General features: G+C 56.3%; 4 protein-coding genes and 1 long non-coding RNA gene across 11 annotated transcripts; 4 read left to right on the top strand and 1 right to left on the bottom strand.

The window, feature by feature from the left end:
* Nucleotides 1–34: 34 nt before the first annotated feature.
* On the top strand, nucleotides 35–2735 carry CENPB (centromere protein B). Its single transcript, XM_035005936.1, has one exon. The coding sequence runs from the start codon at nucleotides 81–83 to the stop codon at nucleotides 1902–1904; it is 1824 nt and encodes a 607-aa protein (XP_034861827.1). The 5' UTR covers nucleotides 35–80; the 3' UTR covers nucleotides 1905–2735.
* A 79-nt stretch (nucleotides 2736–2814) lies between these two features.
* SPEF1 (sperm flagellar 1) lies at nucleotides 2815–8818 on the top strand. Its single transcript, XM_035005937.1, has 7 exons — nucleotides 2815–5296; nucleotides 6533–6644; nucleotides 6983–7139; nucleotides 7333–7372; nucleotides 7507–7567; nucleotides 7766–7889; nucleotides 8005–8818. The coding sequence occupies exons 1-7, from the start codon at nucleotides 5188–5190 to the stop codon at nucleotides 8110–8112; spliced, it is 711 nt and encodes a 236-aa protein (XP_034861828.1). The 5' UTR covers nucleotides 2815–5187; the 3' UTR covers nucleotides 8113–8818.
* Nucleotides 8819–19168: 10350 nt separating this feature from the next.
* On the top strand, nucleotides 19169–32373 carry CUNH20orf27 (chromosome unknown C20orf27 homolog). 6 transcript variants are annotated; one of them, XM_035005940.1, is made up of 7 exons: nucleotides 19169–19307; nucleotides 25992–26081; nucleotides 26256–26426; nucleotides 27821–27963; nucleotides 30368–30551; nucleotides 31373–31495; nucleotides 31728–32373. In XM_035005940.1, the coding sequence occupies exons 3-7, from the start codon at nucleotides 26408–26410 to the stop codon at nucleotides 31826–31828; spliced, it is 570 nt and encodes a 189-aa protein (XP_034861831.1). In that variant the 5' UTR covers nucleotides 19169–19307; nucleotides 25992–26081; nucleotides 26256–26407; the 3' UTR covers nucleotides 31829–32373. The 6 variants fall into 6 exon arrangements, with proteins under 6 accessions (XP_034861831.1, XP_034861832.1, XP_034861833.1 ...); XM_035005941.1 differs by having other exon boundaries at nucleotides 26310–26426; XM_035005944.1 differs by having other exon boundaries at nucleotides 19172–19307; nucleotides 30368–30506.
* A 389-nt stretch (nucleotides 32374–32762) lies between these two features.
* On the bottom strand, nucleotides 32763–52161 carry HSPA12B (heat shock protein family A (Hsp70) member 12B). 2 transcript variants are annotated; one of them, XM_035005938.1, is made up of 13 exons: nucleotides 52040–52161; nucleotides 46493–46552; nucleotides 44573–44670; nucleotides 43450–43574; nucleotides 40400–40586; nucleotides 39986–40090; nucleotides 39583–39699; nucleotides 37473–37647; nucleotides 36481–36567; nucleotides 35934–36038; nucleotides 35563–35821; nucleotides 34995–35098; nucleotides 33718–34355 (listed from the first exon to the last, which is right to left on the bottom strand). In XM_035005938.1, exons 2-13 carry the CDS (start codon nucleotides 46533–46535, stop codon nucleotides 33718–33720), a joined length of 2043 nt encoding a protein of 680 aa, XP_034861829.1. In that variant the 5' UTR covers nucleotides 46536–46552; nucleotides 52040–52161. The 2 variants fall into 2 exon arrangements, with proteins under 2 accessions (XP_034861830.1, XP_034861829.1); XM_035005939.1 differs by lacking the exon at nucleotides 52040–52161 and having other exon boundaries at nucleotides 32763–34355; nucleotides 46493–46535.
* Nucleotides 42036–43155, top strand: LOC118011292. The gene is made up of 2 exons (XR_004679444.1): nucleotides 42036–42125; nucleotides 42301–43155. It is a non-coding gene; the product is annotated as an uncharacterized LOC118011292 (long non-coding RNA).
* Nucleotides 52162–54072: the final 1911 nt, after the last annotated feature.

The raw sequence follows: 54072 nt of genomic DNA on the forward strand, positions 1-54072 counted from the left end.
TGCCCCCCGCCGCGGGCCCGGGCCCCCCGCCCCGGGGCGGCGGCGGTGGCGCCGGGCCCCGGGGCGGGGGGCGCGCCGGGATGGGCCCCAAGCGGCGGCAGCTGACGTTCCGGGAGAAGTCGCGGATCATCCAGGAGGTGGAGGAGAACCCGGACCTGCGCAAGGGCGAGATCGCGCGGCGCTTCAACATCCCGCCGTCCACGCTGAGCACCATCCTGAAGAACAAGCGCGCCATCCTGGCGTCGGAGCGCAAGTACGGTGTGGCCTCCACCTGCCGCAAGACCAACAAGCTGTCCCCCTATGACAAGCTCGAGGGGCTGCTCATCGCCTGGTTCCAGCAGATCCGCGCCGCTGGCCTACCCGTCAAGGGCATCATCCTCAAGGAGAAGGCGCTGCGTATAGCCGAGGAGCTGGGCATGGACGACTTCACCGCCTCCAACGGTTGGCTGGACCGCTTCCGCCGGCGCCACGGTGTGGTGTCCTGCAGCGGGGTGGCCCGCGCCCGGTCGCGCAGTGCTGCCCCCCGGGCCCCAGCGGCTCCCGCCAGCCCGCCGGCGGTGCCCTCGGAGGGCAGCGGCGGGGGTTCGACGGGCTGGCGCGCTCGGGAGGAGCAGCCGCCGTCGGTGGCCGAGGGCTACGCCTCCCAGGACGTGTTCAGCGCCATCGAGACCAGTCTGTGGTACGACTTCCTGCCCGACCAGGCTGCGGGGCTGTGCGGCAGCGATGGACGGGCACGCAGGGCCACCCAGCGCCTAAGTGTCCTGCTGTGCGCCAACGCAGACGGCAGCGAGAAGCTGCCCCCGCTCGTGGCCGGCAAGTCGGCCAAGCCCCGCGCAGGCCAAGCCGGCCTGCCCTGCGACTACACCGCCAACTCTAAGGGCGGTGTCACCACCCAGGCCCTGGCCAAGTACCTGAAGGCCCTGGACACTCGCATGGCCGCGGAGTCTCGCCGAGTCCTGCTGCTGGCGGGCCGCCTGGCTGCCCAGTCCCTGGATACCTCGGGCCTGCGGCATGTACAGCTGGCCTTCTTCCCGCCGGGCACCGTGCAGCCGCTGGAGCGGGGAGTGGTCCAGCAGGTGAAGGGCCACTACCGCCAGGCTATGCTCCTCAAGGCCATGGCCGCGCTAGAGGGCCAGGATCGCTCGGGGCTGCAGCTGGGGTTGATGGAGGCCCTGCACTTCGTGGCCGCCGCCTGGCAGGCAGTGGAGCCTTCGGACATCGCTGCCTGCTTCCGCGAGGCCGGCTTCGGCGGTGGCCCAGATGCCGCCATCACCACCGCCCTCAAGAGTGAGGGGGAGGAAGAGGAGGACGAGGACGAGGAGGAAGAAGAAGAGGAGGAAGAGGAGGAGGAGGGTGAAGGGGAGGAGGAGGAGGAGGAAGAAGAAGAAGGCGAGGAGGAGGAGGAAGGGGGGGAAGGAGAGGAGTTGGGGGAGGAAGAGGAGGTGGAAGAGGAGGGTGATGTTGATGACAGTGAGGAGGAGGAGGAGGAAGAGGAGGAAGAGAGCTCCTCTGAGGGGTTGGAGGCTGAGGACTGGGCCCAGGGGGTAGTGGAAGCTGGTGGCAGCTTCGGGGGCTACAGTGCCCAGGAGGAGGCCCAGTGCCCTACCCTCCATTTCCTGGAGGGCGAAGAGGACTCTGAGTCTGACAGTGAGGAAGAGGAGGAAGATGAGGAGGATGAAGATGATGATGATGAGGATGACGAGGAGGATGGTGATGAGGTGCCCGTGCCCAGCTTTGGGGAGGCCATGGCTTACTTCGCTATGGTCAAGAGGTACCTAACTTCCTTCCCCATTGACGACCGAGTGCAGAGCCACATCCTTCACTTGGAACACGATCTGGTCCACGTGACCAGGAAGAACCACGCCAGGCAGGCGGGAGTTCGGGGTCTTGGACATCAAAGCTGAGCCACTGGGCCTAGTCCTGCCCGACCCGGATGTGGCAGCACCAGCCCAGGGCAGAGGACTCTCCGGGCAGCCGCTGTGGATGGAGCCAAGAGTGGGGAGCTCCAGAGCCTTTAGTGATGTTCCTCGGGCCCTGTGACAGGCCCAGCCACCTCGGTAGGGCCCGGGGCTGGCGTCAGCCTCACTGCCTGCTTATTGCCTCTTTCTCAGAGTCCTCTTTCCTCCCCATTTGCCCCTGGGCGTAGGGGACCAGGTGGGGAGGGTGGGGAGCTGTCCGGTGCTACCACACCGTGCCATCAGTGGACTAGGCCACAGGAGCAGCCAGGGATGGGCCCTGGAAGCTCCCGGCCGGAGAGTGCCTCTCCCCTCTGCCGTCCACACCAGGTCTTTGGTGGGGGGGACCCCAAAGCCATTCTGGGAAGGGCTCCAGAGGAAGGTCCAGCCTAGGCCCCCACAAGGCTGGCAGCCCCCTACCCCTGCCCCTGGGCCGCCTTGAGAAGCACAGTCTAACTCACCGCAGGCTCCTGAGCCTGCCTCTGCCTGCTTCCCCATCTTCCCAGTCCCTTTCTCTGGCCCAGTCCAGGTTACTTTGGCCCTTGGTTTTCTTTCCAGATTGGAGGTTCCCAAGAGGCCCTCCAGGGGAGTGATAATGGGCACTTCCCTTGTGGGTAGCCGCAGGCCCCATGCCTCTCCTCCCTCTCTGGCAGGGCCCTATCCTGGGCAGGGGGCCTGGGGCTGGGCCCGTAGTCCAGCCATCCAGCCACTCCTTTCCCAGTCTGAATTCAATAAATCCGTCCACCCCCCTTTTGTGGGGGTGAACGTTTTAACAGCCAAGGGTGCATCCTTCATGGTCTGGGCTTGCGTCTGTCTTGGGAACACGTCCTTCCCTGGTTCCCTTTGGTCCTTGTTCTGGTGGGACATGGAACCAAGTGTTGAAGGGGTAGCCGCAGCTTTGGCCCTGACTGGGGCGAGGGGCCACCTCCATATCTAAATATTATCTAGGCTTGGGGAGGAAAGGGTTTTCAACGTACCTGCTTGGGTTTGAAGAAAGCTGGGTCTTGCACTGCTTTGGGGTTAGAAAGAAGCTTGGGGTCAGTTAGCTAGGAGAGGAGGGAGGGAGCCAACTATCTCTGTTGGACCAAATTAAACTGGGAACTAGGCCTGTCGAGCCCATTAAAGAAGGTCCTTGCAGGAGTGGGGCCAGAGGACAGAGCAGGAGGGGTGCTGGGGCAACTTCTGTGGTCCAGGTTGGAGTCTGGAGGGACATACAGGGCATCCCTTGGTTTACCTTTGATGCCTTAAGAGGGAGCCCTTTAGACCTTCCCGTGTTTGGCATCTCCAAGCCTGGTGGCTATCCTGGGGACAGTGGCAGGAGGAAGATAAAATTCCTGGGATAGACTGCACCTGCAAGAGGCTGGGGGCACCCCAGTCCAAAGGTGAAGACTGGTGTCTCTGCTGATCCTACCCCTTTTCTCCTTTCCCGGCCCAGCCCCTCCCTCATTGAGGCCCTCAGGCCCCAGCGATTCCAGCCAGGGGAGGGCTTGGGCTTGAGGAGGCCGGGCAGCTCTGGGCCCCAAACCGGTTTTCCCACCTCCCTGGGGCTGGCACATCGCCGCCGCTGTGGTTCCCTCCCCACCACTTCCTTTCAGTTCCTCTCTCCACCCTGGAATGTTAAGCGGGGGATGTCTAGGTCTTTTGTCCCTTGCCTGCCCTGGGTGTGGTCTCTTCTAGAAAGGCAAGGCCACTATGTATGACTTTAAAACAAGAAGGTAGGGTGACACTTCCACACTTGGCCTTCCACACTCCCGGCACTCAGATTTACCCTGTAGGCCTTGAAGACAGTGAAACTAAGGGATAGCAAAAAGGAGTTGGGATTCTCCTTACCGTCATCCCCCATCTCCATCTGAGCTGTGGAGGAGGAAACAAGAAGGTCTTAAGGAAGCTCAGCCTACCCCCGCCACCGCCCCCCGCCCCGCCTGCTCTGGAGTAAGGGGGGAGCAGTAGTCTTCTCCCTGTTCAACTCGGTCCCTCACCTCAAATACCAACAAGGCAAATCATTTCCATTTGTCTCCTCTTCTGCTGGAACTGAGGTCATCTCGTTAATGATAGCACCAACTGATGTTAATAGGGCCCTTGCTATGTGCCAAGTGCTGTGCTAAGCACTTTAGGTGCTCACAATTCCCCTATAAGGTAGGTAAAACCATGAGAAAACAGGCACAAAGAGGTCCAGTAATGTGCCCAAAGCCACATTGCTAGTCTTTGGTGGAAGCAAGCTTTCTTCTCTGGCTGACCCTAGAAGTGCCTCTTTACTGCTACTCTGTGTCCCTTCACTAAGGAAGGACCCATATCCCTAACCCTTCTACAAGGAGTGCTCTTTTGAAATGGAACTGGCTACTGAAATCCATTTCTAACCCATGGAAGAATAGCTCTTTGGAGGGAGATGAGGGCTTGTGGAAGTGTCTACAGGAGCTCCCCAAGCTTTTACTCCCATACCCCCAGTCCCCATACAAACGCAGATCTGTAAATACGCTTCCCATTTTCCTCCCTACTACCCCATTGGGACAAATAGGCGAGAACCATTCCCACTTCACAAAGGAGGAAATAGGGTTAAGTAGTTAAATAACCTGCCCAAGGCACTGGCCTTGAGCCCTAGTATTCTCCCTGGGAATCTGGGTGACATACTAAATGCCCTACCAGGACACTGCTGGGAAGGGCAGTAGCAGTGAGGGCCCTAATAGCACAGAGCTCTGAGGAGGGACCTAGCAAGGTGGCACTGTCACACAGCCTATCACACAATCCAGGTGGGAAGCAGCTGATGATTAACAGTGGACGCCCAGATAAAGCTGACAAACACTGGGATGCTGCCTTCACTTGGGACTGATCGCTAAAGGATCCAGAAGGGGAATCCCAGCCCTGGGGAGGCTGGTGCAGGGATTCTGAGGGCCTGGTTGGCTTTGACAGGTTTCAGAGTGGGCCGGTGGCTAATCAGGTGGCGTTGGGCGCAGATACTGGGAAGACAAGGCCATCTAAACGCCTTTTCAAAGCTGGGGCCTGAGAGTAAGTAGAGAGAGAAAACTACAACTCCCAGAAACCCCTGCTCCCCGCCCCGCCAAGGATAGTTGCTATGGTTTCAGAAAACAATATGGCTGCTCCCAGCTGGGAGGAGAATCTCTGGATGGGAGAGGCAGAGGCAGGTCTGGTCGCCCTCAGTGGCGAGAGAAGAGGCGCCTGAGGTTGGGGCTGGACGCTGCACGGCTGGAACGGCCTTGCCTTGCCGAGGGTGCCGATGGCGGGCAGCGTGGACGAGGAGGCGCTGCACCAGCTCTACCTGTGGGTAGACAACATCCCTCTGTCCCGACCCAAGCGAAATCTCTCCAGGGACTTCAGTGACGGAGGTGTGCACCTCAGTATGTGTGCGCTCCTGTGTGTCTGTCCCGTGTGTCCGTGTTTGTTGACATGTTCTGTCCTGTATGTATGTGTGTAAGGGGTCTGTATACATATGTCTCTTTGTGCTTCTGTGCGTTTGGGTATGTGTGTGTTGGGGGGTGTCTGACTATCTCTTAGAACTTCAGTTATGTGTGTGTGTGTGTGTTTCTATCTGTATCTGTGGGAATATGAGTATGTGTGTGTCCATATGTATGTCCCCTTGTTCTATCCTTTATGCATGTGTGGTGGTGATGATGGTGTGTGTCTGAGTGTGTGAGTCTGTGACTCCCTCCTGAGACTTTAATGACTAAGATGTGTATCTGTGTATGTTTTTGTGCTTCTCTCTGTGTGTACCTGTTCATTGCTGTATTCTATATATCTGCCTTGTGGGAGTCTGAGCATGTGTATGTTCATACGTTTGTTGATATGTTCTGTCTTGTATGCATGTAGGGGGTCTTATGTGCATATGTGTTTCTTTGTGATTATTAGGTATCTGTGTGTCTAAGGCTGTCTCCTGAGATTTTAATGGCAGAAATATGCGTCTCTGTCTGGTACATTGTTGCCTATGTGACTTATTGTGCTTGTGTGTGTTGGTGACTATCTCCTGGAACTTCAGTGATGGAAACATGTGTCTGTGTATGTGTTTGTGCATCTCTGTGTGTTGTATGTGTGTGAGCTATATGTGGGCCTGTGTATGTATGGGCATGTTTGTGTCCTGTGTGTCTACACACTTTGTCCTATGTGCATATCTGTAGGGGGATCTAATCACATGTGTCTGCTTGTGTGAATCTGTGACTCTTTCTTGGGACTTTGGTGTTGGAGTGTGTGCGTGCGTATCCGTGTAAATGACTAGGGTGGGCCCCCAGGCCCCTGATGGGCTCTCTTGGAGACTCATTCTCTACTAGAGGACCAGAGACCTTAGTTTTCATATGCCTGAGCTGATGGGGATGGGATGCCACACCTCTGGGGTATGCTGGAAGCTGATCATTGATTTCTGATCTTGCTTTCTTGAATCCCTTTCCCTCTCCTCCACCACCCCTCCCTCCCTATCATCCTTTTCCTTTCCACATCACCTCTGTGCTTGGCCCCACCACTCTGCAACCCCTGATTCTTCCATCCCATGCACATATTCTCCCTACTCCTTTTCCCTTACCCGCCCCCCCCCCCCCCCCCCCCCCCGTCCATGTCTGTTCCCATTCCCTCAGTCCTGGTTGCAGAAGTCATCAAGTTTTACTTCCCCAAGATGGTGGAGATGCACAATTATGTCCCTGCCAACTCCCTCCAACAGAAGCTCAGCAATTGGGGTCACCTAAACAGGTAGCAGAATGCCTGGTGCACTACCGGAATCTCCATCCCCTACCCCAACCCCGGGATCCCAGGAAGGGCTGCCCCAGCACGACCCCCACCCCCCACCCCACACTTCCTATGGTCTCCAAAGCCCGGGCTGGGATTCTGTTGGTGGCAGGGTAGGGAGGGACAGCGCAGTCAGAATCCGGTAACAAAATCAAGGGATTCTTTTAATGGGGAGGAGACAAGGAAACAGGACACCCCAGAATCGGGTTCATTCCCCCAGGGCTGCACCACTTCCTTCTCCTCCACGCCCCTCACTTCATACCCCCGAGACCCAGTCCGCCATCCCGGTGCCTATCTCCCAGGAAGGTGCTGAACAAACTGAACTTCTCGGTACCGGAGGATGTGATGCGCAAGATCGCGCAATGCGCGCCGGGCGTGGTGGAGTTAGTGCTCATTCCGCTGAGGCAGCGCCTGGAGGAGCGGCAGAGGCTCAGGAAGCAGCGCACCAGCTCCTTACAGGTGCCACCCCACTCAAGCTTCTCCCACTGCTTTGCGGGAGCTTCCCAGGCGGCAGGAAACCCCGCCTTGCCGATAGATGTGGGGGAAGGGTGTCTGGCAAAGGGAGCCTGGCCTTGGGGACCAAGGAAGAGACATGGGGCTCCTTGGGGATGAGCGAGCCTGACCTCACAGTCAACCCTGGGGCTTCTTTCAGGAGCTGGCTCCCCAGGATGGCACTGGCTACATGGATGTGGGTAAAGTGGTCTTTACTTGTCTTCCCTCCCAGGAGCAGCTTTCCTTCTGTCCTACCTGTGGGGGAAGGGAGGGAGGGAGAAGGCAGGAAAATAGGACTCCAGCACGGCCAACCCCTTCACTTGCCTCCTCTCAGGTTTGTCCCAGAAGGCCCGAGGGGAAGGTGCCCCAGACCCCCAGGGAGGGGGGCAGCTCAGGTAGGGAAGCTGGGAGTTCCTATCTCCCCAGGCCTGGTGATCCCCCAATACAGGGCTGGCAGGTAAGGGTGGGGGCAGGCTGTTCCTGGGAAGCAGGAACGGGGGTTGGGGGGGAAGGGAAGGCCTGGCCGAGGGGCATTGGAAGGGTGAGCGTGGCGCCCCAGGTCCGGGCCTCCGCTAAGCTGCTTCCCACCCCAGGGGGGGCCGGCCGCCCGCGCCCCGGCCTCCGGGATATAGCCAGGCAGTGCAGGGCGACCCAAGCTTCGTCCTCCAGATCGCTGAAAAAGAGCAGGAGCTGTTGGCCTCGCAGGAGACCGTGCAGGTGAGGGTGACTGGGAAGGCGCGGGCGGTGGTGGGGCAGTGGGGGCTTAGGGCCTGCACGGGTGGGGACAGAGGGCAGCAGGCCGCTGACTTCGCCTCTGTGCCTCATGGCCCAGGTCCTGCAGATGAAGGTGAGGCGCTTGGAGCACTTGCTTCAGCTCAAGAACGTGCGCATCGACGACCTCTCCCGGCGGCTCCAGCAGGCAGAGCGTAAGCAGCGGTGAGCGGCTGCCCGGGCCGCGCGGGGACGCCCCAGTACCCGCCAGAGCCCAGACACCGCGACCGACGCACCCACCGACCTACTGACGGACGATTGGGCGGGCAGAGCCAGCAGCTCCAATGAGCCTCCTGGGGAGCCAGCGCGCCCTCCCTTGGGATGAGGGCGAATATGGGGGCAGGGGCAGTGAGGCAGGCGCCTTCAGAGCAGAGCCCCTGGACTGAGCCACCTCCTTCCACTCCACCCGGGTCAGGAAAATGGACCGCTTTCCAGAACCCAGAAGCCACGTGCAGAGACCTCGCATGTTCCCCAAAGCGGTGCCCAACACCAGGGACTCCGCCTTGGTGCTCCCTGCCCTGGGCCTTGGGGGGCGGTGCCCCGGCTCGGTCCACACCCCTAGAAACAGGTCCCAGCCCAGCTCTGAGGACCGCGGCATCTCCATCCAGCCTAGTTCTCTGTGCTCTGGGCCGTGGGGAAAGCTGCCCCAGGCAGCTGAGGGTGACCCTTGCCTTTCCTGGGAGCTCATCTGGGACCCAACTCGAGGATGGAGAACACAGCAGCTGGAGAAGAAGGGGTGAGGAATAGGTTCAGCCGGGAGTGGGGAAGACATGGGCTGTGTCTGTCCCAATCACCCTCCCCTCCTGTGGGGGGACCTTTGAGAATGCTTGGGAGATATGGGATCACACTGCCCCCATTAAAGAAATTGTGCTATCTTTCCAGCAACTGCCTTCTCTCTGTCCAGATTTCTTGCCCCTCTTAATGCTGCACTCCCCCACCACCCCCCTTTTGAGTGAAAGAGCCTTGTAGGCCCAGAGTGGGTCTCACCTTGTGGGCACCTGGTCCCTGGGTGGCCACTGCCTGGTAGGTTGATGATATCACAGGGGTTAGATCTTGTGCACTAGAACAGCCTGACTTCTAACTCTGGCCTTAGACTGACCCCCAAACCCACCCTCACAGAATCCCAACACTGTCCAAACCCAACTCCAAACCTAGGCTTCACATTCTCCCCAAGTGTAAACACACCCTCACCCTCACCCTCAACCCTGTTCATGGAATAACCCCCAAATCTGTCCTCTGTATGACTCCCAACCCCGCTGACAGACTGTTCCCTAATTCTATGGACTGAAGCCAAGCTTGACTCTCAACCTGACCAAGACACTCTGGCCATGATGTGACCCTGATAATTTACTGACTACTAGTAACATTCAGAGACCCCACAATTCTATTCCTACACATATATTCAGCATATACCTCGGGGAAACTTAAGCTCTTGTGTTCTGTATTCTGCCACACCTGTATAGCAATGTTCATAGTGACATTCTCTGTAATAGAAAATAATTGAAAATAACTTGTATTAGTGTCTATCATGTGTAAGAAATTACCACAAACTTAGTGACTTTAAACAGCACACACTTATTATCTCATATATTCTGTGGATCAAGAGTCCAGGCATGGCCGAGCTGGATCCTCTGCTTCAGAGTTTCTCCTAAGGCTGCAATCAAAGTGTTGGCTAGAGCTGTGGTTTCATCCGAAGTCTTGACTGGGGAAGGATTCACTTCCAAGTTCACTTGGTTGTTGACAGAGTTCAGTTCTTTGTGGACTGTTGGACTGAGGGTTTCATTTTCTTGTTGGTTGTTGGCTGGTGCTGCCCTCCTTTCCTTCCCATGTGGTCACATCCAGTAAGTATGCTAGCTTACTTCACCAAAGCCAGCAAAGGAGAGAGTTAACAGAGTCTGCTAGCAAGATGGCAGTTGCAATCTTATCTAATGTAATCACAGAAGTGAGATCCATCACATTTGTTGTATCCTATTTATTAGAAGTAAGTCATGAGGGGGCGCCTGAGTGGCTCAGTCGTTGAGTGCCTGCCTTCAGCTCAGGTCATGATCCTAGGGTCCTGGGATCGAGCCCCGCATCAGGCTCCCTGCCCAGTGGGAGGCCTGCTTCTCCCTCTTCCTCTCCCACTCCCCTTGCTTGTGTTTCCTCTCTCGCTGTGTCTCTATCTGTCAAATAAATAAATAAAATCTTTATTAAAAAAAAAAAGTAAGTCATGAGGTCCAGCCCACATTCAAGCGGAGAGGTACATGTGGGTGTGAATACCAGGAGACAGGGATCATTGGGGGCCATTTTAGAAGCTGTCTACCACAAGGAGGAAAAAGCAATAAAAAGATAAAAGCTAGAATAGTGGTTACCTCTGAGAGGAAGTGGAGGGCAGAGATGCAAGAAGCACATGAGTTATTTGTAATGTTTTAGTCCTTGGGCAGGTGGTGGGTTTACAGATGTTCCTAGTGGGCTGTTTAAGGACAAGCAAGAGAGTGTCATGAACTAAGGAGTATGTGCAGTCCAATTCTGTTTACCTGAGTTCCTCAAATAATAAATAAACATAAAAATTGATGACTACTCCTGACCTTGGTCTGAGCCTCTTCCCTGCACTCAGCCTGGTCTTAGGTTAACACTGGTGTCAGCCTGATCTTCTAGTTTCCCCCAATTTTTTTTTTAAAGATTTTATTTATTTATTTGACAGAGAGAGACACAGCAAGAGAGGGAACACAAACAGGGGGAGTGGGAGAGGGAGAAGCAGGCCCCCCACCAAGCAGGGAGCCCGACGCGGGGCTCGATCCCAGGACCCTGGGATCACGACCGGAGCCGAAGGCAGACACCAAATGACTGAGCCACCCAGGCGCCCCCCTTCCCCAAATTAACCACCAGCCCTCACACATATTGATCCCAGCTCTAGCACTGTTTTCTTGCTATTGTCTGCATGGAGTCTCCAGAGTTCTATTCTCTGAATCCATCGTCATGGACCACACCTGTAGACTCCTGTGTGTGCAGCTGGTAGGAATGGTTTGTAGAGGGGCTTGGGGTCAAGGAGGTGGGGTAGGGCATGGTTCTACCTGACAGAAGCACGGTAGGCTCAGAGTACAGGTTTGGTGGCAGGGGTCACCCCCTCAAGAGTCTGCTGGCTCCCTCCATGGCAGAGGCTGGGCCAAGTCCTAGAGGAACTCCTCTTCCTTGAGTTCCTCCCCCAACCCCAGCTATTCCTAGTTTTCAGATATGCCTGAATCTAAAATCATATTTGACACCCTAAAATTAAATCCCCAAAACAATGGAGAATTTTATTGAATGTTTCTTGGGAATAAATATGAAAGTGGATTACATCACACATTATAATACTATAACTCTTATTTTTTAAAAATATTTTTATTTATTTATTTGACAGAGAGAGAGAGACCGCAAGAGAGGGAACACAAGCAGGGGGAGTGGGAGAGGGAGAAGCAGGCTTCCCGCTGAGCAGGGAGCCCCATGCGGGGCTTGATCCCAGGACCGTGGGAGCATGACCTGAGCTGAAGGCAGACTCTTAACGACTGAGCCACCCAGGTGCCCCTCCTATAACTCTTCCTGAAACATCCCTCTTGTTCCCCAAACTTCCCCTCTGACAGCCATTGCCATATTTCTCCCCCTCTGATCCTCACACTCCTCTCCCTTTAGTGACCCACACTAAATCTGATTTCTTCTGGTTTATTCATTCATTCACTCATTCATTCCTCAAATGTTTATTTAGTGCCGACTATGTACTAAATGCCACACAAAGATGAGTATAAAACATGATTTGTCTCCCCAAGTGTTCACAATCCTAGGAGAAGGCATGCAAAGTGATACTTAAAATTTTTTGTTACTCAATGTTTTAAATAGATAAAACACACATAATTAAAACACATATAAAAAGTAAAATGTCTCATTGGTGCCCACACAACCCCAGTAGGGTTAACCTTTTTTTTTTTTTAAAGATTTTATTTATTCATTTGAGAGAGAGAATGGGAGAGAGAGCACGAGAGGGGGGAGGGTCAGAGGGAGAAGCAGACTCCCCGCTGAGCAGGGAGCCCGATGCGGGACTCGATCCCGGGACTCCAGGATCATGACCTGAGCCGAAGGCAGTCGCTTAACCAACTGAGCCACCCAGGCACCCAAGCCAGAGGAATTTTACAGTGCTCGTGTTGGAGAGACTGGGGAAAGGGTCCCATCCGTGAAATGGAGTGAGCAACAGGCCGGTGCGGAAGGCAGCTCTCAGCTCACCTCTGGTTGACGAGGGAAAGTACCCTTGCCCCGGCTGTGCCTGCAGGCCTCAAGCCAACCACCTGACTCTAAAGGAACAACTCTGTAGCGAATTCCTGCTTCGGCGAAAAGAGCCATGCCTGAGGGTGGACGCGTTTTGCTGTGTGCATGCGTGAGCGCCCTGCAAGGGAGTCCAAAACCATTTTCCGTGTGAGACTCAGGCCCCGGCAGAAGGCCGAACACGACTCCCCACTTGTTTCCTGAAGCTAGCACTGCGGCCCCACTTTGGCATGCAAGTCTAATCGCTAGCATACTCACTCGAAGAAACAACACTGTAGAGAAACCGTGCTTGAGCTACCGTTGAACTCTCTGTGGAAGGAAGCAGTTGAGGGTGGACTGTGGGTGAGGGCCTGGGGACGGCTTCCACTGGGTAAAATCGGGGTAGAGACAGGCAGGTACAGAAGGCAGCTCTCGACTCACATCATGCTTATGGGGCTAGTCCCGTTGCCCCGGCTGTGCGTGCAGGCTTAAAGACAGCCACCTAACTCGAAGGAAAAACTCGGTAGAGAATGCGTGCTTCAGCTAAAAGAGCCGCTCCTGAGGGTGGAAGCATGTTGTTGTGTGCGTGCGTGAGAGCACTGCAAGGGAGTCCCAAAGCTAAATCCGAGGGAGCCTCAGGCCTCTGCAGAAGGCAGCACACGACCCTCCCCCCTCGGTTCATCAAGCTAGCACTGAGGCCCCACTTTTGCATGCAAGTCTAATCGCTAGCGTTCTCACTCGAAGAAACAACACGGTAGAGAAACCGTGCTTTAGCTACCATCCACCTCTCTGAGGGAGGAAGCAGTTTCCAGGCTACCGTGGGTGAGAGCCTGGGGAACGGGTTCCTTCCGCGAAACCGAGGGAGAAGGAGTCCGGGCCAAAAGGCACCTCTCGACTCAGCTCTTGTTACCTGGAGCTAACACTACTTACTGCTCCCTGTGTGCCTAGGAATGCTAAGTGCTCCGCACTGATTTGGCAGGAAGAAGCCGGTAAAGAATCCTAGCTTCAGCTCATTCGCCTCTCCACAGGGTGGCAGCATTTTCAACCCTACGGGAGTGCCAACCTGGGGAATGAGCCCCAGCAGAATTCTGAGGGAGAAATAAGCATGGGCAGAAGGCACCTGTCGACTCAACTCTTGTTTCGGGAAACTAGATCGGCTCTCCCGTGGGTGCGTGGAGTCCTAAGTGCCATCCACCCAACGCAAAGGAACCAAACTGTACAGAACCCGTGCCTCAGCAAAGATCGCCCTTCCTGAGCGTGAACTTCATCTATTGTGTGTTTTTGTGAAAGCATGAGAAATGGAACCTAAACGTAACCCGGAGTGAGAGGCAGGCCCGTAAGGAAGGCTGCTGTCGACTCACCTCTGGTTTTAGGAGATTAGCACTGCTGTACCCTGTGTGCCTGGATGCCTAGTTACCAGGCTGCTAAGAGCAAGAATCAATGCTATAGAATGACGGCGCTTTAGTTGACACTGCTGTTCCTGAAGCCAGAGGAATTTTTTTTTTAAAGATTTTATTTATTTATTTGAGAGAGAGAGAATGAGAGACAGAGAGCATGAGAGGGAGGAGGGTCAGAAGGAGAAGCAGACTCCCTGCCGGGCAGGGAGCCCGATGCGGGACTCGATCCCGGGACTCCAGAATCATGACCTGAGCCGAAGGCAGTCGCTTAACCAACTGAGCCACCCAGGCGCCCATGGTTAACCTTTATCTTTAGTTTTTGTGCATTCTGCCAGAATGTCTTTTTGTGAATACAAGCAAATATGCACTTTTATTGTTATTCTGCACCCCCTCTTTTTTTTTTACCCTAAAGGGGAAGCATACTACCCACTCTGTCCTGTATCTTGATTTCCACTCAATATGATCTCTTATAGATATGTGACGGTCAATGTTATATGCTAGCTTGACTGGGCCACAGGATGCCCAGATATTTAGTCAAACATTCTGTGAGGGTGTTTTCAGATGAGATTAGCATTTAAATTTAAAGGTAGACTGAGTTAAGCAGATTGCTCTTCCTAGTATCGGTGGGACTCATTCAATAAGTTGAAGGCCTGAATAGAATAAAAAAGGATGTCTCTTGGGGGTGCCTGGGTGGCTCAGTTGTTAAGTGTCTGCCTTCGGCTCAGGTCATGATCCCAGGGTCCTGGGATCAAGCCCCACATCGGGCTCCCTGCTCTGTGGGAAGGCTGCTTCTCCCTCTCCCTTTCCCCCTGCTTGTGTTCTCTCTCTTGTTGTGTCTCTCTCTGCCAAATAAATAAAAAATCTTAAAAAAAAAAAAAAAAGGATGTCTCTTCCCTGAGTAAGAGAAAATTTCTTCTTGATGGCCTTTGAACTGGGACATTGGTTTTCCCTGCCTTTAGACTCTAGCTGAAATATCAATTCTTCCTGTGTCTTGAGCCTATCAGCCTTTGGATTTGCCTCTCCTAGGTTCCAACTTGCTGACTCATTCTGTAGATCTTGCAACTTGGCAGTCTCTCTCAACACATGAGCTAATTACTTCTTATAAATCTCTATCTGTATCACTTGTATCATCTGTCTCTATATTATCTCCTTTTACTTTCTCCAGAGAACCTCAACTAATACAAGATTTTTCCATATCAATACATTGAAAACTTCCTGTTTTTTTTTTTTTTTAAGATTTTATTTGACAGAGAGAGCGAGAGAGGGAACACAAGCAGGGGGAGTGGGAGAGGGAGAAGCAGGCTTCCCGCAGAGCAGGGAGCCCGATGTGGGGCTCGATCCCGGGACCCTGGGATCATGACCTGAGCCGAAGGCAGACGCTTAATGACTGATCCACCCAGGTGCCCCGAAAACTTCTTGTTTTTAAAGTCATATAAAATTCTATTGTCTGTAAAAATGTAATTAATCGGTCCTCTATCTGGACATTTAAGTTGTTTCTAACTTTCTGTTATTAATAACAATACAGTAACAATGAATAACTTCATACATTTATAGTTAAGTATTCTTTGCAAGTATATCTGCATGACCAATGCCAGAAGTGGGTTTGTTAAGATGAAGAATATGTGCATTTCTGATCTTGATATTGTGAAATTTCCTCCACAAGGGCATGGTTCAGAGCAGAGGCTGAAGACTGGTGGCCCATTGCCCTGCTTTGGTTTGCACAGTGTCATGTTTTTACTAAACTAACTGCTAATTTTTATATTGATGAGGATGTGAGGCAACTGGAACTCTTGTATTCCGCTGATGGAGTATGAGTACAACCATTTCAGAAAGCAGTTTGGCAATTTCATATGAAATTAAACATACCCCTATGCTATTGTATCAGTTAGGGTTTAATTGCAGAAGCGAAAAGGATTTGTTACAGGAATTTGACTTTGGGTAATTGTCAAACAGTCTCTGTAAAACTGTTGTTTTACATCTGATGCTGGAGCTTAAAGTCCCCAGGTCAGATCATTGGGAGGGAAAGATGGATATAAAGTGGGGGAGAGAAAGGACAAGCTGGAATCATGAGCATAAGATGGAACCTTTGATGACAAACTGGAACTCGTGTTGGTTCTCACTACCTCCAAACTTGATGATGTGGGTGTCCTGCAGGTGAGGCCGGTGCCCTCTGTTATTGGGCCCAAGAGTCAAAGAAACTGAAAGGGGATCCAGGGAAAAGGGGAGTAGGTGCAATCCTGACTGTTATCCCAGTTCAACGACATGAGCCAGCAGATCAGTAACAAAGTTTATGGGCTACAAACCTCCTGCCTAGATTTTGCAAGTGTACCAATACATCCACTGCTTTTCTTCCACCCTCCAAATCTCATGCAAAAATGCCTGTTGTGGCCCACCCTAATTGGAAGGGAATTCTGGGAAATGTAGTTCACCATAGCTAAGTTGATACATTATAAAACTCCAACAGCTATGTTCCAGCAATTTCATTCCTCAATATATCCCCAGGAGAAATACATATGTATGCTTACGAAGACAGGTACTAGAATATACAATACAGTTTATACTATTTTGGGGCACAGCTTCTTTTGCTCAATATTGTCTGTAAGAATCATTCATGTTGCTGCATGTATTCAGTAGAGGTTGTTCTTCGTCATCATTGCTATATAATAGGCCATTGTATGAATACAGTACGGGTTTTTAAAATTCATTCTATTGTTGGTGGACACTTAGGTCATCTTCAGTTTGGGGTTATTACCAATGATGCTGCTATGAATATTTGTATACACATCTTTTGGTATGTAACCAAACCAGTGGATTGCTGGGTCAAAGCGTTGGCATTTTAAGCTTTATTAGATACTGCCCAGAAGTTTTCCAACAAGGTTACAGTTGTTTAATTTTTATTAAAAAGAATAAGAGTCCATAATACCATGTGTTTGGAGCTGGAATGGATGTTTTACAGGTGTTCAATCTGTTCTCCCAAACTGGAGTTGTTCTTAATTCCTTCCCATACAGCCCCAATCTCCAGGGAGTCTGTGGCTTCCCTCAAAGCTCTGTTAAGGCCCTCTACACAGGAAGTCCCAGGGCCTGGGCACCACTCTGATGTTTAGCATCTCTTCTTGGTACACAGACCCATTGAACTGCAATGGGGCAGCCATGTACCATCTTTTTTTTTTTTTTTTTTTAAGATTTTATTTATTTATTTGAGACAGAGAGAATGAGATACAGAGAGCATGAGAGGGAGGAGGGTCAGAGGGAGAAGCAGACTCCCTGCCGAGCAGGGAGCCCGATGCGGGACTCGATCCCGGGACTCCAGGATCATGACCTGAGCCGAAGGCAGTCGCTTAACCAACTGAGCCACCCAGGCGCCCAGCCATGTACCATCTAATCTAGCTTCCTCCCGGCACAAAGAATCACATTTTCTCCTGGAAGCTTTTCAGAACCATCTGCACTTACTGTGGCCTTGGGGCCTTCCCTGGGAGCCTGTAGTCTCCCCCAGGCATGGACAGCTCTGTATTGCAGGTCCTTCCAATTGGCTAGTCAGCGAGACTTTCCAGCACTTAGGAGTGTGAGGAGTGTTTGGCAGGGACAAGAAACCACAGCTTTTTGTGTGTGCTGTACTTCCCATCCTGAACTGCGAGTACCTGTGACTCCAGAGCCTAGCACAGTAACTTGCTCACCATATACACTTAGTAAATATTTGTTTAAAGGAGTTGACAGTTAGGAAATGGCCCCAGGCAGTGCCCAGTTAGCAGCCAGTCTCTGTGTTTGAAAGAGCCCACACCAGGGAGAGTTTTGAAGAGAGTTGTCTAGAAAGACCTTAAAACTTGGTCTTGAAGGGAGGGCGAGTTTTGCCTATGAGGAGAGTGGGAAGGGCATTCTACGTAAAAAGGTAGCATAAGGAGGGTATCAGGAAATCAATGTCTGCACAGACTCAGAAGGTAAAATCAATGTGAGAAAATAGGGATTGGTGGGGACATCAGCAAGTTGATGTGCAGCCTCTGGTGCCAGGTTAGAATGTGAGTCCATGTAGTTAGATCTGATATTTCAAAAGGGCAATAAGAAGAGAAAGAGGAGGAAGAGGAAAAAGAGGAAGAGGGAGAGAAGAAAAAGGGAGAGGAGGAAGAAAAAGAGAAGAGGAAGAATTAGAATTTTAAAAAGTCCTGTGTGGGCTAAACAAAATATATTTGTAGCCTGCTTTGGGCCCACTGTTTGCCAACTTTCGACGCTGAAGAATAGAATAGACATGGGAATGCAATTTTTTTTTGGTTGGGAGAGCATAGTGGGGCACATGGAATGGTGGGGCTGGGTAGTTAGAAAGCATCTGGCAGAAGTGGATGGGCTGGGATCAGAATGTGTAAATCTCCCAATGCCCAACGCTGGAGGGTAGTATCTCAAACGCCAGAGTGCGCACGAATCACCCAAAATGCTTCTAAAAAGTTTGTGAAGCTCTGCTGGAGACAGTCCCAGCGCACGGAGGTTTTGGAGCAGGGGAAGGTGTGATGGAAACAATAGCTTAGAAAGATTAATTTGCCAACAGTGAGGAGACCAGACACCATGGCGTAGGTTAGGGACCACAGGGATCCAGTGGAGGATAGGAGCCTTGGACCGAGGTCCTTCTAAAAGGAAGCCGATCCTCAGCCCCGCCATACCATCTCTCCCCTAGTTACATTGATCGTAAGGAGGGAACTTCGTGCAACGGATGGCTCCCCGCAGGCAGTTTAGGGACCCTGTCACGGCCTGTGAAACGGGGGAGGGGGGACTGTTCTTCAAGGACCGCCAGGCGGCCGGCGACTAGAATTCCTAAAAGACCCTAGGGCCACGCCTCTCGCTCCCGGGCTCTGCGCAGGTGCCCACACCCCACCCCGCGACGCTGAGCTAGGCGCCTCCCGCTGCCATGGCGACCGCCTCCATGGAGACCAGGAGCCGAGGCTGCGGTCCCCCGAGGCTCATCCCGCGTGCCTTCTTTGTTCTGATGCTTATTCGGGCCGGCCGGGCTCCCAGGACGCGTTTCGAGTCAGCGCGAGAGCGCTTCCTCCGAGGAGGGGGATGAGTGGAAGGGGAGGAGGCTGAAACCCGGAGGTTGCTGCGTGGGAAGGATGGCGGGTTCCTCAGCTCCGGAACAGGACCTAGCGAGGAGCATATCGATTGTCGTTGCGGGCCTGGAAGCCTAAGGAGAAAGGCGACCTTCAGGTGCCCGCCCCACTATCTCTGAGTCCCGCCTTACGGCCGCTCGAGGAAACAGAAGCCAGGAGAGCCCCCTTCCGAGTTGGGGCCCAGGCGGGAGGTGCAAACTCTACAGTTGAAGTTGAGACGCGGGCGGAAACTATTCGAGACGCTCCTCCTTTCTTCTCCCCTTTCTGGCCCACGCTAGCCCCGTGCCACGCCGGGCGGCCCGGCTGCCTTCATCGCGAGAACTCGCTGAGCCGTGGGTAGGTGTGGGCTAGTCTGGCGCAGCCGCGGGCCCCTTGCACGTGACACAGTGGCGCAACGCCTGTTGGCGGTTCTCTGGTGCCCGCTTATTGGTCGGAAGCGTCCTCGCCCCACCCCCTCAGTCGGCCAATGGGCGGAGGTGGGGGGCGTGCCCGTGAGGCGGGCGGCGGCGGTGGCGGCGCGGGGGTCCCTCCTCGTGCTCGGCGTTGAGCCCCCGCTGCCGCCGCGACCGCCACGGCCGCCGCCGCGGTGGACCCTGCCCGACCAGCCCCGGGGTGCTCCCTGCACGGTGAGACTGCTTCTCCTCCCGACATCTCCCGGTTTCTCTCCGCTCGCCGGGATCCCCTCCCGTCCTAGGCAGTCGGTAACTGGGACCCCACCTTGCTGGGGTGGCGGCTCCGCTGTGGGGCCGCACCCGGGAGTGCTCCCTGGCATCTGAGCTGGGGAAATGTCAGCCGGAAGCCGTGGGCGACCATTAGGTGGTGGAGCGGGGATGTTTTCCGCGGCGCGCTGTCGGGGGCACGTGTGACACAGTGAGGGCGGGGGCGTAATGGGGTCAGCACTGTCAGCATCCCCCCCCCGCCGCTATTGTCACCGCCTCGCTGTGTGACCTTGGACAAGTAGCTTCTGAGACTCATGCCTGGACACCTTCAGGGAGGAGGGCGGTGATGTCGGGGAGTGCGGGCTCCTGAGACTCCTGCGTCAGCAGAGGTGAGGGTGGTGAGTGCACAGGATTATCTCTAAGGGACAGAGCTGCTGCCTAGAAGCCCGGGAGGGGTGTGATGGAGGGCAGCGTCTAGCTGCATCTCTCCCCCTAGAAGATGAGAAAGGGGCGGTGATGGGGCGCCACACCCACGGGGATGGAGGCAGGAGACGACAGGGTCCTAAACCCGGGCCCCTGATGCCTTTGGGGACTTGGCCAGCACTTCCCCATCATCGCAGCAATGAGGGGTTTTATTTAGATTCTGGACCAGGAGCCCTGCTTGACTGAGAAGAGAATCCTTGGGTTGCCTTTCCTCTTGAATCTTGGCATTGGTGAGTGGGGGTAAGGCATTTCTCTTCCCAGGGAGCTGAAGAAGGTCAGGGGCAAGTGCCACCCTGTGCACCTGGCCTGGCCTCTACTTCTTGGGGCCTTCAGGTGACAGGCTCAGGGCAAGACCTGGGTGGGACAGGCAATCTGGAGGCTAGAGGGGTCTAAGAACCCTCAAGCTGGGGGCATCGGGGAATGGGAGGTTTTGAGGAGGGGATGCACTTTTTAGGGAGACACCAGGGTGTGGGATGGTGGGAGTCTCTTCCCCAATTCACCCCTGCTAGTGAGAAAGAGAACACCATACTTATCCTTGCACTTTTGGCCTGGTGGAGGGAGGAGGAAATGGAGTCACATTCAGACAGAGTTCATGTAAAACTGCCATAACCACACCTGACATCCAGTCTTGCCTTTTCAGGCCTTGTTCTAGGTAAGCAGTCCCCTCACTGTGTGCCCAGACCTATGTCAGGTTCTGGAGTCAGCAGGTCATTGTGGTCTCAGTGGGAACTCTGTTTACAAGCTTGAGCTTTTTTTTTTTTTTAAAGATTTTATTTATTTATTTTGAGAGAGAGACAAAGAGAGAGAGGGACAGAGGGAGAGGGAGAAGCAGACTCCCTGCTGAGCAGGGAGTCTGATACGGGGCTCCATCCCAGGACCCTGAGATCATGACCAGAGCTGAACGCTTAACCGACAGAGCCCCCCAGGCACCCCTACAAGCTTGAGCTTTAATGAGAGGCTGGACAGTGCTTCTGCTGGACTGGGTGCTTAAGCCAGGATTTAGCCCTGGGCTAGGGTGGGGTGGGGGCCGTGGAGGCGGGAGGGTGGAAGGTGTTGGAGTTTTGTGGCTCAGAAAGTCCTTGAACAGGTTGGGAATGGAGCTGGAGGAATGAAGCTGGAGGAATGAATGATAAATGAGGCCCCAAGAGTTTGGGGCCATGCCCCCAGCCACAAGGCAGAGGACAAGCTGGAGCTGGGCCTGTGGTGCCTGGGATCTGGGGGCTGCTTCCAGGGCAGGGAGGTGGTATAGGGGTGCAGCTGTGGGATGGAGGACCAGGGTGGCATGTTCTGGAGTTCTACTTTGCCATGGACAGACTGTCTCAGTCCTCCCTCCAGTCTGGAGCCTTGGGGCCCCAGTGTGGGACAGCCTGGAGTAGCAGCTAGACCCTGTGGGGCCAGAGTCTAGGGGGCTGAGAACTCTGGGTTTCTCTGTAACTCCCATTTGTCCAGCTGTTTGCTCACTTGCCATATTCCTGGGCCTTCTCATGCCATGGGACATGGTTCCATGGGACCTGGCTGAGCCCCGCCCTGGAGAGGGTAACCTTGAAATAGCCTTTCTCTCTAAAGCTGAGAGGGACCTCAGCTCTCTGTCTCCCAGAGAGAGAAGGTTCTTTCAATTTTCCTGAGAGTAACTGAGAGCCAGAGAAGCCCCCCAAGGCCCTTGTTCCAGCTTTCCAGCTCTCCTCATCCTGTGACTGTTCCTGGTACCATGGGTGACCTGTTGACAGTCCAGCTAAGCTGGGGACTGGCTTCCTTTTGTTTTTGTTCCTGGGGTGGGGCATTTCTCACAATATACACTCTTCACATCTTCTTCTGGTTGAAGGGGACAGAAGACTCTCAGCAGTCTGTGCTCAGGCAATCCCTGGGGGACCTGGCTGGCCTGGGAGTGGGGGAGGAGGGAGGCAGGAGAAGGGAAGGGGGAGGGCAGCCCCTCAACCCTTGAGCTGTTTTCTGAGAAGCCTGAAGTCCCTGCCCGCACCCCCCCCCCCCCAGGGCCATTTGTGACTGTTCCAGGATTAGCCTGAAGAGCCTCTTTACTGGTGCTGCCCTGAAATTGCTGTTGCCTCAGAAACCAGGCCTTTGGGGTTTGCTTTTGCAAAGATGAGGGCGGAGTGGGGAGCGGCATCAGAGCTTCAGGTATCAGCTACCCCAAACCCTCAGAGGAAGAGGTCACTGCTTATTCCTTTGGTACAAATGAGGAAACCGAGGCACACAGACTCGAAGTAACTTCCCATGCTGCCTGAATATGAACCAGGACTGCTGGGCTCTGGAGCCCATGCTCCTGACCATGCCCCTGCTGTGTCTGTGGGGCTCTGCAGCTTGGGCAACATTCAGGACTTTGCTGGCAGGGGAGGAGGCCTGGGGTTGCGAGGGGACCTAGCAGTTCCTGTGGACACAGCTGCAGCAGGGGGAAGTGGATACCCTCCCCTCCCGCCTCTGATGAGGAATTGTGTTTGGATGAGAATCTGGCTCCCAGGGGACAGCGACTGACAGGGCTCTCTGCTGAGAAAGGAGGCTTGCTTTTTCCAGCCTCCTCTGGGCCCTTTAAGTCACTTGCCTTCCATCTCTGTGTTCTCACTGCCCAAGGGTCACAGGCATGCCTGAATGCCTGCTCTGTACTGAGCTCTGGGCAGTGCATGAGATGCTGGTCTTGCCCTCAGTGGGCATTCCATCTCAAGGGGAGTAACTGATTGTGGCAAAGCCAGAATAATGCCCAGTGGGAGGCCACACTCTAAGAGATGGGGGGAGGGGAGTACCCTCTGGGGCAAGGGTTGGCTAAGAGAGTGGGGTGGGGAGTTCCTCTTTCTGAGAGCTTCCGGTGTAGAGTCATTGGCCTTGACATGTCACATCTACCTCGAGGGCCCAGCCAAGGCCCATCCTTGGGTTCCCCTTAGTTTGGTCATTCATTCACTGAGCAAATATAAACTGGACACAGCTGTTCCCTGCCAGGTGCTGGGCTGGGCACTGGGGACACAGGCTTTGGCAAAAACATAAGTCACTGCCCTGGTAAGGTGGGGAACATAAAATGATCCCAGAGGTGGCGAAGGGGATTCTTGTAAAGATTTTCAGGCCTATCTTGGGATGAGAGGGGGTGGGGTAGGGTTGTGCTACCCTAAACAAGTCCTCTGGGGCTAAGACTGAGGCCAAGCTATGGGGTGGGGGACAGGGGATTGTTCCTGGTCAAAGGGAGGGCCTGGATGAGGCAGGCAGGCGATAGGCAGTAGGAGGGGGCCCTGCATGTCCTAGGTCAGAATATTTGGGGAAGGAGACCCCAGGAGCCTTTGCTCACCAGCCGCTGGTTAAGAGTTTCACCTGGGCATCCAGGAAGTGTCTTGGGAGTTGGGGGGGGCGGTGCTTTGTGGACATTGGGCTGTCATTCTCGTGTGGCTGGAGCAGCCTCTGCATGAGGTAGGAAGAGGGCCTGGTACCCTTGTGTTTGCCCATTTTTCACATGTTCTGAATCCACTGCTTCAAGGGATGGCTGGAGTGGGTGGGGTGGGGGAGGCTTCTCTTTAAGGGCCAGGCTCTCTGGGGACAGGCTGAGCATTCCAGGGCTAAGGGACTTGCCTTTCTGGGACTGACTCCAGATTGGCCCTGACCAGAGATAAGTCAGGGCATAGTTCCCTTCCCTGTACCCTGGGCCTGGGAGCTAGCTTCCAATGGTGAGGGGGTGGGTGCTGGCCTGGGACCTGAGACCCAAGCCTTGCCTTTCTCTGTACCTCCCTAGGCCTCCTACCTGGGGACTCTTGGTACCTGAGCTGTTGACCCTGCCCATGAGGCGCTTGTGGCTGGGCGGGCTTCAGTTGAGGCCTGCTCCCGGGGCAGCTTGGTACCTAAGACCTCGCAGGCCCAGCCCCCAACGGTGAGGCCACGCTGTGGTTTCTCTTCTTTCCTTAGATTAGCCAAGGTCATTCATGGGCGACTCATCTCTAAATACTTCAGTGAAAAATAAGGACATATGTCTCTGTAGAGTACAATTGCATTTCTCACCTAACAAGATTAGCTTTTGGTTCTTAATGTCGCCACCTAAGATCCAGTCCCATTCACGTTTCCCAATTATCCCCCAAACATCCTTTTTTTAAAATAGGTAGTTAGAAATCCCCTACCCCATTTATTTTTCTTCTTGTAGCTGATGTGGTGGAAAAAACCAGGTCAGTTGTCTCGTCGAGTACCCTGCCTTCTAGGTCTCTTGTGTGTTAATTTAGAGCAGTGGTTGGCAACCTTTTTCTGTAAAGGGCCAGACAGTAAATATTTTAGATTTTGCAGGCCATGTGGTCTCTGTTGCAACTACTCAAAGTAGCTTTGCTTGAGTGCAAAAGCAGTTTTAGAAACCACGGAAACACAGGAGCGCAGTTGTGTTCCAATAACCTTATAGAAAACAGACGGCCGCCTCAGGCTGTAGCTCGCTCAGCCCCTATCTAGACCGACCACCGCTCCTTTATTTTTCTTGCAGTTTGGGGGAAAAACTAAAATGATGGGTCAGTTGTCCTGTAGAACATTCTGCCTTCTGGGTTTGTTTCGTTGCTTCCCCAGGGAGTCATTTCCTGTGTTCCACTCACCTCAGCGTTTTCAATCAGCAGGAAGCTGGAGCTAGGGGCTTCTTTAGATCCCAGTTAGACATTTCAGGTAGGACCCCCTCGTCAGTGGTCTGTGACGTCATGCTGCCTCCCCCCAGGAAGCCTCCGTGGCTCAGGCTGTCCCACTGTGAGGGACAGGAGATTGCCGGTGCACGTGGCTGACACCACATCCCTCCGTTGCAGACTGGTGTCTGTCCCCTGAAGAACCCCAGGCCATGTGTCCTACTTCTGTCAACCTTTGCCCCCCTGGTCAATGATCCCCTGCCTCCCAGCCTCCAGCTTTGGTTTCTTGGGCCATCGCAGAATTACTTAGCATTTGGTCATTCCTTTGTTATTGAATAGTGAGAATTCTTCTGTAAAGAAGAGTTTTCCTTTAACCACCAGGATGACTTGGTAATGGGAAAGGCTAAGGGGCAGGCCAAATTATTTCTCTTTATTGCCAATTTTCTTTCTTTCTTTCTTTTTTTTTTTTTTTTTTTAAGATTTTATGTGGGGCGCCTAGGTGGCTCACTCGTTAAGCGTCTGCCTTCGGCTCGGGTCATGATCCCGGGGTTCTGGAGTCGAGCCCCGCATCAGGCTCCCTACTCCACGGGAAGCCTGCTTCTATTTATTTTTTTTTTTTTTTTTTAATTTTATTTATTTGACAGCGAGAGACACAGCGAGAGAGGGAACACAAGCAGGGGGAGTGGGAGAGGGAGAAGCAGGTTTCCCTCGGAGCAGGGAGCCCGATGCGGGGCTCGATCCCAGGACCCCGGGATCATGACCCGAGCAGAAGGCAGACGCTTAACGAGTGAGCCACCTAGGCGCCCCATTATTTACGTATTTAGAGAGAGAGAGCGAGCTCCTGCGTGTTGGGGGCGGGGAGGGCAGAGGGGAAGGGAGAGGGACAAGCAGACTCTGCTCTGAATGCGAAGTCTGACTCAGGACTCTGTTCTCACGACTCTGAGAGCCGACCTGAGCAGTAATCAAGAGTTGGATGCTTGACCGATTGCGCCACCCAGGCACCCATCCTTATTGCCAATTTTCAGAGTGAAGAGTTAGGGTATTGCTACTGTCAGTGGTGACAAATGAGGGTTCGGGTTTGTTTATTTTGCTTTTTTTTGTAATCTCCGTGAATGCTTGAATTTTATGTTCCATCTGTTTCCATCAGTTGCACTCATTATTCTTCTTGATGCTTAGATGGCCCCAGCTCGGCCCATCAACAGCCAGGCTGCTCACACAGGCTTCCTAGGGGTGCCTCCCGCTGTCCCTGCCCTGTGGCTGCCCTTGGGGAGCTGAGCCAGGGGGCCAGCCCAGAGAATCAGGCCAGAGGCCGAATGGTGGGTTGCCACGGGGCAGCCCCTTCACCTGGCATCTGGTTCTGTCTATGGCCCTGAGCCATCACCCGGAGGGAAGCTCCAAGGGCCCGTCTTACGGGGGCCCCCATTCTCGCTCTTGCTCAAGCATACTCTTGACTCAGACCTGGTCCCAGCTGCACTGGGTGTGTAACCTGGACAATGTGGCATCTGGCTGCGGGAGGGTAGAGCCCTTGGGGTTACCAGCATGAGAAGTGGCGTCTGAAAAGTGCCAGTGATGTCCCCTTCCTTTCCAGGCTGTCCTTCCTGCCAGCCTCAGGTGGGTTGGGTACAAGAGTCCCATACAGACGCTTTGGCACGCAGAAGCTGCAGCTCAGCACATGCTGGTGAGGCTCTGGGTCAGCAGGGCATCAGGCAGGGGTGAGGGCTCTTGGGGAGTGTGGGGAGTGGGGGGCAGAAGCCCCCCATGCTAGAGGGTATAGGCATCCCTTGGCTGTTGAGAGCAGCAGAGGGTTGGGTCTTACTGTCTTCCCTAAAGGGACATCTCTGCTTTCCCCTAGCCACGGGCCCTTGGGTGGCCCTGACCCCTGCCCTCCTGACTCCCCACCCTTCAGGCTCCTGCTGGTGTCCCTGGAGTATGGGAGGCTGCTGGGCTTGAGTGGCGCTGTCTGGCAGGAGCTGCGCGTCTTACCCCGTGGCAGGGAGGGCATCCATGGCTGCAGCCAACAAGGGTGAGTGCCTTCCTGGCCGGGCAGGGTTTGCACGAGTGTTCCAGTGGGCCCTGGCGGGAGGGGTGTTGTTGCATGCAGGACCTGCATTGGCTGTGTGTGTGTGTGTGTGTGTGAGAGAGAGAGAGAGAGAGAGAATTACATTGCATCAGTGTAATTATACCAGTGTTTGTGCTGGGTCCTGGCGCTCACCCAAGCCCTAGCAGGGAACCGGAGGACTCCTGCTGGCTCCTTGGTGTGCTGGTTTATGGAGGTGTCTGCCCTCTTGTCCCCATGTTCCAGCCTCCCTATTCCACTGTGGGGGCTGGGGGTGCATTAGAGCCTTGGGGTAAGCACTGAGGCTGACGAGGTAGGTAGGGCCACAGAAGGGAATTTGGGTTTCATTCAGGGTTCAGAAAGGCTCATAGAGGGTTTTAGGCAAGGGAGGTCAGGTAAAATTTGAGGGTCAGTTCTAGGGGGCTCAGCAAGGAATGTGGAGTTGTCAGGCTACCCCCTCCTTCCTCCTCGAGCCAGGCCAGGCCTGGCCCAGCTCCTCCCACCAAAAGGACTCTGGACAGAGATCTTGGGATGCCTAAGGGCTGTGGCTGTGGGCCAGAGAGGATTGGGGGCCTGCTCATGGCAACATGTGCCTCCCCCAGCCCAGGCCCTCACCCCAGCTCCAATTGCTCTGCCTATCTCAACTCCCTGCCTCCAGGCCTTGGAGAACCAGACCCAGCTAGGGACAGCTGAGGGCCTTTGTGTGTGTGTGTGTGTGTGCATGTGGTGGGGGGTGGTCAAGTAGAGGAGGGTAGGGTGTCTTTGGGAGGGGTCTGAGAGGCTCCCCTGGGTACCTCCATCTTGCTTGCTAGTGATCAGGGATGAGGTTTAGAGCCTCTTCTAGGTGGGCTCAGTGTGGTTTTTGGCCCCCTTTGTTTCTGCCACCTCCAAAAAGGTCCCATAGAGCCTGCTCCAGTCCCTGACCCCTCCTCTCTCAGGTTGGGGTCATCAGGAGGGGCAGGCAGGGGCCTTGGCACTGATAGACTTGGAACCCAAGGCCTGAGGCTGTGTCTGCACTATCTGGGGCTTGCTGAGAGTCTGGAGGACTGTCTCTTCTTATCTCTGTCATCTGCCTCATCTCTTCTAAGTAAGGGGTCATACTAGCTAATCCCTGACACACCCATTCTCAGGGTGCTTATATTTTGTGGGAGGACTGGGAAGGTAGGGGGCCTTAAGCCTCATGACCCCTAGTATCCATTAGGATGTGGCCTAGCCCTGACAGGAGTCCATCCAGTGGGTGTTGAGTGATGGCAAGGGCAGTTGTAGGGGGTGGGAGGGACATGGGATGACATGGGGGGAGTCGTTTCCTGGGGATAGAGGAAACCAGCAGCCCCTGGAGCCCTCTCCTCCTCTCTTCCTAGGCAACAAGCCCAGAGTCCGGAGTATCCGCTTTGCAGCCGGCCATGATGCAGAAGGCTCCCAGAGCCATGTCCACTTTGATGAGAAGCTGCATGACTCTGTGGTCATGGTCACTCAGGAGAGTGACAGCAGCTTTCTGGTCAAGGTACGTGCACCCCTCCCCCCGTCATCCGCCTTTACTCCCTCTGCCCCCTGCCTGGCCCTGCCTGGCTTCCTGGACCTGTCTGTTCCACTTCCTCAAAGCTGGCTTCCTAGGCACATCTCTGTCCCGCCCTGGGCCTTGGTTTCCCTGTCTGTAAAGTGGGAGGTGGCGAGACTGCAATGAAATGAGTGCCTTTAGGATGTTACTCAAACAAGTGGAACAGAGCTGTTGTTATCAGCGTCACCCCGACAACAGCAGTGGAAGGTGGTGTCAAGGCTTGAGGTGCCATAGGCCTGGGTTCAGGTCCAAGCCTGCTAATCTGGCACAGTGACCTTGGGCAGGTTACCTCAGTTTCCCCTTCTCTGAAATGAAGACAGCTCACACCCCATAGAGTTGGTGCAAGAATGAGATGAAAGAATGTATGTGTGTCACGCAGGTGTGAGGCAAATTTTGCTGATAACAAGGTGTGACTTGCATTACCCTTCTTTGCAAACCTCTCGCTGCTTTAGGCTCTGCGGTATTAGTGTTTACTTTATCGCCCCCATGTTTTCTGCTGGGCGGGGCACCCACCTCTGCCAGTTGTCCCGCCTCACACACCCTCCAGCACGGCTTCTCCAAGTGCTGGGGCCCTGACAGATCCCCCATGCACTTGGGAGGGGCAGGAGGAAGTGTCTGGAGGGGACAGACTGGTGGGGAAACAGGGAATGAATCCCTCAGGTTAAACAGTAGGCCAGGGCTCCGGAGTTGAGCAGGAATGCCCCAGCAAGGGGAGGGCATCTGGTCCATTCGAGACCACCGAGAGGAGGGGCCCAGATTCATCATTTCTGCTCAATCGTAAAATCCTTGCTCTTTTCCTGACAACTTCCTCCAGGGAATTAACAGAATTAACCAAAACTTTAAAGAATAGCTCCCTCTCCCCCTACCTCCCCATTGCAAAATCCACTGATGTCCGCTAGGGAAAATTTGGAAGCTAGAGAAAACTATAAAGAAATTTAAAAGCACACACAATCATACTATCCAGACACAACCATAGTTAATATTTTGATGTGTGTCATTTCAGCTTTTTTTTTTTTGCTTCATTTCCCAAAACAAAAAGCTGGGATCACAGCGGACACACTGTTTTTTGCTTGCTTGTGAACCGTCTGCTGTCTATGTCAGTGAATAATTTTCCACGAGATTTTCCAACTGCCTGATAGTCCATTAAATGTATCATCGTTGATTCATCTGGTTCCCTATTCCTGGTATTATGAATGTTTCTACTTTTTACTGTTATAAATAGGGCAGCGAGGAGTGTTTTTTGCACATCTCTGAGATTTCCCCTGGCAAATTCTGCATTTGGTGCAGCTGGGCCACAGGATCACCACTGGCAGGATAGCCAGAAAGCCCTCTTGAGAAATGTGTCCTCCCCCTGCAGAGTGTGGGAGCCCTGTGGACTGACCTTTGTATCATGCAGTGACGTCTGTCTGTCCCACTGAGCGAACTGCTTCACATAGCCAGCCCTAACAAGCCCCAGGGACGAGACCGTGGGCCCCGCAGCTGTGAGCACTCCAGTGCGTGTGCACACAAGGTAGTGAGTACAGCGTGCACCTCCACGCCTCCGGGACTGCACTCTGGTTAGCCTGCCCGGTCAGCAGCCACCCCAGCTCATGGCCCTTCACACGGCGGGACTTGTGAAGGTCGGCATCTGGTTGCCAGTCGCTGTGTACGAACAACAGAAATGGCTTGGGCCAGGACTTGGGGCTTTGGGCTCAGCGAGCCTTTGGGTGGGCAGGCAGGCCTCCATGTTCAGGCGCCAACAGGGTGGCAGCAGGGTTCACTGTGGTGCCGGTGGGCCAGCTCGAGACTGACCCAGCTGGTCCTGTGTCTGTTTTTCTGATTCTGTCTCCTTCGTCCCTGCAATCTGTGTTGCCCATTGTCTCCACACGAGTGACGAGGACCAGTGTCCCTGAGCCCAGGCTCTTGGCTCTGGGCAGGTGCTGGTAGGGGTGGGGGCAGGGGAGTGGCCTGTCCCGTGGGCCATGGCAGGTGCTAGCCCCGTGCCGCATGTGGCAGGAGTGGCCAAGAGGCCTCAGGAGGGCTTTACCCTGGCCACACTGTGTGGTTTCCAGCCAGTCATTGTCTGGCTTCCATGTCCTCGTCTATAAAATGGGCCACTGTTTGCTGCGGGGCCCGTGAAACAGATGCTGAGTCGCAAGCTGAGGGGACGAGGTCCTCAGGCAAAGGGCCTGGAGCCACTAGGCTTGGGGTGTGGACAAGCTGGAGTGCTGGCGGGAGTTAGACCCCCTCTGGGATCCCTACAGCAGCGGGTGCAGGGGCCCACAGGACCCTAGGTGGCGGGAGCTGGGGGGCCCCGGGGGAAGCTGAGAGTGAAGGTGCTTCCCTCTCTCCCCCCATCGTCCCGCTACAGGTTGGCTTTCTGAAGATCCTGCACAGGTATGAGATTACCTTCACTCTGCCCCCAGTGCTCAGGCTGAGCAAGGACGTCCAAGAAGCACCAGTCCCCAGCCTACACCTCAAGCTCCTCAGCGTCATGCCTATCCCAGAAGGTGTGTCCCCAGCCCTCCTCCAGCAGGGCCTGGATGTGAGAGGGGGTGAGAGCATGGGCCGCTTCCCCTCCCCCTTCCAGGGTGGATGGGGGGTTTAGCAATTGGGGGACATGAGGCCTCTTTATGGGCTTTGAGTGTGGTATCTTGGTAGGTCCCATACCCCAGGCCTTGCTCCTGGACAGAAGTCCGTGGGCTCACACTCTTGGCCCGTGCGTGTGCATCACCTGTGAGGAACTGGCTCTGGGCCTCCAGCCCTCCCTCCTGCCTGCCCTTAAGAAAAATCTGCCAGAGCCCCCCCCCAGGAATCGTGGGCAGCTACCTCCTAGCACCCGCCAGTCACAGGCTTTGGACTTGGGGCTGCTTCTCCTTACCCTGCCAGCTTTAGGCCCTCCCCTGCCCCCACCCAGAGGCTAGGGTGTCAGTTTCATAGTAGGCTGACACCCCGGCTTCAGTTTCATGTCCCCCTACTTCCTCTTCATGACCTTGCCCTTAGTGGATTGGGCAAGCTCCCTCAGGCCCTTACCTCTTGCCACCTGATCTGCTGAGGGCCTGCCCTGTCCCTCTTTCCCCATCACCCCCTTTCCCTGCCTGCCTTTTTGGGGAATCAATGGGCCCTCCTCCTGGGAACCTGAGTTTGACCCTTGGAGCCCTAAAGGGGTTGTCCACAGTCCGGAGGCAGGTAGAGGGGGAAGTGAAGAGGGGTAAGTTTCCAAGGCCTGTTTGCCCAGCCTCGGGGGGATAGGTCCTGGGCCATCCTTAGTCCCTTGGAGGAGGTGGCCAGTCTTGGTGGCAGGTTGAGGCCAGTGAGTGCTGGGGGCGGGGGTGGGGTGGGGTGGAGACCAAGGAAGTGCTGATGACCTGGGCAGGTTATAGCGTCAAGTGTGAGTACTCAGCGCACAAGGAGGGTGTCCTCAAGGAGGAGATGCTGCTAGCCTGTGAAGGTGGCGCCGGCACGTGCGTGCGAGTGACAGTGCAAGCGCGCGTCATGGGTGAGCCGCGAGCCCGGGTCTGGTTACGGGGGGAGGCGCCCGCTTGGCCACACCGGGTTTTTGCCCTCCCTGTCTGGAAGAGGGGTCCTTGCCTTGGCCCGGGGTTCCCAGGTGCCTTCTCCCCAGCCCCCCAGCAGGGCCCAGAGGGAGGGTGGGCGGGGGGGTGATGTCTCCTAAGAGTGGGTGGGGCCAGGGGCCAGCCTGGCATCCTCATTTGTCACCTACCTTGCAGACCGACACCACGGCACACCCATGCTGCTTGATGGGGTCAAGTGCGTGGGTGCTGAGCTAGAATACGACTCAGAGCACAGCGACTGGCACGGCTTCGACTGAGGCCTGCGGCCCTGCACGCCTTGGGGCCCCACAGCCTTAAACCCCACCTCATCTCCCCGAATGCTATGTGATGGTGTGGCTTCCTCGCCCCTCCCCGGGGTGGGGGGGCGGGGGTGGGGTGTCCAGGGGCTTCTCACCTCTGCCTTCATTGTGCCACCTCCCTGCCTCTCCTGTGTCCTCCTGTCCCACTTCCTCCTCTCCATGAGCCTGTTTCCTGCTGGAAGAAATGGGTTGAGCTCCCAGGGAGGCTATCTGAGGGAGGGGTACGCCTGGAGTGAGTTCTGCCCTCCCCCCCACCCCAAGCCATAGGGGCTCTAGCCAGGGCTTGGGAGAGGAGACAGCTGGCTAGGTGACGTCGCCATCACTCCCGTTACTGCTGCAGCTCTCTGGCTTTTGCCGTGCCCCCTCCCTCTTTCTTCCTGCTGTCCGCGCTCAGTAGGAGGGAGGCACAGCCCCAAGCCCTAACCCCCAGGTCTGTGTTACTTGGTTTTTAAAGGACTGATTGGGATAAAACCCTAAAGAAATAAAACTTTCAGTGGATACCAGAGGCCAGCCAGTGTTTGTTCTCCAGGGCTCTGAGAACACCCAATCCTCCGCAGATGGGCTAAGGAACAATTTTGGATTGTATCATTCTTTTACGAGGAAGGGGCACTCGATGGTATTCTAGCACCTGGCCCCAAAAGAAGTATGCACGCTTGGTATTTTAGGCCTGGGAATAGTTGACGAGTTGGGATGGGGAGGGCCTTCTGCCTAGGCCAGATGGGAAGTCTTAGGGAGTGAGGTCTGTTTGGGATGTTTGACAGAGAGAGCAGCACCCCCTTCTGGTCAGTTCCCAGCTCTGCGCAGAGCTGAAAGCACTCTCCCTTTTTTGAACCCAGCCCCGCCTCCACTACTCTGTTGGGGTCCCCTTTGTGATGTACCAGCAGGCTATACCTTCACCTTAGGCACAAATGCTTTATTGTCACCTTAGGGTTCTCAGGCAGGTGGGGCAGTTGCAGGTCAGGGGTGGGCAGGGAATGTCCCAATGGCATAGTGAGTTGATGGCAGATCCAGGATCAGCCCTTCGTTCTCCTTCTGTCTCTCGACAGCCCCCCCCAAACCCCACTGCCCTTCGGTGGCTGGGATAGGGTGCACGTGGGTCATTCATGGGCTTCTTCAGATGAATTCTCTGTCCTGAAGGAAGGCCCCCCCCAGCAAGCTCCCCCTACATCCTCTCATAAGTGCCTTCATCCTGCATCCTCCTTTTTAGCCTGTTAATTGAGAAAGTTTAAAAATTAAGTCATACCTGGATGGTCAGTACCACACCCGGGAAGGTCCTGTACCCCTGTGCTGCTCGTGCTAGCCTCCAGCCATTTTTCTGCACCATAGGGCCTCTTTGCCCAGCGCCCTGTGCTGGCTGAGCCTATCAATCCATGTACTGGGCCCTTCAGGCCCAAGCCCTGCACATCCTCTGTCCTCCTGCTGCCCCTCCTGCAGCGGCCCTGCTCCGCCTCTCCCAGCTGCCTCCACTTCCCCCCCCCCCCACCCCCCAGTTCAGGCCAGGGCTTGGTCTTCTGCTGCAATCTGCCTTCGGGGTCACGTGCCCCTTTGTGGGCGCACCGTCTTACGAACCTCTTCTGACTCTTTGATCTCAGCCCTTGGCAGGGCTCTTCGGCCTTCCAGTCAGCCGACCCGGGCCCAATTCCAAAGCGAGAGTTTGTCCCTACCCATCCTGCGACCTCATCTCCCCGGACAGGAGGGCGGGGGAAGAGGCGCTGACTCCAGAACCAGCAGCTCGGTCCACGCGAGCCAGCGCCCCAGACTCCCCCCTCACCCCAACCCCCCGACCGCACGCAACAGGGCGGGGCCTGGCACGGGGTGGGGATGGGGCTGGCACGGCGCCCGCGCGCTCAGTTGGAAAGAAAGTCTATGGCGGCGCGCACGGAGCGATTTGTGCTGACGTCGACGGCGGTGACCCTGATCTCGGTGTCGCCAAACTGCATGGCGGCGCGGATCTCGCGGCGGCCGGGGGACGCGCCGTCGGAGGGCTCCAGCTCGAGGCTGAGCGCGCCGCACTTGCGCACGCCCGGGTCGGTGATGAAGCGCGCGTCCTCGGCGGCGCAGCAGTACAGGTTGATGAGCACGCGCCGCTGGCCCGGCCGCGCCGGGCAGTAGCTGCGCCGCACCTCCTCGCCCAGGGCCACCGACTGCTCGGCGGCCACGAAGCGCTCGAAGACGTCGGTGCACCAGCGGCGGCCGTCGCGGACCAGCAGTTTCTCAGGCGGGTGGCGCCCGGCCACGAAGCGGTTGAGCACGCCCACGCCGTAGGTGAGCGGCGAGCGGCGCACGCGCACCACGCCCGGCGCCTGCCCGAACAGCACCGCGCCCTTGAGGATGGTGAGGCCCACGTCGTGCGGGACCACCACGCGCAGGCCGCGGGCGCCCAGCGCCGCCTGCACCGCGTGCTGCAGCACGGCCGACTCCGCAAAGCCGCCCACCAGGAAGAGCAGCTTCACGCCCTGCACCTCGGGCCGCGCCAGCAGCGCCTCTGCGGGAAGGGGCGGGGTGGGGGTGGGGGGGGGGGAGAAGGGAACGCGAGGTGAGAGAGCGCACAGGCCTCCGAGGCCGCCGCCCTGCGGCCACAGGCACCTCCCCTCCGCCATCCTGTACCCAGCTGGCAACTAGAAACTGGTTCCGTCACCCTAAAACGGTAGCCGGGTTCGGAGGAAGAAAAACACCGAGAGTTTTCATTGAGTGCTTCGGGCAGTCTTCACGGGCTCTGCTTCCCCTGCACTCTACCCCCTTTCCTCTCGCACCACGACGTGGAGGGCGAGATAAGGATATGCATTTTCATGTACTAAGTGCCTCCTGCCGACTGTGTGCACATCTCTAGTATTTCAGCTCCCTGGGATGACAGTTTTGGGGACCCAATACTATCACCCCATTTTATAAATAAGGAAACCAAGGCATCAGGGGTTCTTTCACAGTCAGAAGAGAGACTATACACATCATCCCTCCGAGTTCTTAATACCCACGACACTGTGTCCTCCAGGTGTTTCAGGTGATTCTGGGTCTCATTCCAGTGTATGGATGGGTGGAGGCTTCCAGGCACTAATGGGGAGGAATCATTCCTGCATCTGAGTGTGAATGTGGGGGTCAGTGGAGGACTCAAGGCTCAGGCACTCACCTATGTGCTGGATGATCCCACTGACCGTGGGCTGAAAGAGCTCGTTCATGGCCTCGCAAGACATCCTGAGCATCCCCTGTGAGGACCACTTCACGAAGTTCACGCTGTTGGTGAAGGGGGCACAGGCTTATCGGTGGGGTCTGGGGTTCTACCCCTGCTCCAGGCCAGTGGGCCTGGGCACTGACTGCATATTGTGTGTTCTCCCAGCCCCACTCCCTCAGGGGCTTTAGGCGCCTGCCCGCTCCAGTTCCAGGCATGAAGCCCCAGGAGAGGAGCCTCCCTTTGTCTCTGGGCAGAAGAGCCAAGGCACACTGGCTGGCACGGGGTGTGTGTGTGGCGGGATGGGGTGGGGTGGGGAGGCTGCCGCGGTGCGGGGAGGAGAAAGATGTCGGCCCTTCCCCCAGTTCCAGCCGCGGATTCTAGCTGGGATGCTCATGCCCCTCTCCTACTGTCGGCTGGCAAGAAATGTGCACGGGGCAGGTGGGGCAGACTCTGGGGCCCACATGCTCCCTTGCAGGGGCTTTCCCCATCCGCAAACCCTGCTTGAGTTCATGGTCCCTGGACCCACCTGCTCCGGCGCAGGGCTGTCTCCACGTTGTGGCCTCGCTGTTTGCGGTAGAAGTCGATGAAGGAGAAAGGCAGCGAGATGTTGAGCGCCCCTGCGCGGTGCGGGCCCGCCGTGCGTTTGCGGGCCTCGAAGGCGATGGTCAGATCCACCCAGGCTGCCGGCCGTTGCCTTTTGAAGGTGGTGATGAAGTCCTCGCCGAAGATGCGGCCCAGCAGCTGCTCAAAGGCCAGGTCCACGCCCACCGCGCCGTAGGGGCCGCCTGGGGTTGGGCAGGGGATAGAGGGGGAGTCAGCGCAGAATCTGCCGCCAGGGGGCGTTGGCGGGGCCCGGGCGCGCTCGGTACCAAGGGTGCTGCCTGGCGGGCTACTCACCAGATGCCTTGTACAGTTCCTTGAGGGTGCCATGCGGCTGCTCCAGCTGGTGCACGGTCAGGTCCACAGTGCCTCCTCCGCAGTCTGCCACCACGTAGCGGTCTCCTGCGGCGGCGAGCGTGAGCACGCACTCCTGGCCCGCTTTGCACCCTCAGCTCTGCTTCCCTTCCAGATTCACCCAGCCCCCAGCCCTGCCCCAGACCCGAGCCTTGCCTGCGGGGAGGATGGGGGTGGGAGGAGCTGTAAGGGGCTTCCAAGTGCTTAAACCTTAGGCTACCGGGTAGGGACGCAAGGTTTTGGGGGAAAGTGTTTCCAGGACTCTGCAACTTCATCCGTGGAGAATCCCCAGGAGAAGTGGGAGTCAGGGGCGCGGCTGAGTGGTGTGGGGGTGCAGGTGACCGTGACTGCCAGGTTAGGTGCAGCTGATGGAGGAGTAAGGGTGGGGTTTCTAGGGGCTAGAGCCCACTTCGCGAATGTTCCCTTGCCCCCTATCAGTGTACGTTCCCCGCAGGACCCGAGAAACGCCCCTCTGTCCCTCCTTCCCCACCTGCTTGCATCTCTGCCCACAGCTCTCCGACGCCAGACTCCACCAGGAAAGTGCGGCTGTGGCGGGACCGGCGCAGCTGCTCGCGGGCTGGGGGTCAAGGGACAGCAGGACAGTGGGGTTAGAAGGAGGTGCCTCTGCTAGAACGCTTGGCACCCCCCTCACCAGCACCCTCCATGAGCATCTGGACCAGCCAGTTCTCCTGAAACTCTTGCTCTACTCTAACTAGGAGAAGGCAGTGCTGAACCTCAAAGGGTCTGGAAGAACCCAATGGGGTACGCTCCAGTGTTGGGACCAACAGCTGAGGGGAAGTATTTCTGGCTGCAGGACATTCCCTTAATGCAGGCTGGCTCATGGCAGGGCAAAATTGGGGTTAGGACAGTTTGGCCGGGGGAGGAGTTCCTGGGGGATCCAGGGGAGCCCAGGACTTGGGACCTCTTCTTGTCATGGGAGACAGCATCTGGGAGAGTGACTAAGACTGACCACAGCTGTCTCAGTGCCCAGTCCTGGTACTGGGGCTTGAGCTTGGTAGCGGGAACTTGGGGCTATTGTGGGGGGAATGGGGATGACAGCTATGTACCAGGATGGGAGAGGTGGCTGATTCAGGGGCTGCTGAAGAGAAAACTCTTGAAGACCATCTTGGTTCAGAGTGGGGGCTGACTTCCTCCTTTGTCAGCACCTCCCCTCGGGACAGGTTGTTTCCCCTACCTTCAGATTGAGGACTGGGGCTGAGTCCTACCCTCCTCAGACAATGATCTCCTAGGGCAAGGTGAGATCTCTGTCCTCGGATTGGGCTCCCCCAGCTCAGGGCCATGCCTCCTCCCTCAGACTGAAGTCCACCAGAGATGTTTCTGCCCTCTCAGATTGGGCTGGAGTGGGGCAGGGGGTTGTCTCCTCTTGATGTCGGACATGGCCGAGCCTCTGGCCTCAGTGACCCTCTGACCCTCCCAGGGCAAATGTCATACCACTGGGCAGTGCCCCTGGGGGCAGCTCACCCTGCCGGAAGCTGGAATCGATGGAGCGGCGCTCACCCAGGCGTCCACTGCCTGGAGCCCGGCTGCTTAGGTCCAAGAGCTGGTGTAGACGCAGCTTGCGGCAGTAGACAGAGGCGGCCTCTGGCTCCAGGGCGATGAGGAGTTGCTCTGCGTCCTCCCTGGACACCAGGCCAGCCTGGGGATAGGTGGTGGGCAGGGCCAGGGAGCTCCATGGGCCAAGTGTCACACCTCAGATGGCACCTCCGGGCAGGCAGCCAGGGCCTGGGGGGCTCCCCACCTCCTCCCCATCACACCCCAGCCATGGTAGGCCTCTCAGGCCCCTCCATGCTGCACAAATTTGGAGCTTCCTCAGAGCTACCCTGTGACCAGCCTGGGGAGGGGCACAGCCACAGCCAAGAATACCATGGGGTTGCCCGGCACGAAGAGACTAGACAGTGAAAACCTAGAGCACCTGGGATCTGCCCCTCCAAGCTGCCCAGGGTGGTCCAGGCTCTGGCAAGGTCCCCTTCACAGGTGCAGGGCTGGCCAGCTGCGCACCGGCTGAGGGTGTTAGCCCAGACTCTAGCACAGTGTGTACGGGGTGTAATGGCCAGATCGCCAGTTAGAGCAGATGGTGTGTGCGTGGGGAGGTCCCCTTTGGCTCACTGAACCCTCTTCCTTCACCAGGCTGGTGTCAGACAATAGCCACACTCCCCACTCTCAGGAGAACTTTGTTCCCCAAGAATCGGATATAGGCACCAAGAGACAAACAGTGAAATTGCAGACACCAGGCCAGGCCAGTTGCGGGGAGAAAAACCTGGGATCTGTTACTTCCTGTATCAGGACAGGGGATCCCTCCCCCTGTGGGAAGTACTTTATAGTTTTGTGGGATTCCCTGGATTCTGTGCAGGTGGGGGTTGGGGATGGGTGGGTATGGAGACTTCCCGCCCAGGGCCAGCCCTTCCTGAACTGGCAGCCTGGGACCAGTGTAGGAGGAAGCAGGTTAGATAAACCGGCAGGGGGCACTGCGGGGGGGGGGGGTTGTTTATTCTGGCTGGGCACAGCCTTGCTTTCATCCTGGTCTCTGCAGGGGGGATGCCCACTACCTCAGGGTTAGCTCCTTCCGGTGACAAGCGTAGGCACCCACAGACCTGGCACCTGAGGCATGCCTGGCCCACAGGTGTGTGGGGGTTGGGGGCTCTGGTATCTTCCAGGGGGTGCACCGGCAGGCCTTTTGGAGGTCCTCGGGTGTCCCCCAAGGCCCCAGGGGGAGGACCAAGCCATGAGTCTTCTCTGGGAGGCTGTGCTCCCCATCCCCCCATCTCACTAGAGGTGGGGGGACTTGAGTTGTGCGCCCCCCCATTCTCCAGACCTTTGGGCATCTCTTACGGTAGGAAGCCCAGCAAGCATTGGTCCAAATCACCTCCCTTCATAATTTCATCGCCCTGTTTCTCCTGCTCAAAGACTGACAGTGGTTGGGGCTCGGTGGTGGCGGAGTCCCTGGAAAATACTGGTGCTGGCTGAAGCGGATGTTCTTGGTGCCCTGCCCAGCTACTGTGTGTTGGCTCCCAGCTGCCCCCTTCTCTGGAGAACTGCCCTCAGCTGAATGGAAACCACCTCACTTGGAGAAGTTTCCCCCACACCCCCAGGAACCAATGACAGGCTCTTACGGATCCAGAAAAAGCCAAACGCCTTGCCTCACTGTGGTCAACTGCTGGGTACAGCTCTTCCTCCAGTCCTCTCCACGGGATCAGGCTGAGGCTAGACTCCAGCTGAGACCACGTTCCTGCTCAGCTCTTTCTCCTGCCCATTTCCCTCACTCTTTCTCCTGAGAGCCCTTCTTCAATACGCTGCATGCACAAGAATCCCTCTCTTGCGCTCTGCTTCTAGGAAACCTGACTTAAGACACCGGCTAGGCTGGCCTGGGCTGTGCCTCTCATCCCCTCTGCTCTCTGTTCCAGCAGGCTCGCACCCTCTCCTGGTGGCAACAACCCTCCAAAATGCCCAGCAGGGGAAGGCCGCAGGTCTTTACGCAATGACTGGTCCCAAGGGTGGTGGGTAAAGGAGGGTCTTGGGGGCCTCCGTGGAGCCCTCCTGAGTGACGCCCCCTGCTCTGTCTGCCCGTCCTCACCAAGTAGGCAGCCTCCCGCATGAACTGCTTGGCAGGCTGTTTCCAGATGGCGGGCACCGTCAACACCCAGCGCACAGTGTCCTTCTCTAGCAGCGATGGGCACTGCTCCCTCAGCTCCTGCAGCAGGAGGGGGCAGCAAGGGGTAGGCTGGTTGGGTTGGGGGCGGGGTATCTTCAGCCTTCTACTTAGGGGAGCTGGAGTTGCTAATCGAGCCTCAGGAAGGACTTCCCAGCTGAGTGGGAGGAATTCCTAACGCCCGCCCCCCCCCCCCAACACCTGTATGTCCCATGCAGGCTCCATCCAATGGGAAGGCAGGGGCTGGAGAAGATGGTTTCTGACCCCTGCTGGATAGGCTGAGAGGAGACGATGGACCTGGGGGTCCCTGCCCCGGGCCGCAGCGCACCTGAAGGGCATGCTCCTTGAAGAAGCGCAGGGCATGGGCGAACACCTCCAGGGCAGGCATTTTCTTTCCATTTACAGCCTCTAGCTGGGTCTTCAGGGTGAGATCCTGGCAGGGTCATAGGCAATTCTGCAGAAGGCCATAGCTCTGCCCCCACTTCCTGACGACCCCTCTCTGAAAATCACCCCATTTCCTGCTGCTTCGCCTCTGGAGTGTCCTCGCTAATCCCACATTAGTGCTGTCCCCAGCCCCTCTCGTTAGCCCCGCCTCTCCTCTAATCCTGGCCTCACCCCCCTAGCCCCGCCCCCTCAGCCTCGCCTCACCTTTTACCTTTGCTCCCCCTCCGTGAGCCCCTCCCTTTCCACTCCTGGCCCCGCCCCCCTGGCTGGAGCGGCCCGGAGCCAGAATGTGCCTTACAGTGGTGCTGTGGATCTTCATCTTGAACTTCTCGAAGTAGAGCCAGTCCCGCGCCTCCTCAGGGTCCAGATCGTGGTAGTAATCGCGGGCGGTGTAGCCAAAACTGTGAAAGGCGCCCTCCGGGGTCAAAAGCAGGCAGGTGGGGGTCTTCTGGTGGGCCACTCCTGGGTCCCCGCCCTCCCATTTCCTGTGGAGGCACAGGGCTGTCAGTGTGGTCGGCGAAACCCTCCCTTCGTGGGGTTGGGTATCGGGCTCTGGGATCAGCTGTGTGATCTTGGGCAGGCCACCTAGCTTTCCTACATGTAATATGGAAATAATAATAGTACCTACCTCTTAGGGGTCTTGTGAAGATCGTGCTTGGCATCCCCTTAAATCTCCATAAATGCTGCTCATGGGATCCTGCCTATCCATGGGGCCACTGGACCCATCAACATCCTCAGCTCCTGCTTCCTCCCATGAGGTATACCGTTGGACTTCGCCTCCCTGTACTCTTATGCAGCAGCAAGCCATCATCCACCTGCCTGGGTCTGGCCTCCTGATGTATCCCTAGAGGACCCTCGCAGAGGCTTTCTCCCAGCCAGACGGTTTGCCCTCCTCTAGGCTATCTTCCACCGCCAAGCTCCTTCAAGGCATCGATCATTCCTATCTGACCCACCTTGGCAGCTACACCCAGTTGACTGCACCTCCAGCAGGACCCCAAAACCTGAACGAGATTCCAAACCTCCCCATCTGCAGGTGCCATCTGGAATTCCACCCAGAACTCCCTGTCTAGTTCATTGGCCTGGCAACTTCTTTCTCCCCTTCCTCTGCCTTCTCTGATGCCCTGACCCCTCTAGGCCAAGCTCATCCCTGCAGCCTTTAGGGGAAGGAACTGGGAATCCAGGCAGAAGGAACAGCATGTGCAGAAGTTTAGAGGTGTGGAAGAGCCAGGAGAACCAGCTATAGGCTGGCTCAGTGTGCAGCTGGAGAAAATACAGGAATGTTAAAGTCAGCTAAGGAAGAGCATCAAGTGCCATATCTGAATTCTGTCTTGATGGGTTTTAAGTAGGAGAATGAGGAATCATAACCACATCTGCCATTAGAAAGGTCACTGGTTGACCTTTGTGGTGGCAGCAGGGGTTACCGGCATTCAGTTGCTGGTATGCAGCTTTCTGTTCACGCCCAGGAGCTACACACCCTTGAGGTGACTGGCCAGGGCACGATAGCCCAGATCAAGGCTCACACAGACTTTTTGGAGGGCATCACTCCAAGGAGATCAAGTCCTGCTCCTGGCAGGCACACCCCTAGACGATGAAGCTACCAGGGCCAGTGTGGGGTGGAGGCTCCGACCACTCTGGAAGTAACCATCCACATGCTTGGAGGTAAAGTCCATGGTTCCCTGGGCCGTGCTGGGAGAGTAAGAGGGCAGACTCAAAGTGGCCACACAGGAGAAAAAGAAGATAGGCCAGGTCAAGCAGTGGATGCAGAACTGGTGTTTGTTAATGCTGTGCCCGCCTTTGGCAAGAAGAAGGGCCCCCGTGCCAACTCTTAAGTCTTTTGTAATCCTGGCTTTTACTAATAAAGCCACTTAGCCCAGTCAAAAAAAAAAAAAGAAGAAGAAGAAGAAAGAAAAGAAAAGAAAAAGAAGAAAGAGAAAGAAAGTTCACTGGTCCCCATGTGGCAACAGCCTGGAGGGGAGGAAAAATGGAGAAGGAAAACCAGAGAGGAGGATATTGCTACCATCCAGGTGAGAGAGGGTGGGGCTGAACTTAGGGGTGGTGGCCATGGAGAGAAGTGACTGGGTGTTCCAGAGATATTAGGGAGATAGAAATGGCAGGTCTTGGTGGCTAGTAGGGGTGGGGAGGGTTTGGGAGGAAGCCAAGATACACTCCAGTTACTTCCTGTGACTGTCCCCTCCACAGGACAGCGTCCTTTCTTGGTCCTCAGGCCCAGCATGGAGTCCAGCATGGTTTCCGTCATGTGTGCTGACGAGCATGCCAGCTGGGATGCCCTGGAGCTCCTAGAGGGCTGTAAGTGCCCAAAGCCTTTGTGGCCTTATGTGGATGTGGACGGAACAGGGAAGGGGGAAGGACAGTTCATGCTTATGCAGCTGAAGTCCCTTGTATCTTTGGGGAAGTGACCCTTATGTTTGTCTCTCCATCCACCCTGCCATCTACCCTCCCAGGCCTTGGGAAGCCCCTCGGCTCCCCGATCCCGGTCGGGGTTGGAGCTTTGGGGTCTTCTAGAAGGGTCTTCCACCTACTGGCTGCAGCTTCACTAAGAATCCTGCTCCTTCAAAGGATCAGGGTCTTGAGACCTGGAGGGCAGTGTCAAAAAATGTACTGTTCAAATAAAGCTCGACTACATCAGAATGGGTTTTTTGCCCATCTCTTTCCTAACAACCGTGTGACCTGTTAACTCAGCGAACCCTCTGATCCTTCCCGTCTTTGTCCTTCACTGAGGTGTTCAGCCTAGGAATCTGCCTGTCTACCACACCCAAATCCCAGCACAGGTTTTCAAGGAAGGCTATTCATTGCAGCACTTTTTGTAATAGTGAACAATTAGAGGGGAAGAAGCCTCCCAAAACCATCAATAGAAAAATAGACGAATCATGACACATCTGTACGTAGGACACTATGCAACTATTAAGAGAAACTGGCTTCAGTAGGAGCTGATAGGAAGAACAGGCCTGTTAGCTAAGATGCGCGCCCTGAGCCCAAGGGAGCCGGGCGGCTGCCTTGCTTTTGTTGTTTGCCTGGTTCCTTTATCTTTTTCCTTTTTAAAGAAAAAATAAAGCAGGTGGATTTGAAAGAAAAAAGAAAGAGAAATTGTGGCTTTATGTGTTGACACGAAACATCTACAAAATAATGTTGAAAGTTTAAAGTAAGGCAAGTTGTAGGATATCTCACTTTTATTTAAAAAACACATATATGTGCAAATATGCGTGTGTGTTGGGGACGGAGGGAGCTCGGGGCAGACTCCATGTGTCCTCAGTGACAGTCCTTCTGAGACCAGGCCCATCCCAGGGAGTGAGGACCCCCGCCCCCATCTCCCAGCCCAGCCACCCTCACCTCATCATGTGGATGGCTTCAGGATCACTGGCAAAGCTGAAGGCGTAGCCACTGGAGGTGGTCCCGAAGTCGATGGCCACCACCACGGAGAAGGGAGCACGCTGGGGGGCCCGGACCTCGGGCTTCTGTGAGGGTGAGACCCAGAGTTAGGCAGCAGCCAAGGGCTGCATGCCCGAGCCCCTCCTCTCCTCTGGCTGTGGTCCAGACTGGCCCTGCCCCAGTCACCTGCCCGGGCTCCCCTCCCCTTCCCAGGCTCCAGGCTGAGCCCCAGAGCGACCAACTGCTCAGAATCCCAAGGCCTCTCAGGTCACCCTCTGCAGCTTTTGGCTTAAACTCCTGCTTTCCTCTTTGGGTTCTCTGCCTGCCTTCTGCCTGGCCAGCCTGAGCCCCACCCCCCTCACAGCTCCTCGGGGCAGCTTCAGTAACACACGGACCTGTGTATATTTGACCCCCCAGATCTTTGTGGCCACAGTGAGACAACCAGACTCCGTTGGTTTTATGGCAGAGGAGAAAGGCCTGTGCACGGGCCCACCGTGGTTCTTTCCTTCTCCCAGGCCAGGCCTGGGCTCCCTGAGAACAAGGGGATCCCCAGGCTGGATCACTAGGGTGAGGCCATCCTGGGTGGGGTAACCCAGGGAGTTTGAGGGAGGTTTATATCCTGGATACTTCAAGCTAGTAGTTTCCAAACTAATTTTTAGCAATGTGTCTTGTCTTCCCCAGATATAACTTGTATTCAGGGAGGGCTGTGGTCCACAGGAGGGGGAGCAACTCTGGGAGGCCCACTGCTCTGAGGACCTGAAGTAACTACATGCTCAGAAGTCTCCCTGCCCTAGGCAGGCTCTGGTCCATGGATGGCATCCTGGAGCGGGGCTGTTCGGGTGCTAAGTTACGTTAGTCACCTGAGTAGAACTGTTACCCCTACAGTCCAAGGTCACCTGAGGCTAAGTCTTCTGGGGGAGACATAACTGGAATGTGCAGGGGCAAGAGGCATGGCGCCAGCCCCAGGCCAGCCCGGGCCCTGCCAGGGCTCTGCCAGACACATCATAATCCAAGTTCTCTGGAGCACGACCCCTCTCCATAGCACCTAGCCTCCCACCACCAGGATCCCTGCTCCCAGGCTTACTGGAGACTGCGAGGGTGTGAGTGGGGCGATGCCACAGCTTTCCTGGGTTCGTGGGGAGCCAGGCGGGCTGGGCACGGGGGACCGCTCGGGGCTGGAGCCTGCAAAGAGAGGGCAAGTCACTCTGGCACAATCAGGGTAGGGGCTGGTGGCTGGGCACTGGGAGGTTCTCCATCAGTCCTTGCTGCGCTGAGGCAAGGGGCACCCTGCTGGGGGAGGAGGACTAGTGGGGGAGGGGAGGAAGGACAAGACGGGGGCAGGGGCAGACTGAGGGCCTGTTATCAATTTGAGGTGACCTCCCCCTGAAGGGTGACCCATGCCTCACCTGGTGACTCCTCGTCTCCCCAGCATCCCTCAGACGCAGCAGGGGAGGGGAGAGACAGAGAAGCATTATGGGGGATGGGGGAGACTGAGTGCAGAGAGAGAAGGGCAGGAGAGATGGGGTGGGTGGGCTCCTGGGGTGGAGGTGAGGGTGGAGGGTAGAGAAACCAGGAAAGGTGGGGAACTACAGACGGAACTGAGCAGGAGGTAGGGCTGCTCCCCTCCCTGGTAGACTTTGGCCACATGGTTCTAATCAGGACCCAAAGGAGCCACCCTCCCTTCCTCCCTCCCTCCTCTAAGGGCCAAGGACAGGCCCAGCTGGTGGGGATCGAGAAGGGGAATAGCACTTCTCCCAGCCCAGCCCTCAGCTGGGGGGTGTCCACAACACTAGGAAGTTGGATTCTGAGCCGCCCTTCCCCATGACACACAGAAGCCTGGAGCCAGCATTTGGGGGCAGGAGGCCCCACTGAAACCCTCTCACAGGCCCAGGACTGAGCTGGACCTTTGCTGGGAGGAAGCAGAGCAGCTCCAGAAGGCAGCCCAAAGCCTGGCTTGGAGGATCACGCAGCTTAAGGGCCTGCCTGGCTGGTCATCCCTAGGCATGGGCTGGTGGCTCATCACCACCACACTGGTCTCTGCTAAGGCCCCTGCCGGGGGTACTGGGGCTGCCCTGAGATTCAGGTGTGGGGACAGGGAGGTGGCCCAGGAGGCTGATGGGGTCTGGTGTGAAGACCTGCGGACACGTCGAACTGGTCTGGCTGGCTTTAGGCTGAGCCAGGGCCCGGGGCCTGTGTTCCTTCAGCAGCTGTCCTGCCCCGAGCCCTGACAGGTCCCAGTTTCCCGGACCTTGGGGTACGCGGGAACATATGTGAGGCATGAGGGGGACTCAAGGAAGTGCCTGGACCGGGCCAGAGTCTGTCTGGAGGTGTTGGAGGGGCAGGGTAGGGGGGTGGCTCTCCCAGGGCTCCTTCTTTCTAGGCAGCCGGCACAGGCTTGGGCCCTGCCACCAGCTCCAGCCCGAGGGGCCGAGTTGCTGTGGCTGGAGCCTGGGAAGGGAGGCAGGAAGGAAGGCCCAGCCCACCAGGTCTTTGTTAATGGACTTCCTGAGGAGTGTCCCTCCTGCCTCCCGGCCTGCCACCCCTGCAGAGAACGCGGAGCCAGCTCCCAGACCCGGCCACAGGCAGATGCGGGTGTATACATGCAGGGTTCTGTGCGTGCAGAGCCAGCTGCCAATACACACTCCCACACAAGGCCCTGCACACAGAGACCTGCCCACAGGCAGGCAGACACACGCGCGCGCACACATACACACACACACACACACGCACGCACGCTCATACCAGGTCCCATGTACACAGACCTGCTCAAGACATGCACACGCACACAGTCCTGGGCACACAGACCCACTGGGCACACACACACTCACAGACACAGTCCTGTGTGCACCAACCCCCCCCTGCACAGACACACTCGCTCAGCACCCTCTTCTGGGAGACGCAGCCGTGTGCAGACTGGGGGTGGGTCGCGGTGCCCGGGTGAGTGGGGTGGTGGGTCAGGGCCAAGGCTGCGGGGGGGGGGGGGGCGGGCAGGGGAGAGTCTTACCGAGGTACAGCCCCTGCAGGCCCATGTCCGGGACAGCCAGCATCTTTGCAGGCCCTGTGACTGTGAGCAGGAACAGACAAAACAGAACGGCATTTATTTGTTCCTTTGTTTCCTCTCTGAATGCTTATTTAGTTTATTTGTTTACTTTTGGCTGGAGCCCTTTGAAGCGAATGCCAGGCATCATGTTGTTTCACCTATAAATTCTTCAGTACATCCCGCTAACAGAGAAAGACTTTAAAAACATCGTCACAACACCGACCTGATGTGTAACAATATTAACAGTAATTCCTCAGGCTCATCTAACGTTCAGTCCCACAGTCCCCGCTTGTCTCAAAAACTTAACAGTGGCTTTGTTGCAACCAGGATGCTCCTAAATGTTTTCAAGCGCCCAGTCCGTGCCAGGTGCTTGCGGACATCAGCGACCCAGAGAGACACTGCTCCTGCCCCCGGAGGCCCACAGCCTGGTGGGAAAACTGATCATAGTCAGATAATCACCCAAGTGATTTTGAGATTACAAACGATGCTGTCAAGGTCACAGCTGGATACCAACCAGGCAGAAAGGCTTGGTACGGCTGGAGAGAGAGGCTGGGCCGGGCTGGGCTGGGCTGATCCTGTAGGCAGGCCCCTGGGGACCCTATTTTATTTATTTATTTATTTATTTATTATTTATTTATTTATTTATTTATTTAATTTTTGAAGATTTTACTTATTTGAGAGAGAGAGAGCGAGAGCACGAGCAGCAGGGAGAGGCAGGGGGCAGGGAGAAGCAGACTCCCCCCGCTATGCAGGGAGCCCAATTTGCTGAGCTTGACCCCAGGACCCTGAGATCATGACCTGAGCCAAAGGCAGATGACTAAGCCATCCAGGAGCCCCTTGGGGCCCCTATTTCAGATCCGGTTTTATATGAAGGGCAACAGCAGATCTGGAAAGGTCTGAAGTACCAGAGCAGAGGTGGGGGCATGACTAACCTTGCATTTTAAAAAGCCCCCCTGGCTGTATGGAGGGTGCAGATTACAACAGGCGGCAGGGAAGCAGAAGCCCTATCAGGGCTCCAGGCGACAGAGGATGGTGGTGGCTGTGTGTCTTGAGACAGAAGTGGAGTTCTGAAGTTAGAGGTTAAAACCAACCGGGCTGACAGAAGATGGCCGGATTGGATATGGGGGCTTAGGAAGAAAAAGATGTCAAGGGTGACATTGTCCAATTTGAGCTATGAGGTGGACAGTGAGGTGGACACTGGCGAAGGTGGGGCTGGCAGGGGCAAGGGGCAGAGTTCTGGGTGCAGTTTTGCAACTGCTAAGAGAACAGACTGAGAAGCCAGATGATGTATGATGCAGAGGTCAGAGGGAAAGCGGAGGTGGAGAGGCGCATTTGGGAGTCACGGTCACGGGAGGCCTGGCGGGGAGTCGTGGGGGAAAAGAAGGGAGCACCAGCACAGAAAGCTGGCTGGAGGAAGGCTGGCTGCCCGAGGAGACTGGAAACCTGCTATGGTTCCGGGAAGATCTCAGATCTAAGAGATGCGCCTGAAGCTAGATGCCTTTAGAGGTTATTCAATGAGCCTCGAAACACCTGTTTTAATGGCCCAGGGCCAGCATTTTGGCAGAATGATGGAGATGGGGTAGAAGTTAAGGGAGCCTAGGCAAGGAGGGAGCACAGGGGAGGAGATCGCAGCGGGCACTTCCAAGAAGCTTGGCTGACCTCCGGGGCTGGTGTGAAGGTAGTAGCTGGAGGAACAGCCAGCCTGAGGAGGGGAGGATGGGTTTTCATTTTCTTCTCTACGATGGGAGGAACCTGAGTCTGTGTCTGTGAAGTTCTAGGGGCCAGGCTAGAGGTAGCAGCACTGCAGCCCCCGCGAGCTGTCAGAAATGCAGAACCTCAGGCCCGGACCAAGAACCACTGCGTCAGAACTTGCATGTTAACAAGATCCTAGGGGGTTCTGGGCACAGTTGAGTCTGAGAGGTGCCACTCGACATGTCCCTGGGCCAGTCATCACCCACGCTATTGGCCTCAGCTGCGGGCCTGGCAGCCCCCCCCAAACAAAGGTGAGGCTGCTCAGAGCCCACTCCGCCTCTGTAGCCAGTGGCCGAACAGGAGGTTTTGCTAACAGAACACAGGCAGACACAGGTCTGGGCACCATCACGTGCAATCACACGCATGCACACATCCTTGCTCACACACAGCTGACACAGCCCAGCCCAGGGAGACGGACACTCAGACATGTCCAGAATACTCCCCCATGGCCAGCACCATAGAGATTTCCAGACACATGCAATCCTGCTATCAGCAGAAGCGCTCTGCTGGATGCCCAGGCATGAGAATCACGGGAAAGTTAGGGGCTGCTTGTGGGTACTCAGAGCAGCAGGGTGGTGCTAAGAAAAGGGAAAGCAAATATCGGGCGTGCGTATGAGCCTGAGAGCCAGGACAGGGGCTCAGCTCGGGTGTTCGGGAGGTGGTTCTCCCCAGCCCCAAGAGCGGAGTCTGCATCTCTTCCCAACTCTGCATTCATTGACAGGACACAGGCAACTTGAAATCAGCCATAATGGAAGCATTTACACCACAGAAATTGGCAAACACTATAAATTGGGTTTTTCTCCCTCTGACAGAGTTGATGGTAAAACATTTACCAGCACACAACTGGATCAAGTCCACAAGGGAGAAGCTGACAACCCTGTGTGTACATTGTTTCGATTCTTCAGCCAACACTGAGCATTTCTTTGTGGCAGGCTCTGTGCTAAGTGGTTGAATGGATGAATGGATTTTCTGGACCAACGCTATTGTATTTGGAGGAGAATCAATCTAGAACCACCAGGAAAAAAAAGACTCCGGAGTCACCACTCTAAGCTGGATTCCATGTCCAAACTGTGCGCCTACAATCCTCCCAGCTATCTGGAGCTGCTCCAGTTATCTCCCATCTCTGAGTATGTGGGCACAGAGTGCTCCTACTCGGGGGTCTCAGGGCGGGCCAAGGGCCTATTATGGCATCTGGCCAGAGTGCATCCTGTCACCTCTCTCTGCTTCAGTGTCTCTCCCGTAAAATGGGTCACACAGGGGGCTTGTTAAGACTGACAAGTTCAGGGGCACCTGGGTGGCTGGGTCGGTTAAGCGTCTGCCTTCAGCACAGGTCATGATCCCAGTGTCCTGGGATCGAGCCCTGCATTGGGCTCCCTGCTCAGCAAGAGCCTGCTTCTCTCTCTCCCTCTGCTGCTCCCCCTGCTTGTGTGCACGCACTCTCTTTCTCTCTCTGTCAAATAAATAAAATCTTAAAAAAAAAAAAAAAAAAAAGACTGACAAGTGCAGGTAAAGAAGGTGGTTGATAAAGGCAGGACTTGGACAGATGTGAGCAGTTGTTCTTTTCCTTCATGGTGTGGATTCAGAATTTTCTCTTGTTCTAAGTTTTTGGTCGTTTTTTTTAAAGATATTATTTATTTATTTGAGAGAGAGCATGAGCCAGGCTTGGGGGGGGGGGGGGGGGGGGGGCCCACCAAGCCGGGAACCTGACACAGGGCTCAATCCCAGGACCCTGGGAATCATGACTCGAGCCAAAGGCAGACACTTAACCAACTGAGCCACCCAGGCGCCCCAGAAGTTTTTGGTCTTATTGAAGCTTTTATTCTAATCATTCTGAGTTCTTTAGGGAGGGAGGGAGGGAGGACTTGAATCAATCTGTGTTAAAGAAGGAGGATCCTGATGATTCCTTGAGAGGTGGAGGTAGAAGGGGGTGGCAGCCTTATAAGTCTTTGGGACATCCCCCACCCTGCACTCACACCCAGAAACATTTAAGGAGAATGCTAATTATCAGGCTCAGGACAACACTGGTTCCCGAAAGCTATGACTGGGCAGTATCCACAGCTGGAAATGGGACAAAGTAGACCCCCACCCCAGCGGCTCGCTGATTTCAGACTGGTGATGCTTAGGGGTTTGAGCATAACTGGGTGGGGCAGTTTGATTTACACAGAAAGTAACTTCATTTCCTGGCAACAAGCACAGGCTAAACTCTGGCCCTAGCCTGATCCCTACCCTACTCACAGACAGACCCTTAACCCTCCCACGGACTGACTCCTAGCCCTTGGCTTCATATTGATCTCCCATCTTCAGCTTCACATTGACCCCTGGCCCTGACTTCTACCCAATAGGTATGACCTATCAGTCACCGGGGGGCCAGGACAGGGTGTGGCTGAGTCCAAGGACTCCAAACCGCAGACTCCCATTCCAGAGTGCTTCCCAGACTCACAAAAGCCAAGGACTTCTGGCCTGATGGAGAACATTTTCCAAGAATCTCTGCCTGGGGAGGGGAAGTGAAGGCTGGGTACTTATGCCCCCAAAGAGCACCGAGGTAACGTGGTGTTGCTGGATTTCAGGGCTCCAAACATACCTGTCCTCTGCCCATGAGGACAAAGAGCCCACCCAGATCTTTACAGTACCCCTCCCTCCCTTGCACGCTTCCTCTCACTGGACCCTGCCTCTCCCACCCACTGTTCTCTGCTCAATATCCTGCCAGCTTGTCAACGGAATAGGACCTGTCAGCAGGCCAAGAGGCCACAGGCATTTCTCCCAAGCCACAGATTGGACCAACCAGGGCCAAGGACAGATGAGAAATGGCACCCAAAGGGCTGCCCCAGTCTGTCTCTGGAGAGGAACCCTCAAGGAGAGGGACCAGAAGGAGGCTGTGGGGTAGGGGGGCGGCCTCTCCTGCGCTGGGGCACGGGGAGGCATAAATGGCCTCCCATGGCCCTTCCCTGTCCTCAACTTTTCTTTCCATACATCCTGCCCCACCCCCGCTGGGTCCTCATCATTGCAGCAAAGCCAGGTCACAAACAACGTCTGTCCCACTGAGCCCAGGGCCCGAGGCCCCTCCCATCCTCTGCCCACCAGTCCCCCATCACCTCCCTCACCTTCTGGGGCGCTTGCTCTCACGGAGAAGCCATATTTTAGGGCTCCCTCCCTCCCAGTCTCTCTGCCCCACACGAGCTGGCTCCACGGCCCCGGCAGGGAGCCCAGACCCCACACATCCCACGAAAGAAACCAGAGGTCCCTGTCCGGAGGCCTGCCCACAGTCAGACACTGTAGCATCCTGGCCACTCTGCCATTCTGGAGCTTCCCAGACCACAGGCCCTGGGAACCCCCTCCCCCCACCAGGTGACTCCCCCGCCCCCCCCCCCACACTCAACCTCCAGGTCTCCACGTCTGGCGTAGGCATTGTGTCCTCCACAAACTGGCTTACTGGAGCAGACCCCCGCCCCACTCCAGCCCCCGAGCCCCACCCCTACCGCGGCACAGGGCTCTCCTCAGCTCCCCCACTCTCCGCAGAGCCGGTGTGGGGTCCCGAAGCCCGGAGGGGAGCCCACGGTCGCCGCTTCAACTGCTTTTCTGAACCCGCAGCCCCACTGGAGAGAACAGCTTGCAGGATCGGTCCCCAGCCCGGCCGCCCAGGGTTAGGAAGTCTTTCGGGCGGCGGGGTGGGGGGTGTCGGCCGACAGCCCGGGACCGGCAGGACGGCACACCTCCCCGCCTTTCTCTTCTTTGGGAAGCCCCCCGGCGCCCAGAACTCACCTCCGCCCTCCCGACAGCTCGACCTCCGTCCACCCGCCTAGATCCCGGGCCCGCAGCCCGTGACCGTGCCCCGCCGCGGCGGCCGCAGCCCTCGACGTGCGCCCAGCCCGCGCCTCCGGCTCGCCCCGCGCCGCCCACCCCGCCCGCCGCCCCCTCCCCCTCCCCCTCCCCCTCCCCCAGGCCGGATGGCCGCGCGCTCCCGGCCCAGATGTGCGAGGCCGGGGCGGGGCCTGCCTGCGCGGGCCTCTCCGAGGGGCCCACCCCGGCCCCGCGTCCCGGCCCCTCCCTGCGCCCCTCCAGCGCCCCTCCAGCGCCCCGCCGCTGCGCCTCCACCCCTCCGCCCCGCCCGCAGCCCCGGGGGTGGGAGGGAAGGGTGAGGAGGGGCGGTGGAGGGAGGGAAGCGGAATTCCAGACCCCTCGTCGGCCTCCTGCGGCCAGCGGCCGAGGAGCTCTCCCTCCCCGCCCCAAAGGGCCCACCTCGGGGCTCAGCTCAGGTCAGCCCAACTCCAGAGCCTAGCCGCTGCGGAGGGATGGCCCTGGCTCGGACCCCTCCTGTCCCCTGGCCCAGACTCCTTAGAGTCCCCAGTCCGTCCCACTCTCCACCCCCCATCCAGCCCTAGCCAGGTCTCCAAGGGTCAGACAGAAAAGGCCTAATTGAGGGTGAGGTCAGCCCCTTGGGCCCCAGGCTGGGGCCTAGCTCTGTCCTTGATGAAGCTTGGGGCATTGAGGAAGGGTTCTCGCAGGCTGGGGCCCCATTCCTGGCAGGGGGTCACTGGGAACTCACCCAGCCTCCTCAAGGAGCACCCAGCCCCTTTCCTTGGAGAGGTCACAGCCTTCCTATCCTAACCAGGTGCTCTGGGGGATGCTAGGACATGACTCCAAACAGGGGTTTGCCAGATGGAGACCCCGTTCTGCTAGGCCCCTCTAATGCAGCTAACCTACCTTGCCCTGCACCACCTCCCTGGTTCTGGAGGGCCTGGGCCAGACCCCTTTGCCTCTGCCCAGTGTGCCCCCGAGGGTACTCAGCCTGGGCACAGGTGGGACGGGGGCCAAGGGCTGCTTTTCAGCCGCATCTCTCTGCAGTAGGGGGTCTGGCCTCCGGTCTGGTCTGTCACCCCCCCCCAGACAAGGGCCCCACGGTTCTTTGGGCATCACAATTGTCCCGCCACCCCAAACCTTTGCTGGGGCCGTTTTTCCCTCCCTAGAAACTGTACCTCCTCCCCACTGCCCATCTGAAAGCTCATCAGCTGAAGTGTCACCTCTGCTAGGCTTCTTGCCCTTGTTATCCGGGCCACTGCCCTGGAGCGCCCCTGCAGCAAGGCGGGGTGGGGGGTGGGGGGTGCTGCACCAGTGTGCCATGTCGGTGGCTGGCTAGTAAGCCAGCAAGGTATCCAGTCGGCAGCCTCCACCCGCTGCTCCTGCAGGTGCGTCTCCCGGGACCGTGTCCATGGGTTAGTGCGTCTCCCGGGAGAGTGTCCCCCAGGACTGTGTTCGTGTGTTAGTGTGTCTCCCGGGACCGCGTCCACGGGTTAGTGTGTCTCCCGGGACTGTGTTCATGGGTTAGTGTGTCCCTCGGACGTCTGTTTGTGTCTTTGTGTCTATGTACATTATATATGTGTGTCTTCGTGCGTGTGTTTGCATGTGTCTGGGTGTGTGACAGGTGTGTGATGGGAGCTGTCAGCCCTTCCTGTCATGCCAGAGGCTGAGCAAAGGCAGAGAGGGCGGAAGTGGCCGCAGGGGAGTGTATGGAGACCGGGCAAAGGGTCTGGCCCCTCCAACGCAGTCTGTCTCTTGTTTTCTTCTGCCCTTCCTTCCATCCCCACTCCAAGCTCTACCTCTTGGCTCATTTCTGAGAGCCATGGCAGCAGGCTCTGAGCAGGAGTGAAGAAGACTCATGGTAAGGGGTCCCCAGGCCTCAGCATCCTTCCACTTGGCAGGCTTCCCCCCCCCGCCCCCCTTTTTCGGGCCCTCTCAGTCTGACTTGGGAGTTACAGGCCCCACCCTTGGGCAGCTTCCAGTCTAACAGAAGGGAA

The sequence above is a fragment of the Mirounga leonina genome, unplaced genomic scaffold (genome assembly GCF_011800145.1).
Source record: "Mirounga leonina isolate KUSES-001 unplaced genomic scaffold, KU_Mleo_1.0 Mir_150, whole genome shotgun sequence".
Classification (NCBI taxonomy): Eukaryota; Metazoa; Chordata; class Mammalia; order Carnivora; family Phocidae; genus Mirounga; species Mirounga leonina.

Coding starts and splice junctions, on each gene's coding strand:
- CUNH20orf27 (XM_035005940.1), top strand. Junction 27,964..30,367: donor ACAGCAGCTTTCTGGTCAAG/GTACGTGCACCC, acceptor GTCCCGCTACAG/GTTGGCTTTCTGAAGATCCT. Junction 30,552..31,372: donor GGGCCTGGATGTGAGAGGGG/GTGAGAGCATGG, acceptor TGACCTGGGCAG/GTTATAGCGTCAAGTGTGAG.
- CENPB (XM_035005936.1), top strand. CDS start 81: ATGGGCCCCAAGCGGCGGCAGCTGACGTTCCGGGAGAAGTCGCGGATC.
- SPEF1 (XM_035005937.1), top strand. CDS start 5,188: ATGGCGGGCAGCGTGGACGAGGAGGCGCTGCACCAGCTCTACCTGTGG. Junction 7,140..7,332: donor AGCGCACCAGCTCCTTACAG/GTGCCACCCCAC, acceptor GGCTTCTTTCAG/GAGCTGGCTCCCCAGGATGG. Junction 7,373..7,506: donor CACTGGCTACATGGATGTGG/GTAAAGTGGTCT, acceptor GCCTCCTCTCAG/GTTTGTCCCAGAAGGCCCGA.
- HSPA12B (XM_035005939.1), bottom strand. CDS start 46,535: ATGCTGGCTGTCCCGGACATGGGCCTGCAGGGGCTGTACCTCG. Junction 43,575..44,572: donor TCACACCCTCGCAGTCTCCA/GTAAGCCTGGGA, acceptor TCACCCTCACAG/AAGCCCGAGGTCCGGGCCCC. Junction 39,700..39,985: donor TCAAGGAGCATGCCCTTCAG/GTGCGCTGCGGC, acceptor CTCCTGCTGCAG/GAGCTGAGGGAGCAGTGCCC.